Source organism: Arvicola amphibius, chromosome 12 (assembly GCF_903992535.2).
Source record: "Arvicola amphibius chromosome 12, mArvAmp1.2, whole genome shotgun sequence".
Taxonomy (NCBI): Eukaryota; Metazoa; Chordata; class Mammalia; order Rodentia; family Cricetidae; genus Arvicola; species Arvicola amphibius.
In genome coordinates this window covers 63,643,436-63,715,524 of record NC_052058.2, presented here as the reverse complement: position 1 = coordinate 63,715,524, position 72,089 = coordinate 63,643,436, and positions in this window count along the sequence as shown.

Here is a 72,089-nt window from a genome sequence, read left to right as displayed (position 1 = left end):
TTTGTTTATTACTCTTTTTTCAGAGCTTTAAGCTGCATTATTGTTGTTATTATTTATGGAAATTCACTCTGAATATTTTTAAAAATGTAGGCTCTTAGATTTAAATTCTATAAACTTTTCTCTTAGGGATAGCCTTCATTGTTTTTATAAACATTGTTTGCATGTGTCTTCTGGTATCTTTGGACAATGAACATCTGTGGTGAACAGACACATGCAAGCAAAACACACATACACATAAAATAAAAATAAATCTCAAAAATAAAGAAAAAATAATAAGGAAATAAAAATTTCTACAATTGGATAAAAATAAAAATACAACATAATATTGTATCCTGGAACTGGAGGTATAGACGGTTGTGAGCTACATGTGAGTGCTAGGAATTGAACCCAGGTCCTCTGGAAAAACAGTCAGTGCTCTTTTACTGCTGAGCCATTGCTCCAGCCCCTCCTTGATTTCTTCAATGACACATTCATTATTTAATTATGTATTGGCTAAACTCTATGAGTTTGAATATTTCTTTAGTTTCTCTTTGTTGATTTGAACCATTATTCTTGGGGTCAGATAAAATTTATGGATTGTTTTACATTTTTTGTATTTATTGTGACTTGTTTTATGTCTTAATATATAATCTCTTTTGGAACAAAGTTTCGTGGGCTATTTTGAATAATGTATATTTCATAACATTTGGCGGTATTCTATTGTGCCAATGTAGCATTTGGAGCGTTGTCAGGTTTAGGAACTTTTTAAAGACTCCATTAAAAATATCTTCTATGCCATCTTCTTCGTTTATTCTTTTCATGATGTCATAAAGATCTTGAACACTCTATTCATGCATTTAAAATATTTTTATTATTTTCTTTGACTGAATTCTTTAATTTTTCTTTGTTTAAAGCTGTTGTAGTTTATGTTCTACATAATCCATTCTATTGGTGAAATTTTCAACTGAGCTTTTTATTTGACTTATTGAGATGTTGATCAGCAGCATAATTTTTATTTGGGTTTTCTTTGGTATTTCTGTCTTCTTACTGAATTATATTTTCATTTCCATAATTGACTTTCTTATTTCATTCATATGTTTGTCTGTGTTTTCTTGGAATTCATCCAGAAATGTATTCCTGTCCTCTTTAATTTCATTCAGGAGTTTATTTGTGTCCTATTTGAATTCTTTGAAATGTTTATAAATGATCTTTTGAGTTCTTTGAGTTTTGCTTAGGTTCCTCTCAATAGCTGCCATTACTATGGGCTTGATTTTTTTGAAGACATATTGTTTTAGTTTTTCAAATTCTTTTTTAAAAAATGTTGGGACTTGTGTAATTGGAGCTAGTTTGTTTGTTCAGGTTTTAGTATTACTATCTGGTCAATCTGCATGGAGTGGATTTTAGGATTTATCCTTGTGGGTTTCTTGGCCCATCAGGTTTTATATTGGTTAAGAGATGTTTGAAGTTCAGTTGTGGGGATGCTCAGTAATTCATGGGTAAGGTAGATGCAATGATTATAGCTTGCTTAGGAAGTGTACTATCATCTAACCAAACAAGTCAACATCTATGCAAGTTGGCATGGGGAGTGGTAGGGTGCTGACATTGGCGGAGTATGATCTCTGTCCTGGTGTATTTCACAAAGTCCTGTAGTGGTGGAGATGATGGTACTGGGGGGTCTATTTGGGTGTTATCTGGTGATCTGTTTGGGTGTTATCTGTGACATGGGGAATAGGAAGACACCATTGGATCCCATGGTGGTAGGTGTTGGAGTGTTGGAAAGGGACCATCTGAATTATAGCTTATGACCTGGGGAGCAGACTGAGCTTTGTTGTGGATCTGTGGAGGTATGCAGTTAGTGGGGATGTTATCTCTGACCTAGGAAGTGAACAGGTGAGGAGTCTTACTTATGCTTGCAACAGTTGTTGGGTTTTAATCAATTGAGGCATGGCTTTTAACCTGGGGATCTAATCTGGGAGTGGGCAGGTACTCTGTAGTCTGTACCTGGTGATAGGCGTTGGGATGCTGGGAATCAGCTAGTTGTGGCCTCTAGACCTGGAGATCTGATGGCCCCCCTACAGGGTCTTATAGTATGATAAGGACTGGGGTTCCAATGTTTAGTCTTGTTTTGAGAAAAGGTCTCACACTGTAGATCAGGTTGGCCTTTAACTCCTGAAGATTTTTCAGCTTTAGCCTTTTGATTGCTAGGTTTGTAGAGGAGAGCTACTTTGCCTTATCATAAATATTTCTTTTCTTTTAGCTTCTGTGATTTTCAGCAAGAAATCTATGATTATCCTTCTTCATTGTCATTGTTCACCTATATGTGATATGATGTTTTAATGTTTCTGCATGCTTATGATTGTATTAGTAATTATTTCTATTTTTTGTTATTCTTGATCATGTAATCTTATGTTTATCATCAAACTAGGGAATATTTTTATCCTTAAGGTTTAAATAGATTTATTTTTTGTTCTTCCCCCTTTTGCTCTGCTATCATATATATATATGTGTATATGTATATATATATATATATTTATATGTTAGATTTTCTGCTATTGTGTCTTTGCTTTAAAGGCTAGATCACCTTTTCTCTCAATTTCCAGAGTGTGTATTTCTGTTCACCTGTCTTTAAGTTTTCTGTTTGTCATCTCTACATCCTGTGACTTTCTCATTTCAGGTATCAAACTTTTCAGATTTAGAATTATCAGTTTTTCAAAATAAATAGATTCTCTAATGATATTTCCTGTCTTTGATTCGAGTACTTTTCCATTGTATCAAAGGGTATAGCTACAGCATACTTGTTAAAATTCTTTGTTGATCCTGTTTTCTTACCCATCTACCATTTTGAGATATACTCCTTCAAATTTGGTGCCATATTTTATTTTTCTCATGATTCTTTATATTTTGATGGTTCTCTGAATGCCAAGTACCTTTGGTTTTACCTTCAACATTACAGCTTGATTTTTTCCTTGTGGCAACTCATGACTCAGTTATATACTCTTAAATGCGTTGAGTTTTTGTTTTACCAGAAAGTTAATCTGATTGGATTTAAACATTTAAAAAATGCTCTATACAGCCCAAAGGTCACTCTAGTTCTCTTACCTTTAAATTCTTTTGGTTCTCTCTGGCACTGCACAGTTCCATAATAAACCAGATGAATGAAGAGACGACTCAGCAAGTTTGTTTTCAGCCCCCATTTTGGGAGGCTCACAACCACCTATAACTCTAGCTCCAGGGCACTTAGTGCCCTCTTCTAGTTTTGGTGAGAACCTGCATGCCCATGGCACAGTCTCCACACCTATACATGTAATTAAAAATGAAATATTTTTTTAAAAGGGTAACATTTTCTATTTGAAGCTAAGCAACCTTATAACAGTCTGACTTTTTTGTTATAAAAATGGAGACCTATGCAATCTAAGGGCGTCAACGTCTTCATACTCTTCTGTCTGTCTGCTCTTGTCACTCTTCAGTCTTCAGGAACTCTCCTTTTTCTTCATCTTGCCCAGAGTTTGTAGTATCTTCAGGACAGACTCCAGACCCCTGTGACCCATATGCTTCTTAGAATAGATGGACATGAGGGGCAAACTCAGCAGTTAAGGTTTTAGTGGCACCATGCCAGACAGAAGACACTACCTGGTGACCTTGCCCGCCATGTGAGATGCTTTGTAGAGATTAATGAAGAAGGAAGGACCTCTGATTTCTTTCTGTTGGTGGCAGTTGAGATTAGGAAAACGATTAGAAAGGAAGTGATTAGCCTCGGATGTCAGGATGATGCAGGTCAGTTCCACATTACAACTTATTTGGCCTTTGGCAGTTGCTAGAAGCTTTTCTAAGACTCCGTGCTGGAAACTTAATGTTTTCCTACCAGTTGTGGTGCCAAAGAATCAATAGAACTAAAATTTTAGAGACCTCTGGTGTCTCAAAATAGTTTCTTCTTCTCCCATGTATTTTGGGAAGTGGCCTAGTTTGCCTCTTAGTAGACATATAATCTTTCTTAAAAGTGACATCAGGATTTTACTGAGCTCTAGGATAAATTATAATTGATTAGGTTCTAAAATAAAGTGCTATTATGTACAGTGCAGAAGCAAGGGTTTAGGAAAGAGAGCCCTGGTTCTAGACCCAGCTTTTCTGATATTCACAATGCATTCTGGACCACTTACTCTCTCTGAACTTATGTTCTGCCCGTGAAACAAGGATAATATACCCTTCCCTACCAAGTGTGAAATTAGCATAAAACGATGCTCACAGAGCTTTAAAGCACCCACCAGTCCCTTTGGCATAGTAAGCATTCAATAAATGTTATCATTATTATTGCTGTTATTCATCTAATAAAATGGAGGTAAGCATAAAAATCGGTGATTTGAAAATTGAGAGAAAAATTCACAGGGAAGAAGGTAGGTGGGGCAGGGGTCAGGTCATCTTCCATAATGGAGAGAAAAGGCAGCATTTCCTGATAGTGAGACTAAGTCATCCATGGCAGAATTTGGGAGAACCACGTGGAATTCACCAGTGGGGTGAGGCAGGCCCACCCTGGGCATTTTCTACAAGGCTTAAAGGTGAGAGTAAATATTTAGGCTCATTATAATTACGTCTTGGAAGACCTTGTGGAGCCTTTCATACTTGTACCCATTTTTGCATGTCTTCAATGTGATGTATGTGTGTGGATCATATTTTGATGTTTTTCTGTCATCTTAGCAGCTTACATGAATCTACTAATATTTTAATTATTGTCTGTGGTCCCATGGCCCTGGTGCCCTGCTGGCCACTCATGCTGTAGCTTGGCGGGGCTTCCTGTTCTCTGTTTCTGGCACTGCCATGGCTGCAATATGTAGATTTATATTAAGTCTCTATCATTCTATTTATCAGTAAGACTCAGAAATCAAAGGCTGTAGTGAAAACCTGGTAGCTCAGGAAGACTAACAGCTAGCTGACCTTACTTTTTGACTGGAGACACCACAAAGGACATGTCTCTTCTCTCATCCTAGAACCAAAAGGAAGCCTAAACTCTACTCTCTACCAGTTTCTTCCTGTGTGTCTTCTATATCCAACTTGCTGGCTATGACTAATTCTGGTCAACTCGTCAGTGGCTCCACCCCCGATTCAAGATAAACTTATTGACAATCTGGAGAGTCACAGTGTGATCAAAATATTCCACAACAGTGTCTCGATATGGTCACAGCCCTGTTTTCCTGCATTTGTTGGCTTAGAGGGCAGGAGGTGATCCCATGCCCAAGGGCACAACTTCTTAAACTGGGTTATGATCTCATAGGTGACAAATTTGGCAACTGTAGAAGTCTTCTTAATGTGGGACAACTGAAAATTAAATCAGAATCAAATCATAATGAGTCTGAGGTGTATCTGGCAGGGCTCATGCAACACACCTTGCAATACCAATGAATGCTTTCTGGAACACAGGGCTCAGTCACTATTGCATGGAGTGAGTGAGAACATCTTTTCTGTACTTAAGAAGTTTTCTGCTTCTAAGAAAAACAATGGTTTATTGTGGAAGACAAAGTCAATATTTTCCTACCGTCATATCTCAAGGCTTAAGTATCCAGTTATTATAACTTGGGGTTGTATTACACTAGTAGGCTTGTACTTTAAAAGAAGTTGAGTTGCTCACATGAATTTTATAAAAAACAATAAGTGAATTTTTGGTTCGAGATCAAGACAGAATACACAACAATTTCTGAAATGACCCTCAGCGTACTTCTGCATACTTATGGGACGAGGCATTCATAGAGGTGATGATCTTAACATCAAAATATCAGCCAATTCTGAGAAATACTGATGATGTTCTAAGTATTAAATATTCAGCCAATACCCAATATTTCACATGAAATAATCACACACATTCATTCCATCACTATTCAGATCTTATTTTGCTTTTAATATGTAGTAAAAATATACAAATACCGAGTGGCTGCTTTAAAGTAAATGTATAATCTATTTTCATTTAATGTTTGAATTGTATGCCTATTTCAGGGATCCATGTTTCCAGTGTCACATAAAAAAATTTCCCAAATGAAAGGTGTCATAAGCGAAAGAAGTTTAAGAAGGCTTTGATGGAGGACTCTCATTGGTTAATAAAGAAACTGCCTTGGCCCATTTGATAGGCCAGCCCTTGGGTGGGTGGAATAGACAGAAGAGAATGTTGGAAAGATGGAAGTGAGGCAGATGCTTCAGGCAATTGCCATGCCTCTCCTCTCTGAGACAGTCGCTATGAAGCCAGCCACCAGGTCAGACATGCTGAATCCTTCCTGGTAAGACACCACTTTGTGGTGCTACACAGATTGTTAGAAATTGGTTAGCAAGATGTGAGAGTTATCCAGTAAAAGGCTGAAACTAATGGGCCAGGCAGTGTTTAAATGAATACAGCTTTTGTGTGTTATTATTTCGGGTGTAAGGCTAGCTGGTGCCCGGGAGCTGGGTGGTGGGAACGCAGCCCTGCCCGCAGCTCTCACTACAAGGCTTGTCCTAGAAGATTTGATAGCATCCTCTGCCTGCACTGAGGACCTGGAGGTGGGGGAGTATCTTCCGGGCTATGGCAGAAGGAGGTCTGTGCCCATCTAGTTGGCACATGGGTATCAGGAGAAGTGGGAGAGGGTCAGAGGGAAACAGTCACATCTAGAGGACAAACCAGAACTGGTGACAGTGTAGGGTGTGGAGACTAGATGATCCTCAGCCAAAGAGAGAGACAGAAGGAGGTGGCAGGTGAACTCAGCAACCTCCAAGGACTTATGGGACCAACCTTCATTGGTTCCCCTCTTCAACCTGAAAACAACAAGATGGCCTCTGTAGCTTTTCTACTTCCACATTATATTTTTGATGCATCTGACTTACTTAAACTGCATTTCTAGCTCTGAGGCCTCTGGACCTATGCCAAACCACCACTTGACACATAATGCAAAACTAGAGCATCTTTTTAAAAGATGTCAAGTAAGAAGGTGGAAGCATTAAACTAGAAATCAGGGACCCAATCACAGACTTCCGATGCATCCCTGAGAAAAATCGCCATTTAATGTCACATCTCAGCATCTCTGTTTTAAAGCATTCTCCCTGTATCCACTGCCTTATAGATGGAGATGGGCACAGAGTACAGGAAGAGCCATTTGGTCACTTTGTTCCTTTTATTTTTATAGGTATTTTAATCAAGGTGATAATAGGAAAAAATGGCACACATGGACCTCCATCTCCTCTTTTGTTTCTTTTCTTAGCAAACGCTGGCAGCGTCCTTCTGGTAAAACACCTATTTTTCTCTTCCCACTCTGCTTTCACTCTCAGTTAACCAGCCACTCTTGGTTCTAACTCACATATCTCTAAAGATAACCTGCGTTCTCAAACCTCTACTGTCCTGACTTTGTTCAGACCACAGCTATTCTTTGCTTAACGAGTGGTTCTCAACCTTCCTGATGTTGCGACCCCTCCCCTCAACACAGGTCCTCATTTTTTTGTGGTGACCCTCAACCATAAGATTATTTCATTGCTACTTCGTAACTGTAATTATGCTACTGTTATGAATTGTGATGTAAATATATGATATGCAGGATATCTGATATGTGACCCTAAAAGGGTCACTACCCAAAAATTGAGAACCACTGGCTTAGGTGTTAATAATTTCCCAAATGTTGTCCTTATCTTCAACCTTGTTCTATGTATTTTCCATCCTATTTTCTCCTTACCCCAAACTCAGAGTTCTTTCTAAAATGTAAGTCTCATTCTGTTGTGCTGCACTTAAATATTTTAGAGGCACCCTTCTGTCCATAAGCTAAAACCTATATACTCCACTTGAATGCCAGTCCCAATGTCTGGACTCTGCTGAGTTTCCATAGCCACTCCATAAAGAAGTTTGTGACTTTTCCAAGTCTGCATATAGGATGCCTCCTTTGTACTTTTGCCTGGTATTATGGCTACTGTGGTCTTAACCATTATCATTCCTTGTATGAGGTCTTCAACAAGCTGTATAGCTGAGGCTTGTCTGTATTTTCTCACATTCATATGCCCACTTCCTAGAAGTGTGCCTGGTACCAAACAGGGGATCCTACATACTTGCTAAATAAGTGGATATAAAGAGTTATTCAAAGGTAGGCTATGGCTTCTTGAGGGGAGGGAATTGATTATTCATTTAAAGAGTAACCAGTGAAACTACCTCATCCCAGAAGGCATTTCTCCAGAGCCTTGCATATCTTTCTAGGGATAAGATGGAGATGGTCTCATAAAAGAAAAAGTGTGAAGTACACTTGTATGCATTGGCACACAGTTCCTAAATATAATCCCAGTAGCACAGACACTGAGAATAGCAATTAATAAATGGGACCTCCTGAAACTGAGAAGCTTCTGTAAAACAAAGGATACAGTCAACAAGACAAAAATAGCATTCTACAGAATGGGAAAAGATCTTTACCAACCCCACATCTAACAGTGGTCTGATCTTCAAAATATACAAAGAACTCAAGAAATTGGTCATCAAAAGAACATATAATCCAATAAAAATGGGCTACAGACCTAAACAGAGAACTCTCAACAGATGAATCTAAAATGGCTGAAAGACATTTAAGGAAATGCTAACATCCTTAGCCACCAGAGAAATGCAAATCAAAACAACTCCAAGATTCCATTTTACACCTGTAAGAATGGCCAACATCAAAAACACTGATGGCGACTTATGCTGGAGAGAATGTGGGATAAAGAGAACACTCATGCATTGCTGGTGGGAGTGCAAACTAGTACAGCCACTTTGGAAATCAGTGGTGTTTGGAAATGGTGGTTTCTCAGAAAATTAAGAAACAATGTATCTCAAGATCCAACAATACCACTTTTGGGTATATACCCAAAGAATGCATACCACAAGGAAATGTGCTTAGCTATGTTCATAGCAGCTTTATTTGTAATGGCCAGAACTTGAAAACAACTTAAATACCCCTTGACTGAAGAAATGATAAAGAAGATGTGGTACATTTATACAATGGAGTACTACACAGTTGGGAAAAAAATAATGGCATCTTGAAATTTTCAGGCAAATGGATGGATCTAGAAAACATCACATTGAGTGAGGTAACCCAGACCCAGAAAGACAAATATAATTATGTACGCACTCATAAGTGGATTTTAGACACAAAGCAAAGAAAAACCAGCCTACAATTCTCAACCCCAGAGAACATAGACAACAAAGAGGACCCTAAGAGACACATACATGGATCTAATCAACATGGGAAGTAGAAAAAGACAAGATCTCTTGAGTAGATTGGAAGCATGTGGATTATAGGAGAAGGTAGAAGGGGAGGGGAAGGAAGAGAGGGGAGTGGAGAAAAATATTTAGCTCAATGAAAACAATAAAAAAATTTAAATGTTACTTTCCAGGAAAAAAAAGGAGATGGCATTGTAACTTTTCTCTGAAAGCTTTGCCTAGGAGTTCTGCCTATAAAATCTGCTAAATTGGCTTGTGAGGATCGTCAGTTGCAGATAGAAAATGACTTCCTAGAAAAAGGAAGACCTAATAGTTCTTAATCATCCATCTGAATCACCCTAAGAGGGAGACAGTCTGGGAGAAATGGGTTCTCAGTGGACTATGGTGTCATTTCTGTGGCTGTGGGTAGCTGAACTTAGGAAGGGTCCAGCTGACCCTAATTGCCCTGACACCAGGCTCGGAGTCTGTATGGAGCAGTAGAGCAAGTCTGCAGCTTGGTTCCCTGTGTGGCTGGATGACAAGCTGGGCTCCCAGGCTCCTGACAGGTTGCCAGCATGAGCTCCCTTCCAGTGTCTGCACAGTGCCCTGCTGCGGGAGAAGAGAAAGCTGTGATACATTAGTGCAGGCACAGGCCCATTGGGAAGACAGGCACTGGAATGGCAAAGTTTTTATTCTGTCACCTAATGTAAAAATCAAGGGGACATGGTGAAATCATAAGAAGTAGATGAAAGCCAATGTCTCTGGCTTTATTATGTACTGTGGAGCTGGTCTTACCGTGGCAACAAAATTATAGGTTTTTATAGTACCTTTCTTCCCCGGGGCACAGGGTATTTCACTGTCTATTAACAGGCTTCCAACTGAAAAGCTCTCACTTCTGGCATCACTTACTCTCTCTGTAATGTTAATCTCTCTCTCTTTTCATTATGGAGAACAGAAAATAGGTTAAGAAATACGATAGTCCATTATTGGCATACGCAGATGCACAGATGGTGTGTGTATGTGTGTGTGTGTGTGTGTGTGTGTGTGTGTGTGTGAAATACAATCACTAAATATTCAACAGAATAGGAAGGCATGTGATGCAAAGAAAGAATGGAACTAAAGAAATAAAAATAAAATATAGATCATTATAATTCACATATGGTGATGGGGGAGGAATCAGGGCCAGTTTGCACATTCTGGAAACAATGAACAAAAGGAAGAAAGTTTCCTCCTAATGGCTATTTCCTCCTCAGAAGAATGTCTTCCTCTCTCACCCCCCAAGACATCACCATCAAATAAATACATATGAAGTATAAAAATGATCTCAGAATGACAACCTTTCAAAATAAGTGAACAGTTTTGCGGGTTCAAAAAGCTGTAACAGCCCACACTGGTGAATTTCCATTTAGATTTTCATAGCTGTGTGCTCACAAATACTAAAAACCAAGTGTCGTTTGTATGTGAACTGGCTCCCACATGTTCTTGTGTTTAAATACTTAGCCCTTGTCTGGTAGTGCTGTTTTGAGAGAGTAGAGAACATAAATAAGTGGGGCTTTCTGAGAAAATAGGTCACTAGGAGTGAGCCCTTGGAGGGAGATTATCCCTGGCTGATTTTGGTCAGTTCTCTGCTTACTGGTCCAGCCATGCTGTGAGGAGTCCCATCATATACTCACCGCACAACTAAGCCGTTCCTCCTCGCCTTCCCTGTCATGAATGACAGTTCTGCCTGAAACTGTGAGACAGAATAAACATTTTCTCTCTTTTAAACATTTTCTCTCTTTTTGGACATTGTTGCATTTTATTTTTTAAAAATACATTTTTAATTGAGATAGTACTATATCACTTTCTTCGCTCTTTCCTCCATCCGCCCCTCACAGGAGCCTTTCCTTCCAACTCCTCCCATACCTGTCCCCACTCCCAAGTGGTTAGCTTCTTTTTCTTTTATTATTATTGTTATATATGTGTATGTATGCACAAATATATAAATAATACCAGCTGAGTCTGTTTTTGCTATTTGTGGGTTTGTGGATTCAGAGCTGACCATTCTGCAGTGGACAACCAATCCTGGGACTCATGCCTAATTATCCTTCTGGGAGAGGCTAATTATTCTTCTCTCTGTAGTCATTAGTTGCCTCTAGTTCTTTGCTGAGAGTGGGACCCCAATAAATGTTCTATTTCCATGTTAGCATATCCATTGTTACTTCCATAGCTCTGATCTTGTTTATGAAGCCATTCCTAGGAGAGACTGTTTTGCCATAGACTTCCTGGTATTGTGGCTTTTACAGTCATTCTTCTCCCTCTTCTGTGATGTTCCCTCAGCCGTAGATGCAGAAGCTGTGATCTAGTTGTGTTGATTGTGGTTGGGGTCCCCACAATCTGTTGATCTCTGCATTGTGTCTAGTTGTGATTTTTCTGTGAGGGTCTCTGTTTGCTGCAAAGAAAGACTTGTTTGATTATGTGTGCTAGGTACACTTATCTGGCTTATTTGTTGTCTAAGGATAAGATTTAGAAAGCAGTAAGGAATTACATTTATCTATCAAAGAGGCAGTAAAAGACTCTTTTCTGAAGTCCATGGCCTCACTAGTCATGGGAAGTTGCCTATGCTTATATGTGTTGTGTATGATTTAGGTAAGTATAAAATAGTATGATTTCTTGAAGCTTTTTCAAACAAATACTTTGGTGGTATTTTTCCTGCATCCCTCCTTCTCTGTCTATACTGACTTCCTTCCTCATCTCCAGTTGGAACTCCATCCCCATTTTTCTGTTTTCTACTTCATATTGCCTATCATCAAAATATCTCTGAATAAACTTACCTAGGGAGGTAAAAGAGTTCTACAATCAAAACTTTAAATCTCTGTAGAATGTGATTGAAAAATATACCAGAAAACAGAAAGACATTCTATGCTTATGGATTGGTAGAATTAATATTGTAAAAACAATCAGCTTACCAAAAGCAATTCTATTGGTCTATGCAATCCCAATCAAAATACAGAACCATCCTAGAATTCATATGAAACTATAAAAGACCCTGGATATACAAAGATTCTGAGCAAAAAGTAGAATACTGGAGGGGTAGCTTTTCCAGATTCTAAGACATATGATAAAGCTATAGTAAATAAAACAGTATGGTACTGCCACATTTTTCTTTTTAAGTGGCTTTTGTCATGCATATTTTCACAGGAAGAAAAAAGTTAAATACAGAAAATTGGTACTAAGAAGTGGGGTTGTTGCTGAGATAAGCATTACTCCAAGGTTCAGAGGCTTTTGGGGTCAATTTGTAGGAGGAATGAAAAGAGTTTGTGTCCATGGGACAGAGAGGCTCTAGAATTTTTGGTGGAGCTTAATAGATATCCTGATGGGAGTTCAGAAAATTGAATGCCATCGATATGTAGGCAGTGAGAGCCCATATAGCAAGGTTTCAGGTGGTATAAATAGAGTTTCTTTTCTTTTTTTTTTTTTTTTTTTGGTTTTTCGAGACAGGGTTTCTCTGCAGCTTTTTTAGAGCCTGTCCTGGAACTAGCTCTTGTAGACCAGGCTGGCCTCGAACTCACAGAAATCCGCCTGCCTCTGCCTCCCGAGTGCTGGGATTAAAGGCATGCGCCACCACCGCCCGGCTTAGAGTTTCTGTCCTGCCTGGTCCCGCAGCTAGTCAGTCCCAAAGAAACACACAGAGGCTTGTAACAACTACAAACTGTTTGGCCTATTAGCTCAGGATTATTATTAACTAGCTCTTTCAACTTAAATTAACCTCTAATTCTTGTCTATGTTAGCTATGTGGCTTGGTATCTTTTATCAGTAAGGCATTCTCATCTTGCTTCCTCTGAGTCTGGTTGGCGACTGCCTCTGCCTTTCCTTTTCTCAGAATTCTCTTATTCTGGTTGCCCCACCTATACTTCTTGGCTGGTCAATCAGCATTTTATTAAACCAATATGAGTGACAAATCTTTATACTGTACAAGAGCATTTCCCACAGCAAGACAGAAATAAGGAACCCATTGGTAATTGGACTAGAGACCATTGTGTTACATTTGGCAAAGAATCTGGCTATGTTTTTCTGTGTTCTAAAGGTCTGGGTGAAGCTGAACTAAAATACACTGAGCAATAGTGATAGTCTGGGATGATGGTACTGCTCAGCAAGCACAGACACTTGGTACCATGTCTACAAACTGAGTTCTAGGATGCACATGGTAGAAGGAGAGAACTGATTCCCACACATTGTCCTTTAACCTCCACATGAATGCATGTATACACACACACACACACACATACACAAATAAATAGATGCAAAACAATTAAAAATTATGATAGACTAACTTTCTTGGGGAGGGAGAATTTCAAGGCAACATAACATTTAGCCTATTGAATGGTTACTGCTCTTTGCTTTTAGGTAAATTTATGCAGGGCAAAAAGTATAGAAGAAATATTGAAAATAACGATTTGAAAGTTTGGTGAGAGGAAATTCATTAAAATGCGAACAAGGTAATGTAAACTAAGTGACTATACAAGGAAATTGGCTCCATCAAGCACCTTTCATTTTGCATTGAGGCAACAGGAAAGGAGGCTTGAGGTCAAGAACCCACCATCAAAGTTTTCAACTGTAAAGTTGCACAAAGATTCAAAAGACTATCCTTTTAAAAAAGAACATAGTGCTTCCAGGGTGCCCTGGTAGGAAAAAGACCACGAAGGAAGTACTTCCCATATTTAGCTATATAGACAATTCAATTCAGAAATGGTTAGAGGGGCCATGCTACATGTTGACTTGGCAACAAAAGTTGGCATTGTTCAAGTGGTGCTGGTCTTGTTGGTGTGCAGAATACAAAAGTGATTAGTCATGGGGCACCAAGGCTTGAGAAAAAACTTGTTTGTGAAGCTGATGTTCTAATGGAGATCTCAGCATGTTTAGATTGCCAGGAGCTTAGGATATCTGCTTCAGGTACTGAGTGAAACCAACCCAGGAAAATGACCTCATGTTCTGTAGGCAGAAGGTCTGTAACACAGGGCTGTTGGAGTAGGTTAGAACCCAGATGATGGTGGCCACTTACCCTGGAACTACAGGAGTTGGCATTACTGTGCTCATTTATGTGTTGTTTTTGATTCGGTCGTTTCTTGCTAACCTCTCATTCTTTGCTTTTGGAGCGGGGACATTTACTCTGCCATTGCATGTTCTAAGTGTGTAAGTTAGTTTTTTATTTGATATGAGCTCATAAGTAAGGATTTCCTCTGATTCTCAGAAGAGATTTGAACTTTTGAACAGCATTGGGAATATCGAAGTGATGAGGCCTCTTCAAGTTAGGCTATAGAGTTTGCTTTACAAAATGGCCATGAGTCAATGTGGCAAGGGGTGGGACATTATGCTTTGAGGAAAGGGGTGGTAATAACACTGAATGTGAAAAAATAGAAAACTATACAAAAGCCAAGTAGAAATGAAAATGAGCAGGAATATCTATTTTTATATCAGAAAGACTAAAAAATAAATAATTAAGAGGAGACAAAGGTTATTATATCATGACAGAATAATCAATTCAGCAAGAAGCTATAAAATATAATAAATATATAATATTTACAGAACTGAACCACTCACATATTAAGCAAATGTTATTAGATCTAAAAGGAGAGAAAACCTCAAATATAGTAACCATTGAGAATTTCAACATTTGGTTTTGTCAGTGAACAGATCACAAAGCATAGAACCATCACGTTAAGCTGTCCTGCAGGACAGATTTATTTAATAATAGCTGTGTTCTTCAGAATATTCTTCAGGTTCAGGTTAAACCATTGCTTTGATATGTCACAAAAAGTCTCAACAAGTTAAAAAATTAATACCGTGCCATAAATCTTCTTAGACAATGGAATGAAATTAGAAGTCAAGAGCACGAGAAACTTTAAATGCTCTTGAATGACCAATTGGTCAATAAAGAAAATAAAATGGAAATTTAAAGGTCTTGAAACAAGTTAAAAATGGGAACATAATATACCCATACCTATGGTATATAGCATAATCAATAGTAGGAGGGAAGCTTCTAACACTAAATGTCTGAATTAAAAAGTAGTAAAAAAATTAACAATCTAATGATGAATCTTGAAGAATTGGTAATGTAAGAATAAACCAAATGCAAAATTAGTCAATTGAAGACCACAATTAGTATCAGAGTAGAAGTAAATAAAAAGCTAGGGTTTTTTTTTTTTTTGCAAAGATGAAAAATTTAACATCTCTTAGGTAGACTTAGCATGAAAGAAATGAAGCAAAAGTATGTCAAATCATGGAGCAGAAAATTCCAGTACCAGATGTAGGATAGCTCCTTCTGAATTGTTGGTGAGGAAGCCTCCCCAGGTTCCCAAATGACACAAACTATCTCCAGTGCTTTTGGTGCCTACCAGAACAAATAAGTCCTTATTACTGGAGACAAAACACACTTTGGATATAGGACACAGGAAAATCCAGCTGAAGTGAATTGGAAGTTTCTTCCCTGATGACCAATGTTCATATTGCTATAAGATGATACTGAAATTGGGAGGGAGAAAAGGCATTAGTGATGTAATGCAGTCTTGGACCCTGTGTACTATAATGCCAACTTTTAGCAAGACATGCCCAGGATATGGTAATGGCATGACAGTTCCAGGGACAACCAACCACTCCCTGATAGCATCTGGGGCAGAGTGTCTGGCAGAAAATACAAGTCTTGTTCTATAAACCTGGTCAGAAGTCTGTGGCTAGTGAACTCATGAACCCTATGGAGGAATTTGCTAATGTTTTGATAAATGGACATGTAGTTATACTCCTTTCTACTCGCGTTTGCACCCATAAGCTGATGCAACCCTCAGCCAGAGTCATGGAAATCACGTTTAGCTATTCAAAGTAGAAGCTCCTAACTCATCAAAGTGCTAAAAGTAAGAGAATGCTGCACGCTCAGCCTTAGATGGGACATCTGGATCGCCCACCCGAGGCTCAGGGAGCATGATGGAAGCAGGGGTGGAAAGACTGTAAGAGTCAGGGGACGGGGAGAGTGAAGTTGTCTTCTGGATATGACGTGACTATTGCAATTATGAGCACACAGCAGCTGTGATCACTTGTTTACGGCTTATATGACAGAGGGGGGAGGGAGAGAGAGGGCAGGAGAGAGGGACAGAGACAGAGAGAGGAAGAGAAGGAGGGGAAAGTTGTGGAGGAATGGAGAGAAGGAACGAGGGAGAGGAATGGCAGAGAGCGAGAGGGAGAAGGAGAGACTAGATGGAAATATGTAGTCACCGGTTGTGGAAGGGGGAAGCAGAAGATAAGGTAGTTAGGAGGGAAATATAATCACAATACATTGTTCATGAAAAAAATGTCAAAAATAAAACTTAGAAATGCCCCCAAATTTCTATATTCCCTAAATCTTATCTACAGATTTAATAAATTTCTAAAATAATAAAGGCATTCCTCATAGAAAAATTCAGAAAGGAGCAAGGGCTCAGCATTAAGAGCTTCTGTTGTTCTCATAGAGCTTCCAGGTTCACTTCCCAGCACCCAATTCCAGGGCATATGGTGCTTTCTGCTAATTTCTGTGGGCACCAGGACATATGTGGTACACATATATACATGCAGGAAAATATTCATATACATAAAATAAAAATAAGTAAGTCTCTAAAAATCCTAAAATTCATTTGGAATACAAACTACTACAAGAGACAAAGCAATCTTGAGGAAAAGTCTGGAGGCATCATAATACCTGATTTAAAGACATAATACAAAACTCAAGCAATCATAAGAGCATAATATTGGCATACATGAATGGAACAGAATATAAAACTCAGAAATAAACCTGCCCACCCACAGCCAATTGATTCTAGACAAAAATGGGAGTATGCATTGGAAAAAGAAAAATCTATTGAAGACAGGGTTGTGGGCAAATTGGGCATATAAATGCAAGAGAATGAAACTAGATTTTTAGCTTTTGCTACCAAAAAAAAAATCAGCTCCAAAAGACTTCAATGAGTAGTCCTGAAATGGAAATCATAGACCCACTAGTAGAAATGAAGTAGCTTTCCTGCCAGGGAAGCAGGTAGGCTGGCTGTAGATCTTCCCCTCTCCTGCTCCTCCAGAGTCAATCCCTCAGTCTCATCCCAGCTCTATAGCAGACCTTCTGGGATGACCTCTCTTCACTGTCTTTCCCATTCCAAGGAGATTAGATATGCAGATCCTGGTGAAACTCTCTGCTTTCCTCCCTTCTGTGAGCCCCTTCAGACCTCCAGCCTGTCCCCATGTCTAAATGTTAGCTTCTAAAACCCAGAAACACATTTTTTGCTTAGAACCTCCAGTGACCACACCTATCAGGTCTACAGAAAATTTCCTACTGGACACACAGCTATCACACTCTCCAAAAATCCAGAGAGGAAACAGAAACCAAGAAAAAAACCCAGCCACCCAACAAAAACAAAACCAGATATCAGCACCTAGATGTATAATTAATCATTCCAATCCCAGATATCTAGACACCAGCATAATAAATAACAACCAAGGCAATATGTCTCCACTAGAGCCCAGGACCTCTATCACATCAGGCATTGACTATTCCAACATACCCAAAGCACAAGCAAAAGAGACTAAAACAGCCCATAAGAAGACAATAGAGGTACTTAAAGAGGGAATAAATGCATTCCTTAAAGAAATTCAGGAAAATAGAAACAAACAGAGAAAGAAAATAAATCAAACCATTTAAGACATGACAGTAGAAATAGAATCAATAAAGAAAACCCAAACTGAAGAAATTCTGTAAATGAAAAGTTTATGAATTAGAACAGGAAGTACAGAGGTAAACTTCACCAACAGAATACAAAAAATGGAAGACAACGTCTCAGATGCTGAAGATATGACAGAAAAAAATGGATACATCAGTCAAAGAAAATGTTAAATTTAAAATCCAGGAATTCTGGGACACTATGAAAAGATCAAATCTAAGAATAATATGAATAAAGGAAGGAGAAGAAACCAAGTTCAAAGGCACAAAAATATTATAAACAAGTTTTTAGAAGGAAAACTACCTAACCTAAAGAAGGGTATGCCTAGACAGGTACGAGAAGCATACAGAACACCAAAGAGATTGGACTGAAAAAGAAATTCTCCTTGGCACATGATAATCAAAGTATTCAACATACAGAACAAAGGAAGAATATTAAAAGTATGAAGGGAAAAAAAGACTTTAGTAACAAAGGCAAACCAGGAGAATTACTCCTAACTTCTCATTGGAGACTCTAAAAGCCAGAAGGGCCTGAACAGATATACTGCAGACTCTAAAACTATAGATGCCAGTCCAGACTACTATACCCAGCAAAACATTCAATCACCATAGATGGAGAAAATAAGATATTCCATGATAAAGTCAAATTTAAGCAATATTTATGTATAATTCCAGCACTATTATAGGTACTAAAAGGAAAATTCCAATCTAAGGAGGTTAATTACAACCACAAAAATACACGAAATAAATACTATCAGACCAGCAAAATCAAAAGAAGGGAAACACACACACACACACACACATACACACACACACACGCATACACACACGCACACACACACATGCATCACCATCACCACTATTACCACTGCAACCATCACCCATAACAACAAAATAACAGGAATTAATAACCAGTGATATCTCTCAATAGCAATGGTCTCAATTCCCTAATAAAAAAGATACAAACTAACAGAATGGATGGAAAAACAGGATTGATTGTTCTGCTGCATCCAAGAAACACACCTCAACATCAGGGATGGACACTACCTCAGGTTAAAGGGTTAGGAAAAGGTATTCCAAGCAAATGGACCTAAAAAGCAAGCTGGTGTGATCATTTTAATATCTAACAGAACAGACTTCAAACCAAAACTAATTAAAAGAGATCGTTACTATATCTTGGTGGAAAAACCCACCAAGATGACAGTTCAAGTCTTAACCTCTATGCAGCAAACACAAGGGCACCCAAGTTCTTAAAAGAAACACTACTGTAGCTTAAATCACATATTGACTCTCACAGTGATAGTGGAAGATTTCAGTTACCCTCTCTCACCAATAGACAGGTCATCCAGACCATAGCGAAACAGAAATGCTGGAGCTAACAGACATTATAAGGCAAGTGGACCTATTCAAGCACACAACCATATACCTTCTTCCCTGCCCCTCATGGAGCTTTCTTCAAAATTGACTACATACTCTGATATAAAGCACATCTTATCAGATACAAGAAAATTGAAATAACACCCTGCATCCTATAACCATCACAATTATTAAAGCTGGATATCAAAAACAACATGCAGGCAGACATGGTACTGGGGAAGGAGCTGAAAGTTCCACATCTGGATAGGCAGGCAGCAGGAAGAGACTACTAGGTCTGGCTTGAGCTTCTGCAACCTCAAAGCCCACCAGTCAGTGACATACTTTCTCCAGAAAGGCCACACCTCCTAATAGTGCCACTCCCTGTGGGCCTATGGGGGTCATTTTTATTCATATCACTGCAGGTAGTAAGTGGAAGAAGTCAGGAACAGAAAGACACATACCACCTGCCCTTGTTTTAAATAGAAGCTAAAAGCACTGATCTCAGGAGACAATAAATTAGTGAGTTCCAGAGGCTGAGAAGGGTAGTGGGGAAGGAGAGATGATGGAGAGAGGATAGTTCATCAGTAGGAGTGGAACTGGAAAGCAAAAAAGCTTCCATGTTCTCTAGCTCAGTAGGAAAGCTATCATTGACAAGAATGAATTATATACTCCTCAAAAGATGTCAGGGAAGTTTATGAACGTTTCTAACACAAAGAAAGGGCAAATCTTTGTGCATAGCAAAATAGATAAGTATATAGGGTTTTGCTAATTAGAAACACATAAAAACTCAATCGTTAAAGGTAGCTGGCAATGCTATATCTCCCAGTGTGTCCTAGACAGAGAGAGGACTGCATTTGACAATGATGCTAAGGGAGGAATAGGATGAGAGCCACTGGGATTAGCAACAGTTGAACTGTGCAGTTAATTCCAAGGCAAGGCAGCCTCCCTGTCACCACTGATCACAATCTTCCTCAGTTCTTTAAGGGAGCAATGGCTTCAAAGACCTAGAATATTAAACTTCAGAAAATGCACATTTAGGGAAATTAATCAATCAAATAAATATGGTGCAGAGGGAAAAAGTATTAAAATCTGTAACTGGATGGAATTTGGAACATCTGAATAGACACTATAATTAAAGCATCGTGGATTACAATTTCCCTGGAAGAGAGAATTGCAGATGGCTCATTCCTTGCAAAGTGGATTTACAAAGGGTGGTTTAAAGACCTACGTGCAGAGAAAAATCTGAGTTGGAAAGGAAAGGGACAAGAGGGACTCCAGTGAAGATATGTGACTCAGGCTCTGGCAGCTAAAGGCTGAGGGAGTTAATGGGAGCAAATGAGGAGGAGAAAGCCTGTTCTGAAAAGACCAAGAAAAAACGGAGGTAAGGGAAAAGGGAAGCTGGCTGACGGATGAGGATGATTGCAAGATTAAAGAGGACTTTGAGGCTTGCCGAGGTGCAGCCGTGTCCCCCCATACTCCCCTCTGCCAGCTCAGCTTTAGTAAGAGAAATGAAGGAAATAAGTCCAGACAATTAAAAGGCACGAAGACTTCTCCAAAGAGATTTTGATGATATGCAGGGAAGGAAATGTTACAAGCCTGACTTTGCCGGAGGAAGAGAGCAAGCAGGGAGACAGTGCGGGGTGGAACTCACCTTAAGTGGGTTTTGACGTTTTTATGGAATTCAAAGAAATAGGCAACAAATTAGTCTTTAGAAGAACTGGAACCACCTGAGAAATGAATGTATGTCCAAACTGGTATGAATGCTTGGTGGAAAAATGACTGTGATCTACAGGAAAAAAAATCTACATGAAGAGAAAATATGACTGGTTAAACACATATGTCTAGCTATTCAAATTGTTACTAAGGGAATGCTTTGGAATATAAACATCAACATGACTGTGCGACATGAACAGAAATGATATGTCCTGTCAAAACATCCTTTACAAGGGATAGTGAAAATATTAAATTGGTGTCTGTAATTTGTTTAGCCTTAGAGCTGCTGTAAGGGATTTTGACCCATCTGCACACCTGCACACATTAGGACAGAAACACCCATCTATTTCATTATTTAAAATTATGTTTATCTATCTATCAATCATCTATCATCTATCTATCTATCCTTCTATCATCTATCTATCTATCTATCTATCTATCTATCTATCTATCTATCTATCATCTATCTATCATCTATCTATCTATCTATCTATCTATCTATCTATCTATCTATCTATGCATGCATGTATGGACAACATATGTGTCGTGGCAGGTTTGTGGCAGCCAGAGGACACCTCAAAGAATCAGTTTTCTCCTTGTACAATGTGGGCCTTGGGGATTGAACTTAGGGCCTCAGGCTTGGCAACAAATGCTTTTACCCACTGACTCAACTTGCCCACTCTCTGCTCTGTTTGGTGTCAGGGGTTTATGAATCACAATATGCCCCAAACGCTTTTCTTTTCTTCGGTCAGGGAGTCTGACATTTTCTAAGTATGGCTCTCCATTAGAAGAAAGCCGTGTCTCCATTGACATGTGCTCCTGTTACCTGGGAGAGGTAAAATATGTTGCTCTTAAATTCTACTTAATAGAGGGATTGATTGGATTGATTTTCTTAAGGAATAAGATATAAAAGTTTACAGAAATAGTAAGGGCTAACATTTACTGAGTGCCAGTGAGTCATGTAAGATTCAGTATTTCTCCAGACAAGGTTTTGAGAAAAGACACGAACATAAATCCATCTTGATGATGAGAAAAAGTAGACACAAAGAGCCTAGATACTTGTTGATGATTGTTTGGTTCATGAAGAATAGAGCTGAGGTTTAGGAGGATGAAGTGGACTGGGGTCAGATAGAGGGGATGGAACTTTGAAGAAAGGATGGACCTTAAAGGGAAAGGATGGACCAAAAGGGAAACTACCCATCTCTTAGTAGAAGCCTCTTATGATTCTCTTATACTTGGGTGGAGAGCCTTGTGTTCCCACTGATGATAGGAAATTTTCCATCTATAACCCCAATGTTTCCCATTTTGTTAGAGGGCAGAATTCTAGGAGAATAAATCATTGATTACACATGTTCAATAGGAAGATGAGGAAGAGCTTGAGGAAGTGAGTTAAGGGGTTCTGTGGGGTTCTTGCCTTGGGAAACCACAGGAAGCCCAGGGCATCTCAAAAATTCTTCCTACTGTCCGGTCCCCGATCATCTATCTCAAATTATTTATTTCTGTCTAAGAGAAGTCATTTTCCATAAGCACAGGGAGGACAGCTATCAACATGTACATTTTGTTAAATCACACTAATGCACTCTATCCATGACTCCGCACATTTGCCAGCCTATTATCTTGCTGGGGCTTAGATGGAGCAAGTTATGAATCTCTGTCTGAGAAATGAGAATAGGCCTGTTTCGGAAACACTGGGACCTCAGATTGGAGCTGGGACTCACAGTGATCCAAGCATGAAAGGGCAGCTTCTAGCCAGACACATTAGCACAGTTTTGAGGCTAAGGTCCTCTTTGCTCATGGTAGACCACTGGATGAACTGGTGGATAGTGACAGGGGAACTCTTCCGTCTTAACACTCTTGTCACCTAGTCAAATACATATTACTTTAGCCCTTCTTTGATGTAGGAGTGTTTCTATCTATCTGTTGTTTCATTGGTTAATTAATAAAGAAACTGCTTGGCCTGATAGATTAGAACATAGGCAGGTGGAGTAGACAGAACAGAATGCTGGGAAGAAGGGAAGTGAGGCAGATGCCTCGGGCAATCGCCATGCCTCTCCTCAGTGGGACAGATGCCATGAAGCCAGCCACCAGGTCAGACATGCTGAATCTTTCCCTGTAAGACACCACTTGGTGGTGCTACACAGATTATTAGAAATGGGTTAATCAAGATGTGAGTAAGAGGCTGAAACTAATGGGGCAGGCAGTGTTTAAATGAATACGGTTTGTGTGTTGTTTTTTCTGGGCATAAGCTAGCCAGGTGGCCAAGAGCCGGGCGGCGGGAAGCAGCCCGCAGCTCCTCACTATACTTCTTTCCTTTAAATATTTATAACATTAAGGAGTGACTCTTTTAGAAGGAGTTCTCAATGGTGAATTCAACTCTTCTCTACCCAGAATCTCTCTCTAGAATGACCAAAGGATGGGAACCTGTACACTCTACTACTCTGCTCATGAGATGCTCACAGGAAGGCTTATTACATTTGGCATTTGCACTGTGTAGCATAAATGGTAGTTATATTTATGCCCTCCTTGCATGCCTGGGCAATGGGAACAGAGTGAACAGTGACGGGAAGACACCTGCTGGAGCTGAAGGACAGAGTCGTGGGGAGTGAGCTCCAGCGCCATTTGAAAATTCCCACAGTTCTAACCATTAGGGCAAAGAACAATCCCGAATTTGGGGGTACAGTTCTGGGTAGCTCCCAGAAACAACAACCATCAGCTACTAGAGACAGATTCTATGCCAATTCAAGGCAAAGAGGGTCTAGAAACCATGGTTAAAGCACACAGAGAATAGAAAGTAAATACAAGAAAGTTGATGGGTTGCATACAGCACTGGATATGAGAAGAACAGGAACCGTGAGTCCCTTAGTCTGTGCTGTACATGTATTGACTATCCAAGGAGAGCTGATTTTATCAAGGGCAGGCTCAGGCATGGGTTGGCAGGGAGAGTTGTCCAGGGATGTGTTTGTTCCCAGACTGTAGGGCAAAGGCTAGATAAACAGTTGTGTGTACAAGAAAACAAAATGAGAAAGAATCAGAGTCAGGATGAAGTAGTCAGGAAAGCCAGAAAAGGGAACAGTCTTGATGGTAGGCTGGGCAGGTTCAATAAAAAACAGATAAGGTCTAGGGACCCATTGCAGAGAGTTGGGGGTAAATAGGAGGCAGACATCTATTACAGAGGGCTGGGTACAGAAAGGGGAATGTATTATTATCTGAGATCAGCTACTAAAGTACTGAAACCTTAACAAATTTATAGGAAGGTTCAACCTGGATCTATGATATATGTGGAAGAGAGCATCACTAGGCAAGGACTTCCTGTTGTATCTTTTGAGTACCTCTGAAAACCCAGTTGTACCCACCTTGTTGATTATGTCAAGATGTGAAGGAGCTCTGCTGGTCAGGAGCGCTGTGTCTCCTGGGAAGGGAATTCAAGGTCCTGGCCTTACTTTGATAAACTGGTCTCTCAATTCTAGGGAAGGCTTTGAGTCGGGCCCTGTTTGGGTTTTTATTTCCGGGGCGATTTGGGGAAGATGTTGTAGGGGTGGTAGTTGAATATAAAAGCTCATCTTCACACTTGACTCCGTTAGCAAATAGTACTATTCTGTCTTCTACAGAGAAGCAGCGATCCAGTCACGCAACCCTCCAGGAAAGTAGTAATACTAGCTTATTGATTTATTGATTGTTCTCCTCATTCATTCAATGAATACTTATTAAAACCTACATGGCATGATGCTCTGGATGCAATGCATCATTGCCCTCTAAGAACACTGCAGGGGAGAATGCCAGCAAGTGAAGTAAACAGCAGGAACAGAGCAGTGTGAAAGCCGAGAGAAGAGGTAGAGAGGTGCCTTGTGACCACAGCAAGAAGGTCAGGGAAGCTGGGAGGAAGTCGCTGGTCAGTCTTGGCCTCTAGAACTGTTCCTGGTGTTGTCTCTACCCCACCCTCATGTATTCTGGTCCTGAATTCTCTCCTGCTTTCCAAATGAACACCTCCGCATAAATACAGTAGCAGTGATCAGCGCACGCATTTACTGAAAACACACTAATGTGTTATCGCGGAGGCTCCATGCATTTGTAACCCTTTTATCTCTAATTGTGGTAGGGAAGATTAGTTCCTGCTCAAAGGATTTTCAGACTTCAGGAAAATGGATATAATGGGTACTTTCCTCTGTTTTTAAAAATTGTGAGCAGCTGCGTGCGGAAAGGACATACATGAAGTATGATTATAGAAACTCTATCCGGTCAGTTTCTCTACACGGGCTAACACACGAAAAGCAAAAGACAAACCCCAAGCTGAAGGAACATTTGCATCACATGTGAGAGATTAAAGGACTTTCTCCTACATACAATAAGACCATTTTCAAAACATGAAGGAAGAGAGAAACAAAGTGGAGAAGTATGGACAGAGGACAGAAAAGACAATACAGTCCCATTAATTTATTGTCTTTTTATTTGTACAATTTCAACATGAAAAAAGTTAAGGATTGTTATGGAAAATTGACAGGAGTTAATTTGACACATTATAGTGATAGACATATTATTGTGTTGCATGATAATTAGAGTTAATTTGCATACAGCCTATAATTAGTATTACTTCTAGCCACCTAAAGTTTCATTTTTTTCACTTTTGAAGTTTCTTCATAACTATAATTATTGTCAATGATGTCAATTTCCCTTCAACATATGCTCTAGCAATGCATACATGCAAACACTGTACACACTCAGGCATACAGGGAAGCCATAAATGTCCTTGGACAAATTCATCTCTGCTATCTCTACTCTGTTCCCCTCCTATGACAGAAGCTCTGCTGGTGATAACAAAGTCTTCCCTACCTCTGGAGCTGATACTTTATTTAACAATAGGACATTCCCTGTTTCTTCTTTCCTCCCACGTTGCCAGGTGTCCCTTTGCAAATGACCTCAGCTTCGACAGTATGGGCCATCTTCCTAGGGATCAAATGGTGGCTGTACGGAAGGGCACAAGTATGCCCACGATGGTATCCTGGAGGGTGGTGGTCGGGGTGAGGACAGGGAAGAAAGAATGAACAGTGTGATGCCATGGACCAGGTAAGGATGGGGAAGGATCCCAAAAGGTCAAGAGAAGGCCTTGGAGACCTCTGGCTCCAGGTTGAGGGACTGACATTGCATGCTTTTTCTACTTGCAACCATCACAGTTCCGAACTTTAGAAATACATCAGCACAGAAGAGCCCAGGTACATTCACATCATCCGAGGACAGCCTGCTGAGCAGGAGACAGGTCATCCTAGTTACTGCCATATGACTTATTCATGCCTTGGGCTCACTGCGACAGCACAGCTTTTAGTAGGTCTTCCATGTCTACGCTCTACATTGCTTAGTTGATGCACGGAATTCCTTAATTCTACAGTTAATGATAAGAGGCTTAAAGTTGCCTGGAAGGATTTATGTATTGTTATGGTGTTTTTGTCAAATTTTAAAACAGAGAGTCACAAAGTTGTCTTCTGTTTTGATGGACTTGAGAGAAGCCCATAGAAGGCGCAAGAACCGAGAACCTGAGATGAATCCAGCCACCCTGGAAAGGGTCATAGCAAGTGATAGCTACCCTGGAATTGGAATGATTTTCATGGCCAGGAAGAACTAGAGATGCCCGTGGACTGGGACCTCTGGCACATGCTGCAAAAAATGGTATGGCTGGACTAATGGGGGTAGCAGGTGCAGATCACAGGGACAAGGTTGCACTTGCTAATAGCAAGCAGCTGGGACCGTGACAACCCCAGCAACCCTTTACTCCTTAAAGTGTATCTCGAGCTCTTGTTCATAGGTCACAAGGTCATGAGTTTTGTCTTTTGATTCTTCTAGAAACTATTGGCTTCTGCATTTATTTTCTTTCTTCCCTTCCTATGTGTGTTTATGTATGTTCAGATGTGCATGTATGTGTCGCACATGTGCACAGAGGCATGAAGATAATCTTAGGTTCCTTCCCATCTCTTTTGAGACAAAGTCTCTCATGGGCTTGGAGGTCACCAATTAGGTTGGGCTTCTGGTCATTGGGCACTGGATAGTCCTGTTTCTGTACCCCTTCCCAAAGCCCCAGAATTTGGATTATAAGCATACACCACTTTGTCTATCATTCTTACACCAGTTCTGGGCAGAGCATTCAAATTCTTGTACTTGCAAGGCATGCATGTGCATTACTGATTGAGCCATGGCTGCAGCCTAGTTTCTGCAGTTCTCCTGAAGACAGATGGGAAGGAGTGAATGAAGAGGCCTGGGATGTGACTCAAGTGCTAGATTTAATGACCAATAGCAGCTTGCCTATGATTCATTTTGTCATTCACAGAGTTCCCCTTTATTTTATGACTCATCCTGGATTCGTATGTCCTGTAATTGACACTGAGAATGTGTGTATACACACTTGTTCTGCTACTGTAGTCTTTGTACCAATGCTATTAAATAAAACTGACTGGACCTAAACAAAAAAAAAGCAAACCAGGAATCAGGGGTTTAAAAGGTTAATGAGAGGTATAAAAGGATATGGCAAATGGTTTGCAAACACTGCTTCACACTGAGATTATTTGGATACTAGGAACCTACATGACTTCCTGGAGGCAAAGGGGGATATTACATGCACAGATATTTTATTTATTGTTTTCTCTCAAGCAGTAAGTAATAAAGAGATGAAACCACAGGGTTATTGAATCATATTAGCTTTCTGCTTTGGCCAAATGGAACTTTAATTTTCTAACTAGAGATAAGCTCTTACTCTGGAGCAGGGGAGGGCCTGTTCTACAGTGTTTGCAGAAGGGAACTTGTTCTGGAATTTAGTGGATCCTGGGGAAAATGCCCCAGGCTTGGATGATGAAGGGTAGGGGAGGGACACTGGATCTCCTAAGTGGGCCAGCTGGATCTCCACTGACACCTGTGTGTGAATATTCTAAATTCTAGCAGACCATGGTTTGTGTCCCATGCCTGTTCCTTATCTCACATTGAAAATTCAAAAAGTCAGTCATCAGTATTTGATTTCCTCGCAGCACTCATGTCCAGTGAGATCTGAGGTTGTTATGCCTATGTCTTAAGACTGCCAATAAGACCACCAAAGAGTCAGTTTTCAATGCAAACACAAGAGGGTCTTTACTGACAAGCTCGAGCTTGGTCTGAAGCCCAATACTTTGACACAGCCCCAAAGTCAGGGGAGAGAGTCTTCATATAAAAAAAAAAACACAAACAGGGAGTTACATGGATTGGACTTTTGTGAATAGGTCAGGGGAATATGGGACAAGGTGATCTTTAAAATCATTGGTACAAAACCCTGTTTATTGCTCCGTCTTCTAATTGGCTGTGTCTATGGTGTTTGCTCATGATGTGCTGCCAAAGCACATTCTGTGGTTTTTCCTGGAACTGGGTTCAATCCCCAGTCACCAGATAAGCTAAGATGGAGTTTTTTTTTTTTAATGGAGTCTGTGAGGCCATGTAGGTTTTCCTAGGTTTCCAAGGTTAGCTGACTTGGCTCTAAAGGAGAGTACACAGATTATTGTGCATACATAAGCTAGGGTAGACAACCTTGAACAGGAAAAAAAACATCCCAAGAACTCTGTAGTTCACAACAAACCTTCTTTAAAACTGACAGTGCTCTCAAAAATGGGAGGCCTCCCTCATGCAGTGAGTCACACATCCAGGCTCTTTTCTCTCCATTCACAGTCTCTGAACTCCATACCAAAGTGAAGGAGGGAAGCTGGAGAATCTCACTGTTGACATAGATTTTCTGTCCTACCTGTTCCTGCAGTTGCTCAGTCAAAGAAACACACAGAGGCCTACATTAATTATAAACTGATTAGCCTATTAACTCAGGCTTCTAACTAACTCTTGTGTCTTAAATTGGTCCATAATTCTTGTCTGTTTAGTCATGTAGCTTGGTACCTTTTATCAGCAAGGCATTCTCATCTTGCTTCCTCTGTCTATGGGTGACAACTGTAGAGTGACCCTTTCCTCTTCCCAGAATTCTATACTTCCTGTCTGGCTACTGGCCAATCAGCATTTTATTAAATCAATACAAGTGACAAATCTTTACAGGGTACAAGACCATTGTCCCACAGCATCTCACTGAAGACATTTGGGCTCAGTTTGGAGGGATACATTCTTTCATTTCTCATTTCTGGAACTAGAATCAGTCATGTGATTCTGCTGATTTCACAGGTGGTTAGATGGTCGTATCTTCCATGTTATCTGAAAAGCCAGAGACAGTTTTTCTCATTGTGACAGTAATTTGGAAAACACATGAGATGGATTGGTTATATTATTATTTTTATTAATTAATTGTTTCCTCCTTTAAGACACTAGAATTCAGAGAAGTTAAGAAAGCTACTGAAGAGCTACCAGGACAGGATCTAAATAAGTCATTTTGACTCCCATATGTGTGGTAGACTTTTCCCTCTGTTGAAAGAGTTAGAACAATCATGTACATTATTGCCAGTGGTTTAAATAAAGCCTATTGTTTGCATTTTATTTACTTATTTATTGCATTTTATTTCCATTACTCAGGCTTAGTCACCATCTCCCTACACTCTTGGGCACATGCTTAAATTGGTTTCAAACCTATCTCTATCTCCCTATCTCTCTATTTCCTTAATATCTTCCTATTAATAATAAAGTATCTATCTATCTATCTATCTATCTATCTATCTATCTATCTACCTACCTACCTATCTTTCTGTCTTTATCCATCTATATCTATATACCCATTCAACAGTCATCACCATCTATCTATCTATCTATCTATCTATCTATCTATCTATCTGTCATCTATCTATCTGTCATCTGTCTATATCTTTTTTCATAACATGTGTTCATTTGAATGACCTATGCTCTTTTAACTTTGACATAACACTCACTCATCTTGAATTTGTGATTTTTTTTGAAAAAGCCTCAAAAAGGAATGCAGGAGAGAAACAATCCTACATGTATATGATCATATAACACAGTTTAAGTCTTTCATTTCTAATGTTCCTTGAATTAATAGTGTGTTAGTGTGTTAGTATGTTTATGTAAATGTGTTTTTCCTCTTAACAATATTCCCCATTGCCTCATTGCTTTTCCTCTACTGACCATGGCTTATTTTTACATAGAGCAGTCCATGAATGTCATCAAGTCTCAGTTTTTCTACCTATGAAATGGAAATAGAACTTCCTTATATCACCCAGAGATGTATTGATGGTTAATTATGTTAGAAACCAATCTGAAAAGAGCTGTGATTTCCTTGGAGGTTAGGGCTTTGCTGACATACACTCTTATCATTCTTATTTTCTTTGTGACAGGTTTATAGCCTGTGGGACTCACTTGATACCTGTCACTTGCCTTACCCCTGATGCCTTCCTACACAGCTTTGTCTGTCATTTCATCTTATTGTCAAAAGAGTATAAAATCAGGCTCATAGGGGATGGGGCTGACAAGTCATTGTTTCTTCCAGGTCATCATAGATGCTAGGCTGCCTTCTGGATAAGCAGGGGCCCTGTAAAATATGGTGACACACAGTCTCCATTACTTAATCACTAGCTACTGAGTGCAAAATACACCTACTGTGTATCGTATATTAAGACCTAGGAATACCTGTTTTGGTAGTGGGACTCCATCTTATCTATCTGCCTCCCCCAAATCCTGTCTTCTCTATCCAGGCTCTCTAAACTAACCTCCTTCATCACTCTCATCTGGTTCATCCTTTTTCTTTCACCCTTTTTACTATGAGACAGCACACACATCTGTTTATTATATACTGTCTATCTCTCCCTCACATCACTGCAACAGCTGGAAAGTTAGTATCATGAGAGTAAGGGTTATTTGCTCTCCACTGTTCACTTATTTGTGCTTAAAACAGTGCTAGCATCACATTTACAGAGTGAATGGAGACGGATACTTTTGATCACCACTTCTTCTGTCTATCTGTACCACAATTGTGTGTCTCCTATTGTGTGTGCAAAGACAAGAGGGCATATTAAGAGGTATCACCCACATATTGTCTCTAAGGAACAGTAGTTAGTATAGCAATGCTGGGTGCCTAAGATAAAAGGACCCTACAGTTTTCCAGGTCCCTCCAAAAAGATTCTAATTGCATTCAGTGTACAATGCCTTTTAAAAAATCTCCTTGTGCACTATTTGTGGGCTGGCTATTTTTCTTTATTCTCCTTAAATTGAGACTCTGCTTCAGCAGTTAATGGCTGTGGTATTTCACTTTTGAGTTAGTTGCCTGGCACCTGGTAGCATGGCGGAACAAGCCCTGTGTTTAGCTTATCGACATCCATTTGGTTCATTTGTTGTCTAGACCAGCTCTTTCTCAGCCTGTCCAACTCCTCTTTAACTGTGTAAGTCATTTTAACCTGAGGTGCTCTGCAGATGCATGTTCTATGGCAAATGCCATATAAATTAATATTATGATGCTAAGACCAATTCCATTTATCTAGGGATTGGCAGTGATTTACTTTTTATGGGTAAAGTTTTATTCAACTCTTAACAGTGAAACATAAAATGGTTACAATTGTAATGAAATCTATAAAAGCACAGAGGATAGTCTTGGGTAAAATGTCTTCAGATGGTACCTCTGGGAACAAAATGAGGAAAGCTTTAGGTAGTTTCTCTCAAAGGGCCTCCTGGGATTTTGGGTGACTCTGGCCTATGCCTCTGAACTGGTCTTATATGTAACTATAGATCTCAGCTACCAATCAGCACCAACATTTGAAACTCCATGTTTATAAATTATATAAAGGGGCACTTAGTATAGTTTGCTCCAGAACATCCCCTAAAAGTCAGATGCTGAAGGCATAGCTGCCTATCTATGGTGTCATTGGGAGGCGGTGAATTCTTTAAGTGGCTGGGCATATTCAAAAGGAGGTAGTCACCTGGATATAGCATTGCAGGGAATTGGGACTTCGGTGTCTTCCTTTTCTATTCTTCGTTTCCTGATTACCATGAGATCAAAGAGTTTGCTTTCCCACAGACTTTTGACTGTGGTATTCTGCATTGTCCCATCCCCAGAACCAGCAGTGTCCAGTGACCATGAACTCAAACTTCTTAAAGTGTGAGCTGAAATCATTCGCCAAGTTGTTTACATCAGAGCTTTTTGTCAGTGTGGCAGAAAGTAGACTATCAAAGACAAAGTTATTTCTAACTTTTTCCTAAATATGAAATAGGTTGAGTAATCAACAAGGGGCATGGTAGAAAACTGGTCTCCAGAATAAGATAATTTGAATACATTTCAATGAATGGTGCTATTTTCAAAGATAGGGCTTGTGAAAATCATCTGTGACAATGAAAACTACAGGGACTGGCATCATTGAGGCTCCATGCTGACCCCAAGGTCTGAAGAATCAGGAGATCAAGTGATTTCTAGTGCTCAGGCACAATAGGGAATTTGGAGACTGTCACTTGGAGCTCTAACAGCTAGCTGACAGTCAGCTTTCAGCTGTGAAACTGTCTGGAACTCTCTCCCTACTGGCTTTCTGCCATGGTTCTAAGCTGAAGTAGCATCAGAGGATAAGAAGACTTACACTGGTAAAACTTGTGTGGCATAGAGTAACTTGGAGCACAGTGAACAGTGAGTGTAGACAGGGTTGTTGGGTAGCAGTTTTCTGGGATAGAAACATTTCATCCTGCAGAAAAGCTCAGAAGACTGGAAGTGAGCATCTCAAAAGCAATCCTTCATATTCTTACAAGTAACCCCAGTATAACTCAGTGGTTCACCAAGTGTGACTTTGAACAGATGGCTCACAAGAGCTCACTGTCTGGCTAGCCTAGCCTAGCCCGCAGTCCATCAGTGAGAGACCTGGTCTCAGAGAGCGATGAAAGAGGATACCTGATGATGTATGTATGTATTTGCCTGCCTTCCTACCTGCCCACCTTGCTATCTTTATCTATCCACCCATCTATCCATCTTTCTTTCTTTCTTTCTTTCTTTCTTTCTTTCTTTCTTTCTTTCTTTCTTTTTTTCTTCCTTCCTTCCTTCCTTCCTTCCTTCCTTCCTTCTTTCTTTCTTTCTTTCTTTTCTTTCTTTCTATCTTCATCATAATCATCATCCATCATTTGTCTGTATCTTATTTTGCATGCATACACATGAGTACATGCCTACACACACACACACACACACACACACCATTCCTTGTACACATACATACACCGACAAGCTACAAATAAAGAAATATATTTAGAGTAAAATTAAATAATTTTTCTTTCCACAAAAGACAGCACAGAGTTAACAAGTATACAACAGAATAGAATGTCTTTACAGTATCTAAACCAAAGGATCCCTTTACAATACTGCAAAATGTTAATTTTTTAAAACTCAGAGAATCAGTTTGCAAATGGAGAAGGTTAGGAATGTACAATTCAGAGAAAACCCAGTGGCTGTAATGTACCGGAAGAAATGCTAAAAGTTCACAGGAATCACAGGGTCGAAGGTTACACCAGCCATTAGATGTCACTCTCTTCACCCTGATGTCTGTTAGCTCGTTTTATGCCATGCTTTTCATTGAGGATGGGAACTCACAGCTTTCTGCTGCCCTTCCTCCTACCATGATGGTCTCTTAGCCCACCAGAACTGCTAGCCTAAATGAGCTCCCTTTCCCATGAGCTGCCTTTGTCTTCAGGTGTGCAGGGCAATCGCTCTTCTCCAGACTGCTGCCTCCCCAGCCTCTAAACTCATTTTTTTGGCTTTATAATCTTTGCTTTGGAAGTTTTGATTAAGAAATTATTCTTTCTTAACATGTAGGATACATAAATATTATCATTTCTCCCACAGTTTTTTCCTGCTTAATTTTTTAGAATTACGTTTTACATTAGGTCTTTAACATACCCATTTCCCAGCTCTGTTTGAGGTCTGAGTAGACATCCAGTTTTGTTCTTCTTGTTAGGAGCCTGTTTGCCCGTCTCTACACACCAAACCCCGTTCTCTTCTCCATTGACTCGTGCTGCCTCTGGTGTCCTACATTGTTTTAACACATGCATGCTCTCTCTGATTTCCCACTCTGTCGATAGGGCAGTACTCTCCCATTGCCCATTTTGTCCTAACTCCATCGTTACTCTGTCTCCATTGCTATGGATCTAGGATTTTTCATTACCATAAGCTTTTTACTAAAAATGTTTTAACATATATCCTTCTATCTACCCATCAATTTCATGGTAAGATGATAACATCAGTACATTTTCCCAATTATACATCAACCTGTATATTATTGAGTTAAATATTTATAGGTTTCATGTAAATTTTGTGTATAATTATATATGTGAATGTCAAGCATACATTTCATTTCATAGAGTTATCCAATTTTTGAAACTACTGTCTTTATACTGGAATAACCCACACAAAATAATTAACTTTTTCCCTCCTGTAAGTTAGTAAAGGATGTCAACAGAGCACAGCATCTTCTATGTATTTCCCACATAACTTCAAAAGTGCCCAGCACATAGTTTCACTGTAGAGATTTGTTTTATTTTTATTTATGTATGTGAGTGTATGCTTACATACATGTATGTAAATCTACATGTTCCTGGTGCCTACAGAGGTCAGAAGATGAGTTAGATCCTCTGGAACTGAGTTTAAAGATGGTGGTCAACTGTGTGTGAGTGATGGGAACTAAGCCTAGGTCTTCTGAGAGAGATGCAATTGCTCTTAACCATGAAGCCATCTCTCCAGCCCTTGGAATCCCTCTGGTTTCATGTCTAGTCAATCACCTTGTTTGTAAGGTGTGTCCCCCTTAGGCTAATATTTACTTATAAAATCTTGCGGGTGTGCGGCCCGCCCTCTCTTTCTTTCCTGTGCTTCGCTGGAACTCTGGCTTTGTAAGTTTTCCCCTTTTCCTCCTTTTATTAAAGTCGAATATTTTATAATAAGGCTAGTTTGGTTAATTCCAATTGCCGACCGACCACACCCCTTTAATGGTCCTTCTTCATATCCCTACACTGGAATGTTTGAAACAAATTTCAGGTGTTTTATCATTTCATCAAAAAATGCTTTAGTGTGTTGCTGTCAAAAAAAATCTAAACATTACTTTATCATTGTGGTGTATTTATGCTTAATTATACAGGCAAACTTTTAGTTGGAATTCTTCATGTATGTTTAACGCAATGTGGCCTAGAGTTTCAATATCTTATTTATATTTAGTTTTAAATAAAAGTGATTTTTTTCTTGTTTCAAAACAAGCCTGGTAATTTTTCTAGGTCTTATAGTTTGCTTGTTTTATTATTATTACTTTTAATTTAATATTTTGAGAGCTACATACATAAACACTGCACCTACATTATTCCTGTCTTTCTCCATTCCCAAACTTCTCCTATGTCCCCGACTGCCTCCAAATTGGTTACTTCTTCTTCTTTAATTATGTATGTATATGATATTATATATTTACTTTATTGGACAATATATACATGGGATTGGACAATTTATGTGGGAACTGACACCTGTAGGAAACTGTTTGTTGGCAGTCATTTCCCTTGAAATTTTTTATGGTTTAGGAGTGACAAACATCTCGGATTCTCAGCAGAGCTTACCTTGAACACAAGCACTTAAAACATTTTTAGGAGAGAACTTTTTTCATGTTTAACATTTAAAAATGCTTCTGCTCTTTTGATTTCCTTTATGCTTCTTTGGCTGTTTATCAGTCTGTGTCTTCTTGACTCTCAAGGCAAGGCTGGACCCTTGCTCATTATTTTCTCCTGTGACTCTCAGTTGCGCTTATAATTGCTTTTCATTTTATTCCTCGTGTATTTTATTTGTTTGTATCTACCTCTTATTTTCTTTGGTGAAGTTTTCCAGAGATTTCCTCAAGTATATTTAATGAATCAGCCTCAAAATTGAATAATACACTTTACAAAGGGGTTTAACCATTTTTAATTTGCTTAACTCTTTAGCTATCTCTAAATATTCTGTTTTGATTTATACCACACAAAAATGAACTTACTGCGAATTTTTGTACACTAAAACTCTTAAAACCTCTTTTGTCTTTGTTATGTCATCATGTTTGAACAATAAGAGTATAATTTACGGCTACTTTTTCTCCAATACATTAAAATTATAAAGCACTATCTTTTTTCTTAGCATATGTGTTAGTTAGTTAGTACTCTATTGCTCTAAAGAGGCCCCATTACTGTGGTAACTCATAAAAGAACGTACTCAGTTGGGGCTTGTTTACATTTACAGAGGTTTAGTCCACTTCATGGACTGAGGGGTGCATGGTGGCACACAGGTAGACATGGTGCTGGAGAAATGTCTGAGAGTTCTACATCTGGATCCATAGGCGAAAGGAAGAGACTCACTGAGCCTGCTTTGGGTTTTTGAAACTTCAAAACCCACCCCTAGTAATACACCTTTCCAACAAGGCCACACCTACCCCAACAAGGACACACCTTCTAATTCTTCAAAATTATGCCTCTCTGTAGTGATATTTTATTTGTATTTTAATAGATAAAGCTTGTGTGAATATCAGAGAGTAAAACATTCCCACTGGTCAGCCTTACAGACCAGGCAGTGGTGACACACACCTTTAATCCCAGCAGCCTCAATAGTTTGCCATAGAAACTGGGTGGTAGTCGTGCACACTTTTAATTCCAGTCATGGAGAGGAATATAAGACGTGAGGAGACAGCTCACCCACATAGTCCCGCTTTGAGATTCCTAGAGGCAAGATTGCCGTTTTGGACTGAAGTAGAGGTAAGAGCCAGGGGCTGGCTGCTTTGCTCTCTGAACTTTAGGCAAGCTTTATTCATTAAAATACAAATGAAATATCACTACCCCACTCTCGGATGACATTCAACCATATGGGCCTATGGGGGCCATTTTTATTCAAACCACCACAGCAAGTATTAGTTATCCGAAATAATGGGCTCATTGTAATATCTTCATGCTTGAATGTCATGTGCTTTGTTCAATTTTATCCCAGCTACTGCCATCTGTTACCCATTCTCAACTTCATCCTTCCATATCCTAATAGTTTCTTTTTGATGCTCATGTCCTTTATTTTTCTGAGTTCTAGGTATAATGTGATACTTATCTTTCTGATTCTGGCTCATTTCACTTTCTATGATTTCCAGTTCCATCTGTTTTCCTGAAAATCACAAGATTTTGCTCTTTTATTTGTGGCTTAATAAAACTTGACTGTGTACATATACCACATTTTTTCTACCCATTCATCTCTTTATGGCCTCCCATGCTTATCCATAATGTGAATACTGTGAACAGCATATCAATAAGAATGGATACGTGGAATATTTACACTTCATTGACTTTAATTCTTTTAGGTATATACCTTGAATGGTATAGCAGGTAATGCAGTAGTTAAATATTTATTTGTAGAGGAACCTCCATACCACTTCCTATCATGATTCTACCAATACACACTCCAACCAACTGTATCTTCTATCTGAATTTCTTTTTTTTTCCTTAAAAGTAGCCATTTTTATCAAGGTGAAATAGAATCTGAATATAGTGTTGGTTTATGTTTTCTCCTTAAGTAAAGATGAATAATTTGCCAAAAATTCTCCCAGTATCTATTGTCTTTTCATTCTATCAATTCTTTGTTCTTTTATAATTTCATACATGTATAAAGTGCATTCCAATTTTAATTGTTCTGCTAGTTTCCCTCCAGTTCCACAGCCCCACTACCAGTACCTTCTCACACTCATGGCATTTTAGTTGCTGCTCTCTTGTTTGTATTATTTGGTTTATTTGGTTCTTTTTTCTTTGAGAATCATTACTTTAATCAGGGTCATCTCTGCGACCCTGGGTAAAGAACTATCAGCTGGAGCCTATTGGGCTCTTCAGTGTGTGTATAACTGCAAGCAATGTCTGTCCCTCACTCAGAATCCATCATTAGTCCATGGTTCACCAAGGAAGGATAGGGCCCCATACGTTCCTTCCGAACCCATAACTGACTGTTGTTAAGTCTGGTCATTTATAGGCCCATTGTAGGCAAAGTTTGGGGATGTCAAGCTTAAGCTTTGCTAGAAAGTCCTCCTTCCTGGCTTGATTTCATAGTGCTGGGAGATGCTATACAGACTGTTGGTAGAGAAAAGGTATTGGCAGCCATACCCATCTGTGAGTCCTGCATTTATAATATTAACTTGTATGCAAGAAGTACTGCTGTTACAATAGTGGTCCAACTGTCATGTGGATAACAACCACACTATGGTTGCATTCATGCTTTCTCAGAATGATTATATATGAACACACCACACACACACACACACACACACACACACATATGTATATGGAAGAGTTTACTATATTAGGATTCCATACTACCCCTCAAATTATCCTCAATTTTAGCTGTCTCCCTCCCTCCCCATTTCCGCCCTTATCCCTCTCTTCCCTCCACACTTAATCCACCTGTTCCAGCCCCCCCATCCATCCATAACTATCTATTCTGTTTCCCTTTCCTAGGGAGATCTATTCGTCCTAACCTTTGCTTTTCTACAGACTATTGCTTTGTTATCATTGATCTAACAACTGATATCCATACATAAGCAAATGCATACCACATTTGTTTTTCTGGGTCTGTGTTACCTCACTTTGAATGACTTTTTTCTAGCTCCATATATCTTCCTGTGAATTTAATGATTTTACTTTTTAACAGCTAAGTAATATTATATTATATAAATTGCCACATTTTGTTTATCCATTTTTCTGTCAAGGCACAACTAAGTTATTTCCAGTTTCTGGCTGTTATGAATAAAGCAGAAATGAACGTGGTTGAACAATTGTCTCTGTGGTAGGGTTGCAAGTATGTAGTAGTTTGAAAGAAAATGATCCCCAAAAGGAGTGGCACTATTAGGAGGTGTGACCTTATTGAAAGAAGTGTGTCATTGTGGGGTGGGCTTTGAGGTCTCCTTTGCTCAAGATTCACTCAGTGTGATTGTCAGTTGACTTCCTGTTGACTGCAAGATGTAGGACTCTCAGCTGCTCCAGTACCAAGTCTACCTGCCTGCTGCCATGCTCCCAGCCATGTTGATAATGGACTGAACCTATGAAATGTAAGCGAGCCATCCCGATTGAATGCTTTCCTTGTAGGAGTTGCTTACACATAGTGTTTTTTCATAGCAATAAAAACCCTAACTAAGAGTGTCCTATGGATACATGCCCAAAAGTGGTAGAGCTGAATCTTGAGGTAGATATATTTCCATCCTTCAAAGAAACTGCTCCAGAAACTGCAGCAATAAGCACAGGGCCAGAAAAGGTCATCATCAGGTCAGCATTAGGTCTTCTGCATATGGACTATTGCTATTAGCTTACTATTTTTATGGGACTTCTGACTGTGTGATTGAGTAGGTCTCTGACTCTTTTTCTTGTGTTGGGTTTCTTCGTCCAGCCTCAATGTGATTTTTTTAAACTATATCTTACTATATTTTATTTTGTCATGTTTGGTTGTTATCTCTTAGAAGCCTATTCTGTTCTAATGAGAGTCAGAAAGGGAATGGATATGAAGGGGAGGTAGGGAGGAACTGGGAAGAGGAGAGGGAGTGGAAACTGAAAAAAAATCAGATATATTGTATGAGAAGCTATATTCAATAAAATAAAGAATTGAAAAACATGAATACAGTAAGCAAAATGGAAACACCAACCTGACCCACAACAAGAATGGAAAAGAAAGGAGCTGAGATAGTTTAGGATAATCTAAAGAGAAATAATTCATAAATTAAAGTAGTGATAGCTGAAGGGGCGAGCAAAGTATTAAGTGGAGAGAGGGAGGAGGAAGGAAAAAGAGTAAAAGTAACACAGGAGAGGAAAAATATATGGGATGAGAATGAGGAAGGACAATACACTGAATACAAAACTAAACAACAGGGCCCATGGGGCATCCTTGCTGAGGAGAGGAACTGAGATGCTTACAGTTTTCGTAGGCTTCTTGTTTGGAAATTCTCCAGCTAGGTGGGAAGCAAGGAGATGTTTTCTTTCTTGGGTTCAGACAGGTCAAGCAGAAATGGCTATATGAAATATGACCCCTGCCCTACATTGTCTGCTGGCACGAAGGAGCTAAGAAAATGGTGCTCATTTTTTTCCATTGATCTTCCCATGTAGACCAGACTTCTGCCAGCTGTGTCTTGGAGAACCTCAACCTTGTACCAGAGGTATCTCATTGTTTTTTTGGGGGGGGGGAAGGCAGGTAAATGCCCACCAGCATACATGCTCCTAAAATGTCCCTGGGACGGGGAAAGTAGAGAATGTAATAACCTAAAGCAATTTCCCTTGAGAAAGCGGCACAAAGGTGAGATCAATGATTGATCCTACAGATCTCAGCAAGGCTTCATACCCTCTGTCTATGGCTCAGAATAACATGCAGCTGCTCTTGCTCCTTTTCTCAGAGGTGGGCTTAGGTACCAAAGGAAGTGTTACTGTGCAGTGCACATTTTCCTTCTATAGACACCTGCATCCAAAAATTTGCACCTGAGTCACAAATAGCTTCCTGGGTCTGTACTGATCCTTGGAGCTCAGTGGAGAGGAGAAGCTGTTAGGAATTGGAGGTGTAGGAATGGGACCCCCAATTCTTGCATCTATAGAGTTTGACAGTAAAACCCTTGTTAAAAAGTTCCTCACCACAGCACCAGAGAGCAAGCTAGTCTTGATCTTATCCACAAGGCAAAGAGCTGACAAGAGCAAGCTAGAAGTGCAGGGGCCCCTTCTCCAGTGCTTTCCTGCTGTGCAGACCCCATATATTAATATATGTATACATTATTAAGACATATCAATACATTAATACAGATATACATAGTTTGTATTTATATATGTATACACACACCCACACACCACTTCTTCTTTTTTTTTTACTGTTTTCCAAACTCCCAGATCCCACACCTGTGATGTTCAGTTAAGTTTTTCTTTCCCTTTCTGCTTAAGGTCCCACTTAGGATTTCTTCCCACTATGTTTCAGAGTATTTAATTTTTTTGTTTCTTTTGTAAATACAAAATACAGCTTTCTGGATTTTACCTGGTGTTTGTATCTAATTATACCTTTTTCATGGCTCTTCTTCCATATATGGGAAGCCCTGTATCTGCTGTTTTGTTTCAGTCTCATAGAGGAACAGGCATGTGCCGGGCATGAACGGCCATCCTCACTCCCATGATGCTATGCTTTGAAAAGAAGCTTCCATCATTGCTTTTCTGTCAGTGCTCTGGAATGCTGTATCATTGTTTTGATGTTTACTATTTCACTGAAGACCTTCTCCCTTCCTACTTTCAAAGTTCTTGGTATTTGAGCCTTATAAACTCCTGTCCTTTATAGATGTCTCCAACTCTGCCTGGCAATGCTTGTTGGGGAAAGATAAATATCACTTTCTAGTCTCTATCTATATAGAGATTTTTTTTTTAAATAGGGGCATTGAGTGCCAGAACATAGACCCGTAGATCCTGTAAAAAATACTTTGTAGTGTTCCTTGTACTACCTCTCCGCTGAGCACTGCACCTGGCCAGGTTTCCCTATTCTAAGTTCAATCCTCAGGGAGGAAAAAACACTGAAACACTGGGACAAACTGGACTTCACAGACGCATTGTCCTGGGAATGTTTGTTTGAGGAAGGGGAGTCAGTGAGGTCAGGATGCTAAAGATGAAGGATGCTGCTCCTTGTGCAGGTGGATCCTCCTCACAGGACAGAGGATGGACAGTCACTGCTACCCAGCTCTACTGCCAGCTGGGTGCTCTGGTTGGAAGCCCCTTCTTGCTTGAGACAGAGGTTTCTCTATTGAAGTCATAATGTCACCACGTGTTCTAGTGGCACCCTGCTCAAGGGTCCTGATCAGTGCCCCTGCTCTCAGATCCCCTTGGACAGCATGGGTCTGTGCTGTCTTGGTGTGACTTTGGATCTGGACTTTAACAGGACTTCTGCAGGATCAGTGCTGGTGATGGACCTCTCAAAACAATGGAAGGCAAAGGGAAGGGCTTTCACCCTCCCTCACCCTCAGGTCTCTGAACGCAATATGCCTATTAGAGTCACCTAGAACAAGAAATGTCTGTCTCCGCAAAAGATTTGCATGCTCCTGCAGTAGCCTTTAAGTTCCTCTCATCCTGTCCACATTCTCCAGAGTGGAATTTGAGGAAAGGGACAGCTCATCCTCTTCAAAGGCCCTGGACTCCTGGTCTGTGTCTTTCAAAGGTTGTTTCATGTGACTTTTGTTTGTAAATGTTTTCTTTAAACAATTTTGTAAAGACTTTCAAGGGTCAGGAGGTCTACAAATGCACATTGATCATGAATTATGCACTTAGAAGAGGAGTGGGGTAAAAGCACAAAATGGCCAGGTGACAAGCTTAGAAGACCATGACTCTATCCCCATCCAGTCAATTATCTTCCTGAACGCCGGCTTTTCTTGTCTATAATGGAGGTTGGTGATGCACAGCCATGCATCTTACATGGCTGCCGCACCTCTCAGATGAGGTAGTATCTACAGAGGGCAGTCTGTACACCGCCTGCCCCAGGATGAGAGAAAGTAGCAATATTAACGTGAACCAAAGAGCATTTGAAATGATGTTAACTCTCCCGAGACAGGATGTTCTTTGGCTGGGAAGGCAGTAATCCCTCCCCTTGGTGACCTAAGTGAATTTCACATCCAGCTTCAAAGCACATCAGGTCTCTGCAGCAGAGAGTGGTGAAGCTATTCCAAGTCTCCAACCTCCCTGAGCAGGAGAAGGTTGGCATCAAGGACAGGAACATTCAATTGCATCGAACATGGCCTGGACTGGCTCCAAGTGGGTAATTACTTTATGCTTACTTACATTTTCCCCTTCAGCTTCAAAGGGATAGAGCATCCCTCGCTTTCTGGACTAAGGGGGCCAGGCAGTGTTGGTAGGCATATGTTGAACAGCTGCCCCAGTCACCTCAGCAGACATCGCATTTTAGTAATGAAGTCAGGGCTCCAATTGAGCAACATGGCAGCACATTTCTTTGATTAGTGTTCAGGACAAATGTGGTCTCTCTTTGAAGGGAAGAAGGGAGTACTCTTAGCACGTTTTCTCTCACTGCCATCAGGCAGGAGGGCAGTGAGCAGGTTCTTTGAGAGGCTCTTTCCAGAGGTGCCCTGATATGAATATAATTGAGAAAATATGGTAATTTTGTGAGATCCGTAACCAGCGCAATTACTCTTGGTTTATGAACAATACATACTTTTGAAAAGTGGGACAGAAAATGCAATGTGATCTATGAAATATGTCCCCTGCTATCGTGTGCTATAAAACTGAAGACGCAGAGTGGCATCAGAACAAGCTCCTAGAAGGTGACACCAGGCAGCAGGGTTTCTGGCGGTTAGAAGTTTATCGGCAGAGGTTTCAGGTGTACTGAGGTTTCAGGTGATCATCAGCCCCGCCCCCACCTCTCACTGTCCTCTGCCACTTAACAGTGATTTTGGTCTGGGTGCTTAGCTCTTCCACACTTCCGATTCTTTTATCTGTGAAGTACTGATAATATTGGTGTTTATCTCATAGGGCTCTTGTGGGGGAAAAAGAAGATAATGTCTCTGGCACATGGAAAGAGATTAATAAATGTGAATTATGAATATTGCTGTTGCTATTCTGCTTTCAGGTCTTAAAAGTCATTTTCTTCCAGTAACTTCTGCCCTCTCCCAACATCAGGCTAGGAATATGGCTTTATGTTTTCATATATATATATATAACACTATATGTTTTCAATAAAAAGAGCTATTTGGGGGAGATTATGTATCATGGTCTCTGCATTGTGTTCATTATTTCATCCCTACATTTTATCAATAAGAAACAGGCAGAGAGAATGTGCATAATATACATGTTTGGATTTTTATCTATAACATTTATCACATTTGATATTTGTTTATGTCATTATCATTCCTACTAGAGAGTAAGTTCTGCATGTCTGCTAGCCCTTACTCTTGCCAAATCTGCCACCAACGTCTGTACCAGGCCACCAACCAGCTCGCAAATCACGACACAGAGACTTATTAGTTATGAAAGCTTAGCCTAGCTTAGGCTCGTTTCTGGCTAGCTCTTTTAACTTAAATTAACCTGTTTCTCTCTATCTACCTTTGGCCTCAGGGCTCTTTACCTTTCTTTCCTTCTGTATCTTACTTCCACTTCTTCATGTATCTGGCTGGTAGCTTCCTTGCTTCTGGCCCCTGGCATGTCCCTCTTCCTCCTTCTCTCCTCCTTTTTCTCTGTTCCTCTTGAGCCTAGATTTCTCCTCTTTCTTATTCTCTCTGCCTGCCAACCCTACCTATCCTTTATCTGCCTAGCTATTGGCCATTGAGCTCTTTATTAGACCAAGCAGGTGCCTTAGGTAAGCAAGGTGAAATAAATGCAACACATATTTAATAAACACACATCCTCACATCATTAAACAAATGCAGCATAAACAAATATAACACACATTTACACAATTAAAGTAATATTCTGAAACATAAACAAATTTAACACACTTTGCTTAGTTAAAATAGCATTCTACAACAGACTTACAATGGGTCTTCCCCCTTTCTGATAGGCATCAGGACTCATAACTCTCTTACATTTTCACTTCTCAGTTCCATCCCAAGGCACTTCATCTTCCTTTGTGTTTTTGACTTCTTTCCTAAAGTCCATTTCAAAGTTAGTTGTATAAACATTGCCTTGCTGACAACCTAATCTACCCTCCTTCCTCTCACTCCTGCCATACCATGAGCCTTGCTCTTATCCTCTTGTCTGTCTTACTGTGTGCCTTGGTCAGAGCCTCTGCTTGTAGGTTGTAGAAACTCTTTCCAAACTATTTTAAACAGAAGCAGAACACACTGGAGAGATGCAAAGATTAGTGAGAACATCAGGACCAGATTTAGACAATATAAAGGATTTAAAGGTTCTATGACAACCCCCTCAACACACACACACACACACACACACACACACACACACACACACACTGCAGCCTCTACCGATCCTGTAGTTCAGGACTTAAAACCATGAGTTCTGATTGACTTGGTGTAAGGCTTTATGGGGAGACAAAGGGTGGGTCCTCCAGGATGTGACTCCCCTCAGCTTCTTCAGTGGCAGATGATAATGGAAGGCAGATGTTAGGAGTCACCTATCCCTCAGACCACATACACATGAGGGGAAGGGCATTCTTCATAGGAAAGAGAGTGGGTGCCTGGCAGAAAACACGTTGCAGTTGTCACTGCATGTTTCATTTGTTTGCTCTGGATCATCTTCACCAATCCCAGTTTTCCAAGCTCAGAGCCTCTCGCAGAATACAGTTCTGGTCCATTTAAATATCACATAGCTATTTCCTGGTGGAGACTCTTTTGTGTTCTTTTGAATTCTGGACCGTGTTTCCATAACAGAGGCCTGCCTGGTTCCCCTGGCTAGACACAGACCTTAAGAATTAGGGACAGAGAATGCTTATGAATAATCATACTATTCCCGTCTTACTTTCAGCTTGCCGTCTTGGCTCTAGGCAAGTGTACCTCTCCAGCTGGCTCCCCCTGAGACTCCTTTACAAGCCAGCTCTTGTGTTCTGGATCCTTGATCACATCAATGCATTTACCTCCCTTTTAACTCCCTTCTACTCTTTCAATTTCGAAAATTTCTGTCACTGCCATGGCCTGCACTTCTCAAGAATTCCTTGCTAACAACCCACTTCTGGGCAGCAGTCTTTCCTTCTGCTTGCTATTGGTGGGAATATTTTGTGGTCCTAGGACCATCCAGGAAACTTACGTGACTTTAATACGGCACATCAGCAGTCTTGTGACTGCTCATCTAAATCCATCAAGACTATGCTGAGCCTGGATATTGTCTCCCCTTGTTCAGTCCTTTGAGTTTTGGGAACTCATGCTTGTGATGGAAGAAAGTATTTATGTAATATTTTCCCTATGATTTTTTAGGGGGGAGGCATGGGTTCCAAATGTGTTTTTTACTTAGTCACTTTCTATTCTAGTAAATGGCCTGGTTTATTTTTCCTGAAAAACTATATGAATCTTGGTCCAGGTTGGTCTAAGGCTTGCCTTGCTTCCTTTCTGCCATCATTCTTGGTAGTACTTTCTGAGGCCTGGATGCTTATCTTGTGAGATTCTGACCCAAACTCCTCTTTGGCACAGTGTAACCTGTTTGCATGTTGGTGAAACAGTCCCCAAATCCATTTAAAAATCTCTAGGAAAAGGAGCTATACTTGTGGGCAGCTTGATAAGAATATAACCAAATTGGTCACTGAGCTTCGTCCGATAACTCCTGAACTGCACTTGAGTTCCCCTCCGATACCCATCTCTTCTTCTGAGCGTTCTCTTCAGCTCCTGTCCGTGCCTTCACCACTCGGCCCAGTCTTTGTCTCTTTGATTGAAGGCTTAGAATTCCTCTCAAGTGCCCTAAGATATGACTCTGGCCTCCACTGTCTTTCATTTTTACTATTCCACCTGGACTGCCACTGGAAATACTTGAGCGTGTGCTTGCCTTCTCTTGATGTTGTTCTTCCATCAGCCTGTCTGGAGGATGCTAGCTGCATCCCAGTGGATACGTTTATGTCTGCTGCGCCTCACATATCCACCTTCATGTCTACAAGGTCATACTCCACAGAGCACGTTCAAGCAGGAGACGCATGCACAAACACACTCACCTACAGCTTCACCTCGTGAAGTCTTCTCTCCCAGCTGCCCTCCCGTCTTCTTAGCAAGTGAGGCTTTGTAAGAGTGCGGAAGACATCCGTCAGGGTTTCCTTTCCTTTTACAGCCTTCTCCCACAATGCCTCTGCCGACCTCAGAGGAGGGGCCTCTTCATTCACTCCTGGCCCTGATGGACTGTGCTGGTTCCTCTCTTTTTCTAGGGTGATGTTCTATCGGGCATTCTGTATTTCATAGACACTTCAGTCTCTCTCTTCTCTGTGAGACCCTTATCATCTGCAGCTTGATCTTTTGTCTCCTCGTTTACTTCTTGACAATGCCTTCACTATGGACTCCACCCACTTGCTCCACTTTCTTCTACTGCTTCACTCTAAATGCCAGGTGTCTGGCTTCTGTTGTCACCGGCTTACCCAGTTCCACTTTCAAAGTTCACTGTTACCTCCTAATGACCAAACATCTCAGACTTTGTGGGCTCTCTCCTCCCACTAGCATCAAGACTACTAGAACAGTTGAACCTGTCTTTCATTATAGAAATTAATTTCTCTTTTACATACATCTTATTTATTGAAGGTCTCAAGTATTACTTAGCCTTTCCTATGTGTTTGTTTCTTCTTGCTAATTATGCATCCTGTGAGACAAGGATCTGTGGGCCATATGCAGTTATGCACCATTTTCCTAGAGCATCTAGCATTGTGCTATGTATGTAACAGATAGAGAATATTTTCCAAATGAATAAATAACCCTATTAAGAGTCATTCATTCCTGTCTTACTTTCAGCATGCTGATAGCTCATTTAGGATAAATGCTGTTTATGGCCATTCTGTTAAATTTTGTGATAGAACATGGTGCCCATTTTTAGAGAACTCATTGCCCACTGAGAAATGTGCACACATAAAGATGTAATTCTACTACAGTGATACGATCAGGAATCATTTGATGTAGAGTGGCTCCAGGGGAGGGTTATTAGAAGAAATAAGAGAATTAGCAAGGCAGAGAGAAGGAAGAAGAGTTCCTGACAGAGTGAGCATCACACTCGAAGACAGAGAGCAGGACAGAGAATGGAGTTGAAGACAGTCAGGTGGGCGTGCTTGTCTAGATTGTCCAGCCATTTGAATTCCTTCCCCATTTTCAAGTGTTTTGCTTCCCTCTAATGCTTACTCTTCCCACCCTTTTGACTGGCAGGTAGCAACTGCTTTACAAATAGAAGAATTGGGGTATGTAGAACTGAGAATCACTACATTAATAGCAACTGAAAAATCATCTCATGCAAATCCTGATGCAGTTTCCTGTTTAATTCACTACCGTAGCAACATGAGCAAGCCAGGCAAGATATAAAATCATAATTTAGAAAAACCTATTAGAGAGCAGCACATGCAAAGAAACCCAAATGAGTTATATTCAGGGGAAAAGGAAGCATGTGGCGGTGTGCATCCCCAGAACAACACTGTGTAGGAGAGCAATCCATCAGATGGGGGCAAAGAGAAACCCAGCCTATTTCCCTCCGACTTGTAATGGCCACATAGGGGCTGGTGGGATGGTATCCTTGGTTATAAAACATGCCAGTAACACATGCCAACTCTCTCTTTAACACATGGAGAGTGTCTTAGTTGCTTTCTATTGCTGTGACAAGACACCATTACCAAGGCAACCTACAGAAGAAAAATTTCAATTTGGGCCTTATAGTTCCAGTGTGTGCATCTATGGCCATCACAGCAGGGAGCATGGCAATAGGCAGGCAAGCATGGTGCAGGAGCAGCAGCTGAGAACTTACATCCTTATTTGAAATTAAGAGACAGAGCTAACTGGGAAAACCATGGTCTTTTGAAACCTCAAAGTCAACCCCCAGTGACACACCTCTTCCAACAAGAGCATACCTTCAATCCTTCCCAAACAGTTCCACCAACTGGGGACCAAGCATTTAAATACCTGAGCCTATGGAGCCCTCATCCTTCAAACTACCACAGAAAGGGCGGCAAAGGTGGAGATGGAAAAAAGCTGAGAAGTATACAGTTTCCCAAGTGAAAGGCAGACACCATCTGCAGTGCAGTGTCGTGGTTTGCTGTCATCTGGACACATGCAGGTGAACCGAGCAAAGTCCCAACCAGATCCGTAGGAACTTCTTGAGGGCAAAGCAGCATCCCACTGAGGGTGACATCAAGATGGTAAGAATTTGTAGATCTAAGGGATACCAGCTTTGTATCAGACGTGCACCAGATGCTTCTGGAAGGCTTGGCGAAGAGCAACAAGACAGAGTGAGTCCCTCCTGACATATCAGGGATTTACTAAATCCATCGCTGTAGCTCTCCAAAAACTAGATACAGACAGATGAGGTCAAGAAAAATCCCCTGAGGCATAGAGTGAAGAAGGACTGGAGAGGACTGATAATTCCCCCAGATGAAAGCTGCTTGCCAATCTGCAGGGCATCTGGCTCCCACAGTTCAGAAAGGTGGCTACTCACATACGAGGTGTGAGAACATCTCCAGGGGCTCTTTCATACTCGGTCCGAGGGGAACTCTTCCAATCTTACCCCCCAAATATTTAAATCCAGTTGTAAGCTGAATCTAACTGAAGATATAACAATGCCCAGTTCAACAGATCAGCTTGGCAAAAGTGTTTGCAATAGGAATCCAGCAGAAAAGACTGTGCACGTTTATGAAGCTCAATAAAGGTATCTTTGTTTGCAGATAGTGCTCACCACAGTGGAAAAGTATGGGATATGTGAAGAATCAAGAAGGTGCAGTATGTAATCAAAAGGAAAGGACTCAACAGAAACAGACTGCCATATGACAAAATGTTAGAATTGCCTAATAATTTAGAAATGACTGTGATAAATGCCCTAAAGGCTGCAGCACAAAAGGTAAACTGTGTGCATGGATCCATGAGAGATTTCAAAGAAAAGCTATGCTGAAGGACTGATGCCTGGATAAGTAACAAGTGGCCTAAATAGACAATGACATATTACTCTGTCATGAAATGAGTTAACAGATAATGGAGAAGAGGATATATAGGTAATTATAAGATAAAAGGATAAATAGTATGTTTTCACATTACACCTGCATGAAATATCTATAATAGATAAATTGCTAGATACACAAGGTAGATTAGGAATAATAGATGTTGGGGGAGGTAAACAATTACCTAATTGCTGAAGGAGAATTATGGGTTTACCTGGATTTTTTTGTGTTTGTCTCTTTGTTTTTGTTTTTAAACATAACAAAATATTTATAAAACTGAATTATTCTTTCCTGAAAAGGAAATTCTAGCCCCAAAGCAGAAAATAGAATTATATTCCCATGTTTGCTTCACTTGGGCTGCTATAGAGGTAATTGGAAGAGGCACCAGCACGGGCTACATCAGGAAAGGACAGAGACACAGAGTGGATCTGCTTGCAAACACAGGGTTATTTTGAGCAGGGGCTTTAAGAAACTGGGACTGAGCTGAATTAAAAGGCGAGGCCTGCATGCCAACAGTTTGATCATGTCTGTGAGGGACTTCATGTTCCCTTTGTGCTTCTGGGCTGCCAGGCCATTCTCTGTGCCAACAGCCCTGCCTCTCACAAGCTGGAGGCAGATTCTTCATTCAGTGAGTTAATTTTAAATGAAATGAAAACCCAAGTCATAATGTTTGGTTCACTACGCAGGCAACAGGCACTGTCTGCCTCATTAATGATTAACATGGCAGCTGATAATGTCTTGCAGCTGGTTGACCAGTTTAATGATGCCAGAACCTGGCTGTATCCTCTTTCTGCTCTGACCAATGCAGGGACTCCCTTTCCCTCACAGTGGTATGAGCTTGGTATATGGTGATTGAGGACATAGATTATAAAGGAGAAGGCAAAAATTTTTATTATATTACAGCTACTCATATAAATATATAAATATTTTTCTGGGTCTGATGTAAAGGTTGACTTCGAATGCATTTTTCTGATATTGAAAGTAGAAGGTTAGCTACCAAAGAGACAAGACAAGGTGTTACAACGTCAGTGGACCCACTGGTGCTGAAGACCAGCCTTAGGAGACCTAGGGGATGCTCCTTAGTTAAGTACAGGACCAAGGAACCGTTCCTCTGAGGGGTGCACACTGGACCCAGAAGTGAGGGAGCAAGTGAATTGAGCCTCCATAGCACTGTATCTGAACACCAAACATAATCTGCTTGCACTTTTTAAAATGAATATGTATGTATATATTTGCATGTGTTTAGGTGCATGTATACATGTGTGGGGTGTGCATCTGGAGAGCTGTGGTTGCTATCAGGTGTCTTCCTTGATAGGTCTTCACATTATATATTGAATTGGGGTCTTTTGTTGAACCCCAGTCTTACTAGCCTACCTTACTCCAAGGATCCCCTATCTCTCTTAGTATTAAAAAGGGGCCACCTTGTCCACATAGATTTCATGGGTACTCCTGCTTGCATGATAAATTCTTTATTCTCTGAGCCATCTCTTCAGCCCTTGAACCTCTCCTGTTTCTGCAGAAAGGCAAAATGCTCCCCTTGATATTTTTTTTCAGAATAACAAATCATGGATTGAGAAGCATGCTGAATAAAATTACAAGATGACTCAGTGGTTAAGGAGATCATTGTGCAAGCGTGAGGACAACTGTTCCCACCCTGATCCCGATTTCTACTCTCAGAAGTCCTCACTCTGATACACATTGCCCATTTTTCAGCCTCTGTTGCTTTCTGTGTGTTCTTGAACCTAGCACCCCCAATGGCCTTGACCGGCTCTCCTGGACTGCTTTGTCGAGCAATTAATAATTTGCAAGAGCATTGCACAGCTTGCTAATAGGAGGTACCATATAAATAGGAACAGAGCTCCAATGTGAGGCCATTTCTGTCCCCTCGTTTACGATGATGCTGTTGATATTCTAAGCTGTGAAGACTGATTTTGAGTTAAGTGCTTGTACACTTAATTTGCTTTCACTTAATGCGTGCTGTGACAGCGCCTGCTCTGTGACCCGAGTTACTCATTTTTTAGCACCCGTGGCTGCAAGGACACCAGAGGAGAGTGCATTGTTAGGCATCACACCACCCTCTTCCCTTCCCCAGCCTTCCCTCTGTTCATAAGGGAACACAGACACGTGCGTGCGCACATATGGAAGCCTCGGCACCCTCCCCACTTCTGTTGGAATGGAGCTTCCACACAGTACCAGAACAGACACTATTTCACTTGGAAGAAGTGTTCCATTTCTACCCTTCTGAAACCTTGTCAGGGTAAGAAAAACAGAAGCTGCGACTTTTCAATGCCATCTGGTAAGTTAGATTGAGCATCAGCACCGCGGAGCGTGTCTGCTGTGTAGAAACAGGCCGTGCTAGGATTGAATAGCTAACATTCCCGTGGGGCTTTCTGGGAAAGGAGGCATTTCTGAGACCTCCTTACTAAAAAGAATGTCAGGAAATAACATCGACCCCCTGGAACATCACTAGCCCCCTCAGATGCGCTTGTCCCACATGAGGCGGCATAGACATGCCGAGTCTTCTGTCACTCGCCTGCATCCTGGCAAAGCCCTGGTTCAGTTAATGAGGAGCTGAATAACTCGTGGCATGTCCACATGCGGCCATGACATCTAAGTCCTCTGTGTCCCACCTCTGGGTTCGCTTTTGTTTTCACAGTGACACTGGTGGGATCCAGGTAACTGCGATGAAACGCGTTATCAGAGTGAGGGGCAAATGAAAGCATCCTTCCTGTGTGCTTCCTCCAGCGGGGCTGTCGCTGACTTCCGAAATGGTCAGGGTTGAGTGCTGAAATGAACAAGGGCCAGCTTAGGAGGAGGCAGAAACATCTGCTGGGGAAGATGGGCAGATGGCAGTGTGTGGTCTTTTCACGTGCTCACTGTTCCCTGGCACTGGGGAGCCAAAGCAGAGGAGGCTGGTTCAGGCCTGCTTCCCTCTTCATTCCTGGCCTTGGCCGGTCTGGGTGCTCCTATAGAGTCTCTTACTCAGATGCGCTTCTGTGTCCCTTCTCCAGCTCTACTGTGGTCCAGTGCTTCCAGGCCAGGGTCCTCCTTTATCATACCTAGCCCCTAACTTGTCCTTGTGGTTGAGAGAGGTTCTAGACAGCACTTTTGGGCAGGTAAACTACATTTCCCAAGATTCCCTTTCATATATATTTCCTATTAGAGTAAACCACAGACGAGCTTTGAAAGGAAAGAATGTAAGGCTGCAGACTCTCAGTTCATGGCTGGCCTGATGATTTACCTTGTCAGCACAAAGATGTGGGTGGGTTTACAGTACCTCTACATCCTGTTTTCCCCGGATTCTCTGGCTCTGGGCCAAGCTTGAGCATTGAGCTCAGCTTGTCGTCTGCAGGATGGCTATCTTGCCAAGGTGAGAGACAAAAGGACTAACAGGCATTTAGAGTATCACTGTGAACTGTGGGTTCTTCCTTGTTCTCATGGTCTACAATTTCCTGTAGTCTTACAGCCCCAGTGTCACCCGCCCTGGGCAGTTAAGGAAGTCTCAGAGTTGCACAAAGCCAAGTCTCTGTGATAACGGGTGGATCCACCATCATCTGCAAGTCTACTCACCAAGCACCCTACTGCTCAGTCTGCCTATCTGTCTGTCTGCTATCAAAACAGCCTGGTGGATCCGCTTGTCTGACTGATTCTGAGATAAAGACATTGAATGACTTAAAACTGAATCCCACTAAAACCTTGGGTCTTAAGGATATAGCATCCATGAGCAGAGCCACTCATTCAGGTTTCCTGTTTAGGTATGGGAAGCAGTTTGTGTTTATATATTCCACTTATATACCTATATACATACATATACGGCTATGAAATTATGCTGCTACACAGGAGATTGTAAGCACACGGCACAGGCATTTTTGAGCCTCTTGTCCAGTGTCCCCTACCTTACACCTTTCCCTTCTTCTCTGCCCCATTCCTTCCCCAGCACTTACATATTTGTGGAGTTTAAACAGGGCTGACCCTGACCCATCCTAAGCCCGATACACCAATTTCTCTGTAAGATCTGGGTGGGCGGGAGACTTCAGGGAAACAGCTCAGCTGGGGAGCCAGTGTGTAGACCCTGAGAGCAGCCTCTCCAGTGCAGGGCACATGAAGGGGGATACATAATTTACTTTCTTTCACTGTAGTAGGATCATCAGAGACCTGTCGCTCAATCCAAGATCATAGGATGTTCAGAATATGAAGCCAGCTTGGTCCAACTGCTTCTCTCTGCCCCACCTCCGGCCCCCTGCCAACAGCTGGGAGCTATCTGGGAGATTAAGGCTCAGATGCCTCTCCCAGAGAACAGACACTGGACAACCTCTTACTCCTACCACAAAAGACAGAGCTTGAAAACACCAGTACTTCTGACTAATTTCCCCTAAATCCCTCGTAGGATGTATAGTGTGTTTTGCATTTGATGGATAGCCTGATACCTCTTGGTAATTTCTCAGTACAAAATAATGACAGTTTGAAGCGAATTCAGCGGCTACTATCTAGTTCCAATTCTTTGTTATTGTTTTGCGCTAGTTTATTGGTTTCCCGAGTTAGAACTGGTAGCAGAAACAGAAGGGGGGAAACACTACCAAGGGGACGATTCGTTCAGTGTTCATAGCAGGTGTCTCCATTAGGTTTCTCCTAAGAGCCACATCCAGGTGTATCAAATTAGTTAAGAGGGCCATGGGTTCATTTGCATGTGATCTGCATATCATTTCTGAGTCCTTAGGCAAACAGTGACGGCGCTTCGCAGGCAGGTCCTTGTTTAAATTTTGTTGCTTCACACCGGAATCCGCAGGAGCACATACATGGAAGAAATTTCAAGTGAGCAAGAGAAAGAAGAGAGCTGTGCAAGAAAAACTCGGTTCTGCTGTGCACTGGGGGTTTGTAAAAGGGGAAGCCCTCTGGTGGGGAGGAAAGGCGCAGGCACGGGAAGCCTATTTTTGTGAGGCCGTCTCGTCTGCAGGATGGACAATCATGAAAATGATACGTTTGGGGATGGTGTTGGGTTTGATGTGCCACGGGCCCCTTATGTGACCTTCCAGACCCAAAATTCCTTCTGGGTTCATCCATTTTATCTCTTAAGTAAATGTCAACACTGATTTAATTCACAGTTCCTCAATCTATGAGGAAAAATGAGCTGAAGCCTCCCAATGCCAAGTGTGGCTGAGTAAAACAGCACTGCATGTTCAGAGGAGGCTTCCACTACCGTGTAGGGGAAATCCAATCATCCCAACATGGCCGCTCAGCTCTCCCTACCTAACAGGTCTGGTCCACCCACTCTTCCCATCATTTCTTCTGCTGCTATTGGATTCTGGGGTGCTAGGGTGTTTGTTCTTCTTGGCAGGCGCCTGCGGGCTTAAAAACACAGTCTTATTCTTTTTATTATTTCTTTTTTTTCTTTTGGTTGAGTTGAAAGAACATCTCCATGTGATTTCCTTGGGGACTGACTTGACATAGTTTTCTCTAACTTTTTTCCTCTCTTTTTCTGCCTCTGTATTTTCTCAGCATTTGCCATCCTGACCCTTTCTGACTCTCTTGTCTCTCCCTCCCACCCCCCCTACTGTGGAATGATGGGGAACTCTACTGAACTAAAGACAGTGTTGAGGCAGCAGTACAAGGAAGGCAATGTTGTGGATGATCCCTCCATGCACGGGGCAGCAGAACATAGGGTATGCTACGCTAAGAAAGCTGGAGGCCTGCAAGGATGGGCACAGACTCCTGTAATTACACACTCCATAACACTGGCCCTGCTACAGAGAGATCCCACGCCCAGAAGATTAAGTGAGTTTTGCTAAAATGGCTGGGGAAAGTGAGTGACAGTTGCTACTGGGGCTGCAGGAGATTTGTTGGAGTAAAGGGAGGCTGAGTTGCCTGGCTGGATGCAGAGAGCCAATTAACCAGATCTGCATGAATGCCTGAAGGCAGGAAGGACAGGGAGACTAGGAAGCCAGGGTGCAGTGGGATTAATTGGGTTGTCTTCCACAACAGAGCCAAGCAGACTTTATAGCAGACCCCAAGGGAACCAACAAAAGAACAATTTTGTATTATTCGATTTGACTTGTATTTATTGTCCTTCCTCTAAGGAGTGCCAAGTACTTTCTCCTCTTCACACGGTATTCAAGAGTTTGTGCTTCCGCCCTCATCTGGAGCTATAGATGCGTGCTTCAGATACCAGGTGTTTTGGAGCCACCTCCAAAACCCCAAGTTCAGTCCCCAGGAATTTCCTTCTAATCCACATCAGTCCTTATATCTTCCCATGAGGTAGAAACAATCAGAAACTTGATTTATTTAATAAGCCAAACTCTCAATGAATACAAAAGACATTAGAACACCTTAGTAGTATAGAATCTTCAGTACTCTGGGAGATGCATTAATAGAATCATATGATTATATATTTTGGATATTAATTTTCCTCCTGCAGGTGTTTAAGAACCCTCAGGTCTGTCTTATTAGAATGCCTGTGAGTATTGTGGAATCCAGCTGGGGCGATCCCACATGAACTGTATTTAGTTGGGCTTAGTGGATGCTTGAATGTTGTCACCACCACTTTTGCAGAGAGTTAAGTTATTATCAGTTGCTCCAGTATAAGAAGAACTTCCAGAAATGTTTCTGCCACCGACTATGTTGACTCACCAGTCTCCAAAGCTGTAGCAATGAAGGTTATACTACAGTAGCAAGTCCCACGGTGCCTAGTACTGGGTTTAAGTGGTTAGAATGGAGAAAACAAGGTTTCATATATAGTTTTTACAAGTTAGACGATAGGATATTTTTTTAAAATTTTCAGTTCCTAGGAAAGACATTTCATGGAAGTTTTTCTAAGCTTTTCAAAAGTCCTAAACATTTGCACAATATATTCATTATTTTCTTGCTGTTGTGACAAACAACTGAGCTAGGCATCTGAAGAAAGAGAGGAGCATTTGGGCTTCTGGTCTGAGAGGATACAGTCCCTCAAGGTGGAGAAGACGTGGCTGTGTAAGTGTGAGATAGCTGGCCAGATTGTAGTCAAGACACAAACAGGATGAATACTGCAGATCACCTGGCTTACTCCTTGCTGCTTTTTATTTATTCTGGCTCTCAGCTCATGAGATGATCCCATCAACACTGAAAGTGGGTCTTTGCTAGTCAAACCTCTCTGAAAATGCCCTCATAGATGTGGCCACAGGTGTGTCTCATAGGTCATTCTAAGTCCAGTTAAGCCGACAGTGAAGATTAGCCACATCACATGTGAAGGCAGAGACTGCTCGTTCATTTCCCAGTCGCCCAGCCCGAATAAACACACAGAAACTATATTGATTAAAACACTGTTTGGACTGTTTGCTCAGGATTCTTGTTGACTAACTCTTACATGTTAAATTAACCCATTTCTATTAATCTATGTATCACCATGAGGCTGTGGCTTACCAGTAATGTTCCAACAGCAGTGTCTTTCTCCTTTTGCAGTTAAATGGCATCTCTCTGAATCTGCCTACTCTCTCTATGTATCTCTTCCAGCCTGGCTGTATTCTGCAAAGCCATTTGCTGAAACAGCTTCATTCATTTTCCAATAAAAGCAACACATATACAGAAGGATACCCCACATTGCCCATGATGCTGCTAATTACAAATAATTATGAAGCTGAAACTTTTTGAAGTTATTAGTAATAAAAAATGCTCATCATCACTGCAGGAGAAAAGTAAGATTAGCTTCCTATTCTTTAGGAACTGAAATAAAATTGCTGCCATAGAAGGAGGTGATTATATGTTTAATAATGTATGAAAAATGAAGCAATGTAGGGCTGTGTCAGGCAATTAGTAGAAGTGATAGGTTACTCAAAATGTTTATAATGTATGTGGCATTCGTCAGCTTTAAAAAATGTATAATTGTGGTTCATTTTTCATACTAAGTAAACATTTGCTTTTATGCTTGATGTAAAATTTATAGTTTTCTTTCATAAAAGAAGAATTCTCTGATTACATCAGTATCGAGTCTAATGATCCAGAGATTTCCTCTGGGTGTTGAAGTTGTCCTTGGGAGTCCTGGCTCCTGGTAGCTCGCCTGTGTCCCAGAACAGCTTTCTGTCTGACTGACTGTAAGTTTGGCTCTCTAGTTGCAGACAGATGCACCAAATCATTCTTTGAACTCCTTTTGCACATAATACAATCAATCCCCAGCAGTATCTTATCTTCCTAAGGCCCCTTTCCCCATTCAGTGTTAAAACCATCTGAGATTTAGTGGAGAGCTCCCTAGGACGATCTGATTGTAATTAAAAATTGGATACTATCTAATTGTCTGAATTTGACCAAGTCAATTTACCTTCTTTTGACCCCAATTTCCTCATGTTGGCGTAATTATGATAGTCCAATCTCTTATAGGGTTATGGTGGGCACTACTGGGATTAAAGGAAAGGTTAAAGTACAGCGTGTTTTGCAAATAGAAGAGATTATGTTTTATTTATAGATGTGAAGCAATCATCTTCTGAGGCTCAGATTGTAAGTACTTAACTGTAATGCCAAGTGAGGTGATACTTTCTGCATTTGTCCTTTTGACAATCGTAGCCACTTCATGCTTTAGAGGTTTGATGCAAATGGACATGGCACCTTGACTGTGGCATCTGTGACAGGCAGGCCACCATAGATCTCAGATGTGGGAATTATTAGAGGATTGGTGTGCAAAAGGGGGCTCAATTCAATTCAAATTGCTGGTCCTTTAAGGTGAGTAACTCCCATTTCACTGAATCCTCCGATGCTTCTAATTGACTTGAAAGTATCTTGTCTCTCCTTGGAAATGTCACCCAGCCCTTTTCAAGAGTACTTCCAGGCAACGAGGATCAATACGTCGCTTAGGTTAAGCATATTAGGTAGTGACTGACAGCTCCAATGAGTGTATACTCCAGCTCCTAGCACAACTTCTGAGCTCAGGAGCTGTTGAAACCTATTCTTATCTATGAACACATATTAGGAAAGCCTTGAAAACACTGTCGAGAAGTAGTATGGTGCTAGAAAGAGTAGTTTATCACAGATGGCTTGTAGGTTTAAGGGGTTGAGGGTCAAAGTCATTTCTAATTTAAGTGGCCATTTCAGGGCACCTGGTATGTTCCAGACACTGTGTTGTACATGCCTGCTGAGATCAAGATTGCCCTTTTTTTTTTTTGTAATGAGCTTACAGAATAGCAGAGGTAAACATGTATACAAGCTACTCATTCATGTTAGCTGGACTAGCGGCTCTATGGGAAGTAGGAAAACTTCCTAGATTCAAGGAGAGGAATATACTGTTTTAACCCTTTGGTATTTAGCTCTCTTAATTTGAACACTGAGAAATCTTGAGTGAAAGGTAAACCTAAGGGTTGAGAAATTAAAACACTGACTTACGTTCCAGCACAATCCACAAATGGCTCTTTGTTACTTCTCTTTAGCTCTTTGACATCATGCCTTCCCATAACGTGTTGGTCACTGTACCTGATTTCACTTAGAATGAATAACATTTCCCCATGAACTTCAAGAATAGCAAGGTCTAATATTGTAGGAGTTTATATTTGCAAAGGGTACTGTTGGCTTTCGAGGGCAGCATGTGTGGTCTATAGGGAGCACCTTCAGTTTTACACTTAGTTCCTCAGAGGTTCCTTCTCAGTGATTCAACTCTGAGGGGTTGCTATCTGAGGATGCAGGTGACCACAGAGGCACCAAAATGGAGACTGAGCATAAAGCCTTGGCTTCATGGATTGGTGCCCATCTATCTGGCAAGACAATGCCTACTGTGGCATCCTATTTATGGGACTTTCATCCTTAGAAGTTGAAGGGCAGTAGAATGCATAAATTCAGATAAAATGTCTTATTTTGGAAATAAGAGAGAATGGAGGTGCTGTCTCACAGGTTGGAGGTGAGGATGCAGATTCTAGTCCCACTTTGGTCACAGTCAACTTGACCTTGTTTTCTTCCTCTAGTCTAATTCAGTCCATGCAAGGCTGTGCTCTCTCGAACCTGTCCTACACATCCTCAACCAGGGTTTAGGGTTTGTGTACGTTTACCTCCATGCCAAACCCTAGGTTCTCCGTGAATGAACTTTGGAGAGGAATTCTAAAAATGATAGTGAACCTGTCCTAGGCTGCCTTGAAAGGTCACTCTGCTTGTTCCTAGTGCCCCACTCCCTCTTTCTTCTCTTTGCCTGATTCTATGGCTCTATTCTGATTCCTCCAATCTCTCCAATGGCTGGCTGTTTTTCTGGCTAGCTCTGGCAACTCCATCAGCTCTTCCCATGGAAAGTTTTTGATTTTTCAGATATCTTAACTTTCTGTAAGATTATTATTAGTCATAATAATAAATATCCTTGTTTTTTATTATTATGTAAGACCAGGTACATTATTTTTATAAATAAAGGGACCCAGGAAAGGTGCTTCTTAAATTTTAATGTTCATACCGATCTTGGGAAAAATAAAGACCTTTATCCAGAAGCTGTAGCTTCTGAATTTTTAACAAGCTTTCAGATGATGTTGATGCTCATAGTTCATTGAGTTGGAGTAGCAGAAGCCCAGAGACTCTCACAAAGGCATCAGATTTGGGCTGAGGTGTTGAGGAAAGGGAGTGTTCACTGGACACCTCTGAAGTCAGGAGCATAGGCAAATGGCCATGCTGCTGGAAGCTTGTGAAATTTTTGGTTTGATATTGTAATTATGGTCATCCCTTGATTTCCTCTAGAGTTAACGGCGATAGTGATTAAAACTTACTTTGCATCTTGTTGTAAGGGGAAGTGGAGGAGGTTACATCTTCCCTGCATCAATATTAGGAAAGAGAAACCTCTGTCTTGCTCTGGGTGGGTCATAGAAGATCTAGAGGACCTGAATCTTCAAGTGTATGCATAGGCAGTAAAGGGGGCAGGTTGTAGAAATCCCAGGATAGAGCAGAGTCCTTCTCTTTTGGCATCTTTTGAGTTTCCCACTTCCTTCATCTTAGATTATAGGCTCATCAGAGATGGTGGGCTTCAAGCAGAAACCATATTTCTGTTTTCTACTGTTACTTCCATCAAAATAGCGAGAGCAGCAGTGCTTGGAGCTTATTTAGGCCCGACATTATCTTGCTCAATATGCACAGTAATTGCAATGGAAGCTGGTTCATCCCAAGACCCTTCTTAACATCTGATATACTTAAGGTTTTGCTTATTTATTTTGTTTATGTCTCCATTAAGTAGACCGAAAGTACTGGACAACCTTTTTCACTGCTTCTCAGCTTCTGGAATAGACCTTAACTTAGTAGTCTCTCAATATGTATTTGTCAAGCAAGTGCTTCGATGGATGAGAAAGCCAAGAAAGGTTAAGCAATTTGCCCTAGGTTACCCACATGATAAATACTGCTGTCAAAATCTAAACCAGTGCACTCTACTTTAAAGCTCTTAACCACTCATAGTTCCACAAACCTGCCGTGTCCATCATCGTTAGTTGCGCTGTAGCTTTGCCGTTTATGCTCCTGACACTTCAGTCTTTGGGTGGTGAGTGAAGAGCTTCTGTGGATACCACCTGTGTACCTAACCATTTGTCAGTGACTTCTGGGAGGTCACAGTAGAGATGCCTGAGTAGGTAGCCTCAGTCATTTAAGGTCCTTGGTAATCCAAGATAAAGGGTATCGGGGGTAAACATCCAGGGTTAGCAGACAAGCAAAGGGTAAGATATTTTCTGTAGTAGGCCCATAGCAACTTTTCTCTAATTAGGGTTGTCATTCATTTAGACTTAGAGGAGAATTTACTTATTTGTTATTCCCTTTTGCTCCCAAAGAAAACCCCACTAGGTTTGTTAACATGTTTAACTCACATGTTTGAGTTAAAGGAGCTGAAGTCTCCAGGAGAAGCAGTCAAGCAAGACTAAGCTATCGAGACTCCACAGACAGAAATGGTCCTGTTTTCCATATAGGAATAGTAATGGGGCGCTGCTGGTACTCCTGATGACCGGTACCCACAGCTTTGTCACCAAAGCCTCAGGATGGGATGGCAGCTTTAGAAGGACAGTGGAAAGCACAATAAACACATTGGCAAAAAGAGTCTTCTGAGTCAGAATTAGCTTTTTTGGAATCCTCTGACAGAAGATGAGAGGTACACTAGGCTATGTGTCTATTGGGCAAGGATGTCAAATCCCAATATGCCCTTGGTCAAGGCTCCAGAGGATGGATATTACAGGTCTTACCCTAACTCAGAGGTAACAAGTGACCACACCTGACAGGTGGTATTTTCCAAAAATGCTCTTGGGTAAAAGCAGGGCCAATGGGCATAAAACTATATGAGATCATAGTTAATTTAAATAGAACATGTCATGGCATCAGCCAGTTGTTATTCATAAAGTCTCAGCCTCATTTTGTTATTTTGTCTTACTCTGAGACAGAAGTCATGAGTTATGAAGTTGACATCTGAGAATCACCTAGACATTCATCATATAATTAAGACAAGACACCTTCTTATTGGTTTGTTAGAGATTTACAGTCATTTCCAATAAAATAATCTTTAGTGGTTTTATTCAATGGAAAGTAAAATCCAATGTTTCTTAGAAGTTCTGCAAAATAAAAGCCCTTTGAGTCATCCTTGTGATCTATGTATCATCCCCCCTCTGTCTGTCTCTCTCTCCCTCTCTCTCTCTCTCTCTCTCTCTCTCTCTCTCTCTCTCTCTCTCTCTCTCTCTCTCTCTCTCTGACTGGTTTCATGAGGTGAGAAGGAGGACTTTTATATTCATGTAACCCAGTCTAAGAAAGAGTTTCTAGAGCTTAATGTATTAACGACAGTGTTAATTTTCAGATTCTTTCCACAAAGTATTGCAAATATAGAAGCAAAGGCACAGAAAGAAACTTCTCTCAAATTCAGGATGATCAGAAACTTATACCTTACCTTCAACTCATGAGCACAGTTTGTAACAAAGAGTTGAGGCATATTCTGCAGAAAGTACATACATCACAACAATCTCCAAAGCCAAATGAAGGCCCAGCTCCATCAGGAATAACAAATGTCCAGGCTGTTTCACACCATAATTTATTTCTGTTTCCTGAGTTCATCACATGATCTGCCACCACTGCTCATTTTCTCAAAAATAATTTCTCTAGATGTCTATGGTCCTCCAGTCCTCATTACCAGGAACAGTAAAGAATTGTCATAACCCCTCATATAATTAATCCTACTGCCCACAAATCTCTTCAGGACTCCACAAACAAAGCAAAATGCAAAAGGCAGAATACGGTTGTTCACCAGTGCACTGGCAGGTGCTCAAGAACATATGAGGAGAGGTGAATCTAGGAAAGTAGTGCCTTGGCACTTTAGCCAGGAGCTCTGATTTTACATCCACTCCACTCTAAATACATATGCTGTGGTCTACAGACAGAATCCCTATATTTTTAATATGAAATTTTCACAAATTCTTATACAGATTGAGATCAAAAATACTAATGAGAGCTTATGCTGGAGCGGATGCGGAGTAAGGGTAATACTCTTCCATTGCTGGTGGGAGTGTTGGTGGAAATCAGTATGGCAGTTTCTCCAAAAATTGGGAATCAGTCTTCCTTAAGACCCAGCAATACCACCCTTGGGCATATACCCAAAGGATGCAGATCCATACCATAAAGATATTTGCACAACTGTGTTCATTGCAGCATTATTTATAACAGCCAAAACCTGGAAACAACCTAGATGCTCCTCAACCAAAGAATGAATAAAGTGTGGTACCTTTACATAATGTAGTACTACTCAGCAGTAGAAAACAATGGCATCTTGAAATTTGCAGGCAAATGGATGGAACTAGGAAAACCCATCCTGAGTGAGGTAATCCAGACACAGAAAGGCAAACACAGTATGTACTCACTCATAGTAGATATTAGACATAAAACAAAGGATAACCAGCCTATATTCCACAAGCAGGGAGAAGACAGGAAAAAAAAGGAGAACACTAAGGTCAAGCTGTCCCAGGAAGTACCACAAGATGATATAGAAAGGAGCTAGTTTTATATTTCATACCAGATACTGGAAGGATTGTTACAAGAAATGCATGTCCAACCATCTCCATTCATGCTTGCTTCAGAGTCACTGATGTCTGTAGTCAGTGTCAAATGATAGGAAAGGAGCAAAACCCGATTTCATTTGTCTACAATAGCCTGAGTCAAGGTGATTATGTATTTCCTTGCACTGAGTCTCAGATAAATACTCTGTTAGGAAGAACCAGACAGAGAAAATCATTGTGAAAAATTCGCCATAAGTATCATCAAACTCAATAAAAGCCAGTTTCAAGGAGGATGTCTGTGCAATGTTGCTCCCATGTTTAAAGAAGTAAATCAAACACAGCTAGGGAACACCAGGAAAAAGTAGCTATAATTGGCATTTGGGGATTTTCTCACCATGGTCCAATCACTCATTGAGTTTTTACTTGCCCAGCTGTTCCGCTTGATTGGAGCTGGTTATGTGTCATAATGAAAGAGTGACCATTAGCTTTGACTGTCCCTCCAACCCTTTCCCAACTCTGTCTTTGATTGCTGCTTTTCCACCAGCCAGAAAATTTAATCACTCTTTTTCCTCGGTGACTGTCCTGCGCTGTCATTCTAAGGTAGCTCATTATTCTATAATTACTTACCCATTGCTTTCTCATATTTGACTTTAACATAGTTGCCTTTGACGTTATGCCAGCACACTGATGGCCACATAGAAGAAGTTGAATAGATTTAGAATTTAGAGAAAATTTTGTTTTCAAATATTGGTCTGAAAATGCTTTTAACGTCTATGTCTCTATACACATGCATGTTTATGTGTGTATGTATACACACATATACACATATATATGTGTTTAGTCTCTTTTTCATGGGCTTGCTGATTTTAGGCAGTTAAAAATATTTACTTCATCTTATAGTCTAGTGGAATGGTAGCAAAATATTGAGTTTGGAGTTAATTAAACTTAATAACAGTTTTTAATTAATAAACATTGACACAACATGTTTTTTCACCAGTGTTGCACTGCTTTTTTCAAGGTATTTGGAACACTCTCTTGTGCACCAGAATAGACTTGTTTGCTAAATCTTGCCCCTTTTCTGACAAATCACAACTCCTTAGAAAGCTTTCTTGCACTTCCCATTGGTAAGGCATATCTATAAAATTCTGAAAGTTCAGAAAACCGAGGAGACTGGCTCTGTCTTTACTTATGAGTGTCAGAAAGTGAGGCAATGTGTTATTTGAATAACGAACGTGCATGACCAAGTAAGGCACAGGGATTTGTCCTGTGCCCAATTATCTGCTGGCTCAGCCGCGCTTGTCTTCTGTGCAGTAAGTGCTGTCCTTGGCTGTATGGTGCGGCCGAGGCTCAGGCTCACGAAGGCTTCACTGTTCTTCAGTGAAGGCCAGTGGACCTTTTCATCATGACTGTCTCTTAAGCATGCTAAGGCATCTCTCTCTTCCCTCTTATTTCACATGCTTTAGAAGACACGGGGAGATAAAGCCTCCATCTTCCCTGTCTTTGACGGAGAGTGGTCCTGCTGGATCAGTCTCTGAAATTAAGGGGATATAGATGCACCTCAAAGTGGCAGCTGCTGTGTTTTTGTAATCTGTGGGAAATTAATTTCTCATCAGGTGGTGTTGGATTATCCATTTCCCCTTGTGCTCTGTCTCGAAGAAAGCCAATAATTCTACCAGGCTGCTGTTACCTTTACCTTTTCTTTTCTGTTTTTTTCTCTCTTTCAGTCTTGTGGGGAAAAAAAGCCTTTGGCATAGTGTCTTAAGGCTCCTCACTGGAGGTCACTGGATGCTCAAGGATTCCCAGGTCTTAGTCCATTATCCTAGGCTTTGATTTCTCCTCAACCTATACAACAATATTTTAAATTTGTGAACTAACCGAGGTGCATGGAGCAGGAAGAATGAGAGGAGATGTATGCGCTCAGCTTTGGGGAGATTTCTTGTCATATACAGTTCTGCGTGATCAGCAGCCTTGCATATGGGCTTCTTTGCAGCCTGAGGAAACCATAAGAGGTGCTAGAAGGGGACGCACCAGGGTAGAGGTAAGAGGCAGTAATGCTGTATCAGGTATTATAATCCCAGCTCATGCTTCATAGGATAATCTAAAACAATTTAAACCAATTATTTTAACTTCAGTGTCTTTTGGGATATATCCAAAATTTTCTCCATTTTTCTTTTTGATCTAGAAAAAGGAATCACTAACATTGATATGAAGCTGTATGGCTTTTAGAATGAATGCTTAAAGATATACTATTTCATGTAATTTTTTTTTCAAAACGCCCCTGTGAAATAGGAAAATGGGGAAGTTTTGTTATTATTACCTGTATATTTTCTTTAGCTAGTTTTTGCTTTTTATGCTTATGTATTATGTGTAACACCAAAAATAAAATGATTTTACACCAGATTTTGACATTCTGATGCACACACAGAAATACTGAGGCCCTGGGAGGTGAGTATCTTAACTACAGTGCCAGAATAAAAGTTAAAGAGCTGAGTTCTCATGCTTCATCTGTCCATAGCCTTCCAGTACTAACCTGACTTTGAGGTAGATGCAGATTTACATACACTAGCAAGAAGTAATACAGAACAACACACTGCATCCTCTATTCAGCTTTCTCAGGGATCATACCTTCTAGGACTACAATCAATGTTCCCATCTGAGTATCAACATCCATTATAGCTGTTGAGATACAGCTCTTGAGATACTCCATCCACAAAAAGATTCCACTCACCTATCCTCTCGATTTCTGTACTTGTTTCTAATTTCAAGAAAATTATCTGGACAGATACTCGGAAAAATTCTCTGAAGAATAATTCCTGGGTTATTACATCAGTTCGTCCTATTTCATGGTTGGGAAGCTTCCCATGGCATGGATATGTCACCATGGTTTAGTTAATCATTCACTTATTGAAGAACATGGACTGTTTCTGGTTTGGGGTATTTTAAACAGAGCTGGTATAAACATCTCCATAGGGTTATTTTCTTAAAAGTTTTATTTTATTTTTAATTATGTTTTGTGTTTTGTGTGTGTGTGTGCGTGTGTGTGTGTGTGTGTGTGTGTGTGTGTGTGTTGCATTCACATGAATGCAAGTGCTTATAGAGGCCAGAGATGGTGCTGGATAATCTGGAGCTAGAATTGCATGAGTTGTCAGCCTCCTAGCACAGGTATGGGAAACTGATTGAACTTGGTTCCTGTGCAGCAGCAGCAGGTGTTCGTAAGCACTCGGCCATCTCTCTAGCCCATTTACCCAGATTTTCATGTGGACGTATGTTTTCATTTCCCTGGGATTAGTGGGCAGAACTACACTTTCTGAGTTATAAATAGCTTCATGTTCTCCTCCCTGCTTTTAGGAAATGCCAAGCCATTTTCTAGAGTGGTTACAGCAGCTTACATTTTAGCCAGCAGTGCATGGCATGAGTGACCTGCTTCTCCACTTGCTCTCCAGGCTTTGTTGTGGCCACTGTTTTTAATGTAACTGTGCTCATGTGAGCAATTAGTCTGGTGTTGTTTTAATATGCATTTCTCTCATAACTCATGATATTGGACATTTTTATGATCTTACTTGTGTTTTTTCCTCTTTAATGAATTCTATCTTTATGTATTTGCCTGTCAATTTGATCCCCCCTTTTTTACTTTAGTGTTGAGCTGAAGGCCTTTATATTCTCTAGATAGAATATGTTCTTCATATAGGCCATGTGGTCCACACAGCATTTCTCAATTTGCAGAGAATAAATTCTTAATTTTGATAAAGTCCAATCTGTGAATTTTTCCTTTGGTGTATTGCGTTTCAGTGTAAAGTCTATTAACTCCTTTTCTAACCCTAAATCCTGATGCTTTAGAACATTTAAAATAATCTAATTTATTGTTTTGTATTTTATGTTTAGGTCTATGACCTGTTTTGACATGGATTTTCATGAGCTGCATGAAACTTGAATTGAAATTCTTTTGTTGTTGTTTGTTTATGCCAATAGGTATATGGTTGACCCAGCAACATTTGCTGTACAGTCTGTCTTTCCTTCATTGAATTATTTTTACACCTTTGTCAAAAATAAATTGGACATATTTTGGTAGGCATATGTTTAGTTCTCCTGTTACATCTTGTGCTGTGATGAAACACCACGATCAAAAGCAACCTGGGGAAAAGGGGTTTATTTGACTTACATATTACATATTAAGTTACAGTCCCTTAAAGGAAGCCAAGGCAGAAACTCCAATGGAGCAGGAACCTGATGCAGAGGCCATATAGGATTGCTGCTTACTGGTTCGTTTGTCATGGCTTGTCCAACCTTCTTTCCTAAAGTATAGAGGACCACCAGCCCAGGTGCAGCATTCCACACAATGGGCTGGGCCCTCCCCCATCAGTTACTAATTGAGAAAATGCCCTATAGACCTGCCTAAAGCCTGATCTTATAGAGCCTTTGCTCAGCTGAGGTACCTTCCTCTCAAATGACTGTAGTCTGAGAGAAGTTAACGTAAAAGTAGCCAGCACATTATGGAAGAAGTAGCCTCAACTGAGGAACTACCTTCATCCGATTGGCCTGTGGGCATGTCTGTGAGGAATTTTCTTGGCTAATGACTAATGTGGCAAGGGCCAGGCCTCTGAGGATGGCACCATCCATGAGCACGTGGTCCTAGTTGTATAAAGAAGCAGGCCGAGTAAGCCATGGGGAACAAGCCAGTGATCAGAGCTCATCTCCGCCTCAGGTCTCATCTCCAGGGTCCTGCTTAAGTTCCTGCCTTGGATTCCCTTTATGGTTAACTACAACCTGTGAGTCAAATAAGACCATTCCCTCCCCCAAGTTGTTTTTGTTATAATGTTTGTTACAGCAACGGAGAAGCAATTTAAGACACATTTCATTGACCTGTTTCTATTCCTGTTCAAATATCACACAGACTTAATTACTGCAAATATTTATTAAATCTTAGAGATAAATAAGATTCATATCAAATTGTTTATCTATTCTAGTTCCTCTAACTTTCCATATACATTTTGTAGTAGACTTGTTCATAACTAAAGAGTATGTTGCTTAGCTTATGATAGGATTTCTATCAAGACTGTGTATCAACGTAGGAACAACTGGAATCGTCTGTATATCTCACCAATCTTTTAATTCATGAGCACAGGCTGTATCTCCTCTTACTTAGATATTGGATTTTTTTTAACCAATGTTTAAAAGTTTTGCATAAAGCTAGTGCAAATTTTGTTGTTCCAAGTCACTGTAAATAAGATTCACAGTTTGTAAAAACAGTCAATAGAAATCTTATTGCATTTTGGATATTCCTGTGTCTTCTAACCTTGATAAACTCACTCACTGGTTCTAGGAGTTAAATGTTTTTTTCCAAATATTTTACTGATATTTTCTTTGCAGAAAAAAATCTAAAAACACAGTTCTGCTTTTTTCTTTCTAATCAGTTTCCTTAAATCAAAGTTCAGTTTGTTAAAGTGAGGCCATCCCTAGACGGCGTGTCCTATTTCTTGTATCATAACATAAAATGGGGATGTCTAAGGTCTCATGTTGGTGATTCTGAGTGCCTGGTGGGATCATGGGATTGGATGGATTGATATATTTTAATCTTTCATGTAATAGATTATGAAATGATTGACAATTCATTACAGAAATTGTAAAATTAGAATAATTTTAATTCCATTATAATGCCCTTGCATCTATTAACTGGAGTGTGGCCAAGAAGCACCAGTTCTTACTAGTCATTAATTTTCCTGAATATAGTGCCTACGGCAAGGGCAGAGTGGTTTTTCAATCCTTCTTCATTATCTTTATCATGACCAATGGTTTTTAGTATCAGTTTGAGATCATGTGTTTTTGTGTTTGTTGTGTTGCAACTGAGTGTAGTTATTATTTCTTTTAATTATCACTTTGTTTCAATGCCAGTCAACGGGAGTCACTTGAATTGGTCTTATTGTTCTTTGAAGTGACATTTGAATTTTTTTTTAAATTTCACTGCGATTATACATACCACAAAATAAGCATTTTAACAAGTTTGAGTGTACAACTAATTGCATGTTCATTTCAATGTCACTGAGTTACATATACACTTTTGTATAGCTATGGCTACAATCTGTTTAAAAATGTTTTCAATAATTCCATAGCAATTCTGTACCTGTTAACCAGTAATTATGGTCTGCCCCTCATCCCTCCATTTGTATCCTCTAATTGATAAGCTTACCTAGTTGAGATATCTCATATATGTGTAATCATTCACTCTTATCATTTTATGTTGAGCTTACTGTACTTAGCCTAATGATTCAAGGTACATGGTTTTTTTTTTTTTTTTTTTTTTTTTTTGCATGTATCCTAACATCACTGTTTGGTTAAATATTTCCCCTTGTTTTTATATCACATTTTGTGTATCCTTGTATCTGTGGATGAACACTTGGCACCCATTTGTCTATTGTGAGCAATGTTGCTATGAACATTGGCATTTACTTATCCACGTGAATCCCTGTTTTCTGTTATTTTGGGCATATACCAAGATGTGGATTTCTATATCATAATAATTATGTACTTATATGTTTTAGGAAGTCTGGAAATGTTCCAGAGTTGCCTCAGTATTTCATATTCCCACAGGCAACACACAGGGAGTTCAATTTCCGCACTTCCTCACCAACACTTTTTGCTTGTCACTCTTGAAAAGTCACAAGCTTTCCTGGTAGATTATTAGTGTGATTTACAATGAAGTAGATTCTTATGGTTTTGATCTAAATTTACTTAATGACTGATGCTGTTGGCAATGCTTTATTGCTTATACGCTATTGGTATGTATTTTTTTTAGAGACATACATACTCAGGTCCTTTGTCTGTTTTTAAGTTAGGTCACACTATCTTTGTGTTGTTCAGTTGCAGGGGTTCATCATATATTCTGGATAGTGATTTAACAGTATTTCCTTCCATCCTCTGAAAGGTGACTTTTCAAAACTTTCTTTATAATGTTCTTTGATATATATGTTTTAATTTTTGATGAAGGCTGACTTTCATATTTTTTCCTTTGTTCCTCATGTGTTTAGTGTCAGACCTAAGACTTGTTATGAAATTCAAGTTCATGAATACTTACCCCTGTTTTTCTCTAAGAATATTATCATTTTAGCACATACATTTATTTTTTATCATTTTGTGTCAGTTTTTATATATGGTGTAAGATTGGGTGTCAAGACTCGTTCTTTGGCATGTAGAAATCAAGTTGTCGTACGGCCATATTTGGATGATTTGGCACTATTGCCAAAAGATTATTATGAGCAGATGTATATAGATTTATTTCTGGAATTTTGCTTCTATGCCACTGCTTTGTATGTCTCTTCTTAGCAAGGCACTACCCTATGTTGATTATCTTAGCTTTGTAGCAAATTTTTGCAATGTGAGCACCTTATTCCTTTTGAAGATTGTTTTGCTATTAGGCGTCCTATAATTCCATTTGAGTTTAAAGAGAAAGTCTCCCATTTCTGTGAAATTTTATTGGAATTTTGATAGGGCTTGAGATGAATAGTGTTAAATCCTCCCCAAAATGTGAATGTGTAGTCTCTTTCTAGCCATTTAGGTTTCTCTCTTTAAAATTTCCTCCATGTTTCATAATTTTTGATGTAGAAATCTTCTCGGCCTTGGATAAATTCCTCCCGAGGCCTTTTATTCTTTTGGATGATGCAATTCCTTTAAAGACTGTTTATCGCTAGTGTGGAGAAGCACATTGAGCTTTACTGTGATCTTGAAATAAATGAGAATAGAGAGTATGTTTCTCACAGTATTTAGTATGAGCAACTAAATAAATGAGAATCAAGAGTATGTTTCTCATAGTATTTAGTAATAGCAACTTTACTCGTATATTCTCTGGCATTTGGATACTCTCTAAATGTTCATGAATTAATTCTAATTTAGTCATAGGCTTTTTGGACTTGTTATATTCTGCAAGTCTGTTGATTTTATTAATTGGCTGTAGTAGCTTTTATATTCATAGATATTCTTTCTATGTATGTTCAGATATCATCTATAAGAAATATTGTTTCATTTCCTTCCTATTTAAATGCCGTTTATTTTGTTTTTCTTACCAAATAGCTCTGGCAAGAACTGGTTTCTAATCTCATCACTGTAAAAATATCTTTGTCAGGAAATTCTGATGTCTATGTTATTATAATCGTGGTATCTTAACATTGTTTTCATTCGATTGATATATTTCTGTTCTTGATGTAAGTACAATTACATCTGGATCTTTGGGGTACTATAATATTGTTTTACATGACACTAAATCTTATTCAAATCATGGTTTTAATTAGTTTTCTCTGTCATTCTTTAGAAAGAGGAAAGGAATTCCCTGGGTCATCACTGCATGTGGGAGGCAAAGTTTAATGCTAGTTGAGACCCACTGAGAAGACTCCACTAGTTCCGGGAAGGATGGGTGTTCTGCTCTATTTGGATACTTACCACATGGAAAAACAGAAGTATCACATCATGCATTGGATGGCCTATGCTACGTCATGCTAAGATGATCTCTATATTACTGGGTAGTATGAAATTTCTGAGTCTCCACTAGGCTCCTCTGGCAGTCATCCTGTAGTGGATGGGAATAGTTCTGGGTTCTGTTGGATTGGAGGTGGAGATCCAATTTCATATCAGTAGCTACTATGACATGGTAGTCAAGTTTGGAAACATTACCAACTGAGAGCCATGGAAGAACTTGTCCCTTTCTCAGCTGCCCTGGAAAGTACATTGGACAAGAAGGTTAGGTTTCCTTACTACTGACTT